Source organism: Bidens hawaiensis, unplaced genomic scaffold (genome assembly GCF_021521415.1).
Source record: "Bidens hawaiensis isolate Kalapana, Puna unplaced genomic scaffold, B.hawaiensis_p1.1 tig00017415_1, whole genome shotgun sequence".
In the NCBI taxonomy this organism is placed as follows: domain Eukaryota; kingdom Viridiplantae; phylum Streptophyta; class Magnoliopsida; order Asterales; family Asteraceae; genus Bidens; species Bidens hawaiensis.
The window spans coordinates 242,297-314,385 of NW_027492635.1; the positions used below are offsets into that span (position 1 = coordinate 242,297).

The 72,089-nt window shown below is 36.4% G+C and overlaps 3 protein-coding genes across 4 annotated transcripts; all 3 read right to left on the minus strand.

Annotated features, from left to right (window-relative positions):
• Positions 1 to 11,497: 11,497 nt before the first annotated feature.
• LOC143553897 (receptor like protein kinase S.2-like) lies at positions 11,498 to 43,752 on the minus strand. Its single transcript, XM_077043783.1, has 6 exons — positions 43,729 to 43,752; positions 30,893 to 31,819; positions 29,382 to 30,425; positions 28,148 to 29,044; positions 27,783 to 27,938; positions 11,498 to 11,858 (listed from the first exon to the last, which is right to left on the minus strand). Exons 2-6 carry the CDS (start codon positions 31,523 to 31,525, stop codon positions 11,709 to 11,711), a joined length of 2,880 nt encoding a protein of 959 aa, XP_076899898.1. The 5' UTR covers positions 31,526 to 31,819; positions 43,729 to 43,752; the 3' UTR covers positions 11,498 to 11,708.
• A 4,183-nt stretch (positions 43,753 to 47,935) lies between these two features.
• LOC143553902 (putative receptor-like protein kinase At2g39360) lies at positions 47,936 to 48,646 on the minus strand. Its single transcript, XM_077043791.1, has one exon. The coding sequence runs from the start codon at positions 48,644 to 48,646 to the stop codon at positions 47,936 to 47,938; it is 711 nt and encodes a 236-aa protein (XP_076899906.1).
• Positions 48,647 to 57,920: 9,274 nt separating this feature from the next.
• Positions 57,921 to 60,637, minus strand: LOC143553898 (receptor-like protein kinase THESEUS 1). 2 transcript variants are annotated; one of them, XM_077043784.1, is made up of 3 exons: positions 60,548 to 60,637; positions 60,438 to 60,469; positions 57,921 to 58,987 (listed from the first exon to the last, which is right to left on the minus strand). In XM_077043784.1, exon 3 carries the CDS (start codon positions 58,972 to 58,974, stop codon positions 58,015 to 58,017), a length of 960 nt encoding a protein of 319 aa, XP_076899899.1. In that variant the 5' UTR covers positions 58,975 to 58,987; positions 60,438 to 60,469; positions 60,548 to 60,637; the 3' UTR covers positions 57,921 to 58,014. The 2 variants fall into 2 exon arrangements, with proteins under 2 accessions (XP_076899899.1, XP_076899900.1); XM_077043785.1 differs by having other exon boundaries at positions 60,420 to 60,469.
• Positions 60,638 to 72,089: the final 11,452 nt, after the last annotated feature.

Consider the following 72,089-nt stretch of genomic DNA (forward strand, 5'->3'; position numbering starts at 1 on the left):
TTGAATAAAACATGGTGTGCATGTAACTTTGGAAAATGTGTATTGCATGTATCGGTAAAAGGAGAGAAATATCACAAAGTTCTTGATTTTTTGTAAAGATTTATTTATTAATTTTAATGTCTACAATGTTCTGCAATTTAAAAGTTAATTTATTATAATATAAATATGATCATTATAACTCTCTCTTACCCCGTATGTATGACTCTTTCTCTCTCTCTCTCTCTCTTCTTCTCTAACTCTTGAAAAAACGAAAAATAAAGACGACGAGTCTTGTAATTGCATCCTACCGTCCCACCACCTCCTTAATCTTCTACCTCGCCTCCATACTAACAGTTAGCTTGAATATGAAACCCACTTCTCTACATGCATCCTTCAAAGTTGCAAACTCAACCAACAGTTGTTTGAAGTTTAAAATGCACACACGGTTTCGGTCTTTCTTTGTTACCCAAACCGTCGAGATCCATGATACCCGATACCCGAAGTGGGTTAAACGGGCCAGTCCTCGTTTCTTATTTGTGTGATTTTTCGGGTTTCGGTCCGGGTCGGGTAACTCCCGGTTCGGGTCGGTCCAATCCAAATGCACACCCCTAGTCCTAACGGAGGGTGAGGAGCACCCGACGTGCACGCTCACGGGCGAGGGCGAGGGCTAGGAACGCGAAGGCGAAGGAGAAGGCGACGGCGAATGGCGTTAAGCGCAATGTGGCGCTTTGATGACGCATTTTGCACTTCGCATGCTCGCATCGCCGCGAGCCGCTTGAGAGTCGCCTTATTGTTTTTGGATAGTGGAAGCAATGCCTGGAAGTGACAAGATATAAAAGTACAAGGACTAAAGTGAAAATTCTTGATTTCAAGACCCATCGCGATACGCGATGGATCAACGGAATAACCCATCGTGATACACGATGGGTACATCACAGTGCCCTAGGATGGGCGGTGTCGCGATGCGCGATTGCCCAACCTTTTGGGCCATCGCGATACCAGGCGAAGTAATCGTGACACGTGTCCAGCCACGTGGTGCCACATATCAACATGTGGCAAGTCTAATAGGTGACCAATCAAGCCTAGTGGGCGGCGTCGTGATACGCGATGGCCGAACCTAAATTTCCATCGCGATATGCGATGGAATATTATATTCAGTGGCGGTTAACAGATCCATCGCAGTTCACGATGGATCCCCCTTTTGACTCATCGCGTATTGCGATGGGTCACAATCTCAGCCCTATAAATAGGGTTTTCGGGCTCTTCTTTATGCATCCCAAAATCTCATTCCACATTCACTTGTCTCGAAATACGTGCTATGATCCCGTTGTCCCGACGATCCGTTCTCGAAGTACGTGCAACTGTTGAAGCCTTGTTTGTTTGTATTCTCAATTAACCACCGACAAGAAGAAGTGATTCCCGTGTCAAGCTTAGGCATTTCCTATAAACTAGCCATATAAGGTAGGGGTACTGCCCGATTATTTTATTATATATGGCTTAGACCCTAGTTGGGGGTATAGTCTATACATTGGTAAGATAAAAATGTGAAATATAATTTTATAAGACAATGGTATAGATAAAATATTGTTTCTTTATAATTATAAAGATTTTATAATATTTCTTGACAAATACATACGTTTCTTCATGAAGCAGAAACATAATGTTTTATGAATAAATGTTTTTGACTAAAGATTCATGTATAAAGAAATATTTATCAAGGTAATGATTATGTAAATAGACTAAAGGTTTAAAGTTAGATCGTTGATCTAGTATTTATACTTGGTTATTCTCGTACTATAGGTCCAAAATAACTTCAAAACAAAATCAGTGAAAGCGCTGATCAAAACAAAGGTGAATACACTCAATCATTTTATAAGCACAATTATAAATGAGTCATTATATAAAAGTTTACATGTGATAATAGATCTCTAAAACTTTAGTATCAGATGGCAATTGGGCTAGTTATACTTGTATTTGGATCCTTACATATGTGGGCAGAGGGTAGACATACCCGACCACGCGTGGTAGCAGGTCCCCATCTCGTTGGGCCAGTCTATAGGGCTGTGAGGGATGGACTTATGTGATATAATTGGTACTCCGGTCTAGAGGGCCGCTGATTGTTTCGAGTATGAACTATAGGTTTTTCATAAATGTTTTAGCGTCATCATGTTCACTAGCATGTGTTGTTGACATATTTTATAAACTGTTTTACTGGTAACCAAGAGTAGATATTTGGAGTCGGAGTTTAGCCGTTAGACGATCTGATGGCTCATGAAGTTTTAATATTAAAATGTTGTAAATTATGGTTATTAGCTTCAACTCTTTTGTAACAAATTAACGGGTGTTTAATTCCCGTCTTTTGGAATATATTAATATTTTAATCATAACTTTCGCTTTACAACCTTAAACTCTTATATATTTACAAAACAGGTATCAACTATTGGTCACACGCCTAAGCCCTAAGTTGGGGTGTGACAGGTTGGTATCAGAGCCATCGATCTTAGCAAATAAGGTATTTAATCATACCTAAGCTTTGATCAAGGGATAAGTTTCAATATTTTATTATATTATAGAATAAGATAGGTTAGTATTCTTTCCTATCCCTCATCGTTATAAAATTCCAAAAATAGATGTCATTCAAGAAAGTGATGGACGGCTTTATGAGCAACGCAAGAAGAGTTGGCATCCCCGAGCCAATACTCCCGGAGGACAACAAAAATGAAGATTATTATGAAGACTTCTTTAATCAAGACCGTCCAATCACACCTGTAGTTCCATATGGAAGCCAACCCATCCATTTCCCAGGCACGGAGCAAATGCCAATTCATATACCAAGTTCTCCACCAATTCCCGAGTATCATCCGTCTGATATTCCGGACTCTCACCCTTCCAATGAAATGCAAGTTGATAAGCCTGTCAAATCGGAATCCGAGCAAGACACATCCAGTTGGATGCAGTGTCACTCTGATCAACGAAGATGGCGTTTTGGAACTCCAACTTATAACCCACCAGATTCCAACAATGATACTTTAGCATGTCCATCAAGAAGACCTAATTTGAGGGTGATTCAACCTCAAGAAAAGATAAAAATACCAGTAGATCTGAACAAAGATGATGAAGAGATGTGGACTGAGGAAGAATCAGAAGAGGATCCCGAGCAGGAAGAGGAAGATTCTGACGAAGAAATTTCGGAGGAAATAAGTACCGAGGAAGAAAACCCTCGTACTCAGGACTCTCCAAAGTGTGATTGTCCACCAAATATTGGTTGCCAACACCCCATGCTTCCTATGACCTCTCACTGTGCTTTTTAAGAACCACCAATTCATATGCCTTATGGATATATCTCTCAAGACCCTTATGTTCAGATCACTACAAATAAAATGTCATTTAGTGGCACACGTTTTTAATGGAATTTAGCTTTTATGCCACTAATTTAGGTTTTTAATGACACTTTGTGTATGTCTTCTTTGCTAATAACATATATTTAGTGGCACTTAGTTTTAGTGCCACTAATTTATGATTTTAGTGGCACTTTGCGTATGCCACTAAAACTATATTCACTCGTTTTTAATGACATTTTAACTTTTGTGCATTAATTAAGGTTTTAATGGCACCTTTCGTATACCATATTTGCTTATGACACATTTTTAGTGGCACTTGGTTTTACTATCACTAATTTATGATTTTAGTGGCACTTTGCGTATGCCATTATTCACACGTTTTTAATGCATTTAACTTTTGTGCCACTAATTTAGGTTTTTAATGGCACCTTTCGTATACCATATTTGCTTACGACACATTTTTAGTGGCATCTAGTTTTAATGCCACTAATTTATAATTTTAGTGGCACTTTATGTATGCCATTAAAAATCTAGTGGCATGTGTTTATAATGGCATTTAGCTATTGTACCACTAATTTAGGTTTATAATAGCACTTTGCGTATGCCATTTTGTTTAAAACACATTTTTTAACTTTAAACAAGGGCATCTTTGCTTAGTGGCACTTTGATATGTCATCTTTGCCTCCCACATATTTTTAGTGTCACTAATTTTATAATTTTAGTAACACATTGTGTATGCCACTAAAAATATAACCACGTGTTTTTAATAATATTTACCTTGTGTCAATAGACAATATTTTAGGTTATTTTAGGTTATTATTGACACTTTGTGTATGACACTAATTTAGGCCAGCTCTTGTTATTAAATAAACAATCTTTAAATAAGGGCCTTTCGGTCATTTGTTATTAAATAAACATCTTTGCCGCGAATGAATCCTAATCCTCTCTTCTCGTAGCTTCTTCTTCACAAATCTACCAGCGCAAATTCGTTGGTACGTCAGTTGTTATTAGAACTTCGAAAAACGTTTCAATTGTACTGTTGAATTTAGTATCTGTATGGTTTTATTGTTTATTTATCCCGAATTTTAAGCGATCGAATTTCACCGCACACAGATTCCGAAGAACGATCTAATGCTATTATAGGTCAGTTTAATTTTCCTTTACAATCATCATTCATGTGTTTACACCCAATAATCTTGGGTTCTTTGCATCGTCATGACCTAGGGTTCATATTCTGTTTGATATCGTTGATTTATGCTTTGTTGTGCTCTGTTTTAGCTGGTGGTTTTATATTATTATGTTTCTAGCAATTAATAGTTGGTTGTATATTGAATAATCAACAAATAGTAGAAGGATTCCTAGATTGATACTTTCAGTAGTGGTTTGGTTGAATCTTTGATTCTTCTAGAAGACATTTAGCTATGAATACTAGGGGTTTTAACGAGCCGAGACCGGACCCCACTAGGCAAGAGCTTGGCTTGTTTTTGACTCACAAGAACTCATTTCGAGCTCTTTTCTAAGGCTCGAGTTTGGCTCATGAGTTGTTTTTTTGAGCTTAGGCTCAGATCGTTCGTTATTTATTATTAATTTATATATGTTATGAGAAAAACTTTAAACGAGCCTAAGCTCGGTTTGACCTCATGTAGTACTTTAAGCGTGGCAAAGCTCGGTTGTGCATTGTGAAACTAATGTACAAAAGTCCAAAAGATGTAAGACTCAATAATACAGAAAGATCAGCGAGCCTAAACGAACATCTCATACAAGCCTTGAGCTCGGGTTTGATAACTAAACGAGCTTTGTTTGAGGCTCAGGCTCTGCTCGTTTTGAGCTTATTATCAATTCGATGTCACGTAGCTTGCGAGTGGCTTCGCTGCTCGTTTGCACTAGTAGGCTATTAATGCCTTTTAGATTATGAATTTGAATGTTGTAAATGAAAGCAGATAGAAAAAATCACTTTAATCTAATGAAGTTCTTAATATTACTTTTGAGATTTAGTTTTAGAAGAATCTTATAATAGCACACAGGTGTTCTTAGATGTTCGGTTATCTACTGTAATGCAAGAGCAACTCATTAGTGTTTGTCTGATTTAATGTGTGAATGACTGTTATAGTGTTACATTGAGTTGTTATATTGATATATTTTTATCCTTTTTGGTTAATCAAGCATCTGCTGCCTGCTGATATATTCTTGTGGAGGAACAAGAAAACAGCCCAAAAAAAAGTTAAAGTTTGTGAGAACTCAAATCGTTCTAGATCTGAATGTTTATGAAGAACTTCTAAATAAACAGCCCAGAAAATCTTAAATTACAAGAATCAATGAAATTAGGTAACTATACTATATAATTTAGAAATAATTATGATAGTTAAGAGGTAACTGTTGTTTTAAGAGTCGCTGAATATCTCCATTATTACAAACAAGTTATCTATAAAAGTTCATAGTGTTAGTGTGTTGGTGAGTATGTAGCCATTTATATATTTTATTAGTATATAGTCAATTATTTATTTTATTATTCAGAATGCAAAACATGTTTTTGACTATAGTTATGGTTAGAATATGTGTGTTTCATGCAGAGAAGCTTTTATTGAGTTTACATTTTTGGTCTAAACCTAATTAAATTACTAACTAATCATATTATCATGTATGTTTCAGGTAGAGAAGCTTTTAAATGCAAATTTGTTAATCGGTTATATTTTGAATATGCTGATATATCATTTATTTGTAAGTGAGGACATCGATGATGTGTCTAATTCAAGGGGACATATATGATCAGAGTCGTATCGTGGCGGGGCAAGATATGGATGGCTAGTGATCTAAGATTCTAAGGTATGCCCTATGTACTTTCACACTGTGATTAGATACTCATATCCTTAAACTTTGGGACATCTTTGTTCGTTTCTTTAGATTAACTGGATTAGGTAGAGTAGAGATAGTAACAGTGATGATGACGGCTGAAACCGAAACTTACTGCTGGATGGCTCCAGAGGTAACTAATTAAACATTCAATTTTTCTATATTTATAAAAGTATTTTGGTTTAAAAAGTAGGACTGGAATGTAATTTAAAGGTTCAAAGTCCGGTTTGTACTAACTGTGCATATTTTGACATCGAATTGTGTAGGGGCCTTCTTCTATTGTTGTTTGGATCCAATGATGGACCTAAGACTTCGAAAATATCCCAGGTTAGAAATTCTTTTGGTCTTATTTGTTTTGTTTCATAGACATTTTAACCATAAGCATAAGAGTTAAGATAACTGTTCAATGAAAACTTTACGGAGTTTTATATATGTTATGTTTTCAAAATGATCATATGGGAAGAATCACTGCTAAATACCTGAGTTGAACCAAAATGATTATTTTTATAACTGTTCATCTTGATAAGAAGTCTGAACCTGTCCTGGCTATAGTATTATGACATCTTTAAAAGTCCTAGTATGGCTAAAAGTTATTTAAGTAGAATAATGAGTTTCATTGAAAGGCCAAATCTTTTAAGTTGGATTAATATGCATAATAAAAACTTGTAAACAATTTTGATGTGAAGGAGTTATAAAGTAGTACACTGCATTTAAGTAACGATAAAACTATTGCATGTATTTTATGCATATTAAGTTTCATTCCAATTTTTATCCAAGTTCATTATAAAGTTAGTTGTTATGGGAGCATATAGTAATGTAGACAATATATCTATAATTTTTCCTATGATATTCGCATTATTAGTATGCAACTGCAAATTAATAAATTCAAATCAAGTTTTGAGTTAGAAGTTTTTTAAGGGGCAACTTGTTATCAGGTGTATGTGTCAACAGTTTACAGCTCATTTATTTTCAATGTGTATTTTGCAGGCACATTAATTTTGGTCAGCAAACATATAGTTAGTCTAAATCGGTCACAAGACTTTTCATACATGTCAGTTGATATGGGTACGTGTTTTGCTTCACCTTAAAACACATTCCGCTTTTAAATATACTTAATCATTTGTACTCATGGTGGTAAAATTGGTTGTAGGTATCACGATCGGGAGGTACATTGGTGGCAGTCTCGACTCGATGTTTGTTAGTGAACTTACCATGTTTGCATAAAAAAAATTGCATCTTTCTATACATAATGAAAATGTTTTTCTTGTTAGATACCTCACATGAAGATTGAAGATGGTGAAAAAGAGGTTGACAAGGGTGGTGTAGTTTTGAGTTATTCAAATATTTGTTATTTTCCTTTTTAAATGTTTGATGTGAGTTATTAGCAATTTGATATGTTTTTGAACGCGAGTGATATGTGATCGAACTTTTAATTGTGGTATTATGATTTCTATATTGAAGTTTTATTTTATTTTATATTGATAAAAAGTGCCACCAAACACCAAAAATTTGTGGTGGCAGCAAAAATAATGTTACTAAAGCTCAAAAGTTTATGGTGGCAGAAAAAAAAGAGTGCCACTAAAGTTCAAAACTTGCTAGTGGCAGACGGAAAAAAGTGCCATTAAAAAATCCTAAGGTTTGTAGTGTAGACAAAAAAAAGTGCCACTAAAACCCTAAAATAATTTTAGTGGCAGACAAAAAAAAAGTGTCATTAAAAGCCCAAAAGTTTGTAGTGGCAGACGAAAAAAGTGTCACTAAAAGGCTTTGGTGGTAGCGCTTCTAGTGACACTTTTTTTGTGTCACTCATTCCAACAAGGTTCTTTAGTGGCACTTTTTTGTTTTCTTGTGACACATTTTATGTGCCATTAAATGGCTTTTTATTTGTAGTGGATGTTTCCTCCAAGTTTTCTACCATACCCCGGAACTGTTCCTACGTTCGCCGAACAAGCCAATGAAATAAGAGAACAAGAAGCAACTGCTGAAGTTTTTTACAACCTACCATTTGAAGCAAGTCCCCCATCACCATACCCGAAGAATCATTATATTTTTATGATGGGATACCGTGATCCACCACCATAATATGGATACCAAAATGTTATGCCACAGTCACAAGAGGAACATCTTGATAGAGCCGTGCATGAAACCGATGACTTGAGGAAGAAGATTGCTACTAATGGTTGCAAAAAGAAGAAGGTTGGAAATAAATTACTACGGAAATGTAGTAAGATGATGAAGATAATCAAGGATTACATGAAAGATTAGGAACCCGTCCGTTTGTGTTTGTATTGTTTGTTTCGGTGTCAGTCTTTGTAATATACTCTATCATTAGGATTCGTAGTTATAATCGTTTGTATGATATTCCAAGTTGGGTTTGTAAGATATACCATACATCGATATATAAATAAAAATTTTGGTTCTAAATCTATTCCTTATAATTTCAGATGTCGAACAAAAATAATCCTTCACAAAACCAAGAAGCTTAACGCAAGAAACAATCGAGCTAGAACCGAACTTGCTCAAAAGAGAATCTAATGATAAAAATGCAAGAGATGCACAAGCTATGAATTCATTGATTCAAGCTATGGAAGATGGTTCAGTTCGCAAAAGTGAAACTCGAAAATCCATCAAAACCAAGACACATCCTAACCCTACCCGCCAAGATGAAGAAAATGACCAGAGATCGAATGCTGGTGATAAATTTAACTGAAACTTTAAAAAGAAACTTAGGATCTAAGGTTTTCTTTTTAAAGATTTCAAGACTTCTGTCCAAAAGAATTCTATGGCGACAAGGGCGCCATTGCTGCTTTAAGATGGTTAGAAGAGATGAAATCGATTGTGATAATCAACAAATGTTCTGAGAATGAGAAGATTCATTACTGTGTTTACTACTTAGGGAAAATAAGTGTCATTCCTGTTATGATCATTTTAAGTGTAATTACTTTTACGATCTTTTTAATATATTTAATTTTTTTAATTTAGTGTCAGTATCTTAACAAACTTAACCCATTCAAACTAAACCCGCATTAGTGCACCGTCACAACATGATGGCCCCATAAACAAATCTGACCTGACACGGCGCTACGCGCCGAGTAAAATACTAGTTTTCTATAATTAAGCAGATGAAAACTAGGCTATTCATATAAATATTTTAGCTTAAAAAAATACCCTTATAACAAATGGTTATGGAATACAAAGTGTTTAGAAAATCATCGGGATTATGAACAATTAATAAGTATGCCACTACTTGCTTTGAAATGCATATAACATGACAGTTTGGATATTGTAACGAACTAATAAGAACCGAGTTGCCTGAAATCTAAGTAAACCTATGAACCAAATATCCTAATTAAATTTAATCTAATTAATTACGACAATATTGTAGGATTATGTGATCAACATAAGTAATCCGTCACCTCAGTTTTGTGATCATCGGATTAAAGTACGGATTCTAACCCTCTCCATTTGCTATCATATTCGATTGTTTACAAATACCCTTTGATTATCATTATCAATTGGATCTCTTACCGTCTTGACATCTTGATCCATTTGGCCGTCCGCTCGATTCATGTTCTGATTCTGATTGTTATTGACTTGATAGCATGAGATATACCTATGACGATATTGTACTCAGTATCGCATGTTCTGATATTAGGATATGATTGTGCGTTTGATTTGTCGATTTGATAGTGTGCTTAAGATATGTTGTTGCAGTACCGTTTTAGTTGTATTTTGTTACCCGAGCATGTTCCTACTTGTGGGGCTGACCACAAGCACGACATTGTGACATCAATGGCGTGGCATTGGCCGTGACATTGAGCCTAAATCATGGCGTATCTTAAGGGAAAGTGTGTCCCATAGCTATTAGGAGGTGAATGGATTGATCTTAGGTTATATGGATATGTATGGCATGTTGGTGGATAGTGGAGTGTATGCCAACACCCCTCACACTATATTGGGTGCATAGTTCTGCAGAACTATGTAGCCCCATTGGTATGTTATATATTTCGGCTATGGGTAGCATCCATATGATACCAGTTATTTTATTGTCTTGCTTTACTTTGCATCGTATCATTTTATGTTATATTATATCTTGATTCATTTATACTAGTTGTAACATGAGACTTGTTATCTGAACTGGATATTCGACTCATTTTGTAAACTTTTCCCTCACACATGTTCACAGGTTACTTTGATGGGATGGAGAGAGCGAAATAAACTTACGATGCTTATGAAGATTGCTATCTAGTATCTTCTGTCTCTGTATACCTCAATATTGTGTGACACGTCAACCCATTTCAAGTTGGAGTGTTACAACAGGCATCAACAATCCTGACACATCTGTAATTGGTAACCAAAGGTTTCTTCACAACATAATTCTATTAACGACAACTCGATGCTTCATCAAACCCAGAACAATTAACAAACCCTATGCAAACAAGTATTACAAAAGTTGTCAAACTAAACCCATATTGAAATAAACTTAAAATGAATGTTTGCTCAAAAATACTAAACATTAAGAAGCATAGATTGTCGATTAACAATCAATTACAATTCAATACATAACACGAAAGAAACTGAAATCATACAGAGCTTATACCCGTGAATGATTTGGGGTGAGCTAGCCACATATGATCTCGATTAATCGTCGGCTATTGATTCAGAATGGCGTACTATGAACATGATAGCGATTGGAGTGGTTTCGGCACTCCCAGAATCGCCCCATTGTCATCCCCAAGACGGTTGTAATAGGAGATCCCTGATTAGGGTTCGAGAATTATAATATATAGGTTGATTGTTATTACAGTTGAAAATCAAGTCCCTCGCCTGTCGCAAGGGATTTCCTTGGGTGCACTCGCATGCCACTAAGACAAAATAGTTGGATCTTTCATTTCCAAGATTTGGGTCCCTCGCGTGTCTCGAGGGACATTGCTCACATAGCTCGCATGCTAAGAGGGGAGAAAACCATATATTTGGATTTCTCACGTCGATAAACCCAAAATTCATATATTATGTGTCCCTTAACTCATTTTGTAGCTTTATACTTCTGTACACTTTTCTATCAACCTTTCTTGTTCAGTTTTAGCCCAATTTCTTGTTAGTTATTCAAGATGAAATAGTGATGCCTGTGTTCTTTAGGTGTTCGACTGATCTATTGATTTATGGTGTTTGGTTTACTATCGTAATTGTCTTGATTGAAATCACTGCCTTGAATTGTTTGATCATCGCCGTAAATTGTCACCGGAAGAGCTTCTGAAAGGAACCAAGCTCTAAAGAAAAGAAAGACATAGTGAATATTTACTAACTTTAGCTGGTTCACTCTATCCGTTTTGATCGTTACAAATAAAAGTTGATAAAGGACCTAACTAACTAAGTAGCTAGTTGACACTTCTAGTCCTTACAAATACAACAATTACAGAATACACCATTGATTTATTAGAATTATAACTTGACATTTTAAGTCCCTGTAGTTTCTTTGTAACACAACTGATCCAATCAAATATGCCTGCCTTATAATTGGTGGCGTCACAGTGTCACACTCTATGGCGCGTAATCTTCCCCATTTGGATTTGAGTGAGAACATTCACCTTCTGGCTGTGAATAGTAATCTTCATTATCTGGCGCCGACAGATAATCTTCATCATCTGACTGTTCGAGATCCCAAATTGTATGTTTGGTGACGTGAGTTATCTATTAAAAAGACTTTGATTATTAGTAATCCATATGTGGTGGTAGGATAAAATAAATTGTCCCACATTGTTGAACGTTCATTAGTCATTTCTTTTGGAATAAACGGCACGTCATGTGAGTAATTAAGGACACATGAACTTGTAGATATTAGCCTCTCATCGTAAGAAAGGACATTATATGACGATACGGAAAATACCATCACATGTCACTTACAATTAAACGGGTGCTCACACGATGCAGCGGAAAACACATAATTTGATAATCACGTAATAGATTTATGATCATTTATTGTTTTATTTGAAACCATGAAATCGTTTGTTGAAATATGTAGGTTAACAATTCCTATTTAAAACTCCATTTATTATCGAAATACAAACCAAATCGGAACCAAATCGTTGGTAATGATTCAGTTTGGTTGGTTTCAATTTTCAAGGGTCCGGTTTCAGTTTTCAACGATAAAATACCATTACTAACGATGTGGCTCACAGTTCAATTAAAAACCATCAAAAGCGGATCACAAACACATATACATAAAATGTTATTTTAATAACTTAAACAAACTATGACAATACCATACTCAAATTTTAGAGAATACATAATGTTGACTCCTATATTATATCTAGTATAGATAAAATGTAGAAAGAAAATAGAAAGTATGAAATAAGAACGGAAGTAGATATGACTATAAGAGGATTTTTATAACATGACTATAACATGAATAACACAGGAAAATGGTGACTTCCATGGATTTCTCTTAATGAAAAGTAGTTAATGTATTAGCATTGACACTGAGAATCTCTAAACACAAAATTGTGTTCGATCTTGAGTTCTATAGTTGAGAGTCTCTTGTATCAAACATTTATGCATACAGTGGCGTAGCTACCCAAGTGGGTAAGGGTTCGCCCAAACCCACTCCATTTTCGGTTTTACTTAAAGCGTATAGTTCTTATTAATGAACGAAGCCATTCTTTTTCTTCGACGATTAAACCCATTCTTTTTTGACGATCAAACTCGTTAACATTTGGACCCACTGAAATTAAGTAGAGATGAATATGTGTGTTGGTTTGTTTGCTCACCTGGTTTGGTCATAGCTTGGAAAACGGAAGAAATGAAAAACTGAAATGGATATGAAAGGTTTAAGTGTTTTTTTTTATTAATGTGGGAAAGTCAAAGATTGTTATTAACTTCAAAACCGATTTGTTTTCTCTTTTCTAATTTTTCATTGCTATTGAAGGTTAGAATCATAAAACAGTTACTTGCATCTTTATATTTTATATTTTCTCTAATATATAAGTATAAATAAAATGTTTTATGTTATCAATGGATTATTGTTTCTTGCATATTCCATTAAGTTATTTTTAGACTACGTCTAAGTTATTGTAATATAATTTATTTTTCATATTTAAATTTAATAACATCGAACGGTTCTTAAATCTGGTCAACCGGTGATCTGTATCAAGAATGAATTGATAAAGGAAACACAAACGAGCACACAATACTTAGGGTAAACTCACGTATTATTATAATCAAGAAATTAGCACAAAACTTGAATACAATAATCTCTCTCACTCATACAATAACCCTAACATGACTATGTTTATATAGGGAGACCATAACTTGGTCAACAAGTAATTACCAAATATAAAAGCCAATTGCAACCCTATAAACCCATTACATCATTAATGAATTCCATAGGCTCAATAGGTTTAAACCCGGTCACCTACACATGACGGGCCGATATTGTTGGAAATTACCAACAATCACCCCCTAATTTCCGACTCGAAACTAGGAGATCTTCAACGCCGAGCAATCTTCTCATCTCGTCAAACTTGATTCTCGCAAGTGCTTTCGTAAGAATGTCAGCTCGTTGTTCCTTGCCACTAATGTACTCCATTGCTAACAATGTTGACTTTACATCCAAATGATGTAATTGTCATCCTTCAGTAGCTGCAATGGCAATGAGCATACGTACGATTTCAAGTCTCGCCACAGGAGCAAAAACCTCGTCAAAATCGACTCCGGGTTATTGCACATAACCCTTAGCCACGAGTCTTGCTTTATATTTATTAATCAAACCATCTGCATTTCTTTTCACCTTGAAAACCCACTTCAATCCGATAGCTTTAGCCCCTCTCGGTAACTCGGTCAACTTCCATGTGTCGTTTCATTTAATGGATTCGAGTTCCGTTTGCATAGCCTTTATCCACTCCGGTTTGGATTTTGCTTTACCAAAATTCCTCGGTTCACCTTCTTCTAATAAAATAAGTTCAATGTCCTCCAATTCCGAACATAGGGCATAATCATTGAACTTAACCGGTGTGATCGGAACATGTGTAGATCTTCTCAGGTTACTTTCAGGTTCATTTTGTACTGCTGTCGCTAGACAATATGCTGCTGGTGTCGCTAAACTGGATGTTGAGTTGATGGAATTAGCGACCAGTGTATCAGAATATGTCGCTAAGGGTGCTGATGGGCTGTCTGAATTAGCGACAGAAGCCGTCGCTGATGCTCTTGTTGAATTTGGCGACAAAGCTGATTTTCGTCGCTAATGTTGTTGCTTCCCATAGGCTCGGTTACAACTTGCCAAACTCCGGTATCAATAACCCCATTCCAATCAACCGAAAATAAACCTGGTGCAAGCTCCGTTTCTTCATTGGTTTGAACCGAATTAGACCAAACCCACGTCTTCTTCTCGTCAAAAACCACATCACGAGCAATCACAATCTCCTGGGTCTTCGGATCGAACAACCGATAAGCTTTGGACCCGGTCTCGACTCCGATATGCACTAAAATCCTTGAACGATCGTCAAGTTTTTTCAAGTGAGTGCCCACTATCTTTGCATACGCCACACAACCGAATACTTTTAGATGAGCAATGTTCGGTTTCTTTTGTTTTAACATCTTGTATGGCGTCTTCTCCTTTAAGGAACGAGTAGGAATCCGATTCTCGATGTACTTTGCATGTCGGATTGCCTTACCGCATAAGTAATTCGGAACACCCATTGCTTTTAACATACTCCGTGTCATCTCCAATAAGGTTCGGTTCTGTCTTTCAACCACCCCGTTTTGTTGAGGTGTGTATGGTACCGTTAGATGTGTTTGAATGCCTTCCATGTTAGAAAACTAGTTGAACTCATGTGAGGTAAACTCACCACCTCGATCGGTACGAAACGTCTTGATCTTTTTCCAAACATCACTTTCAACCAATTCCTTAAACTTCTTAAAAACTTCAAACGGCGCATCTTTAGCCTTCAACAAATGCGTCCAAACAAATCGTGAGTAATCATCAATTAAAACAAAAATGTACCTGTTACCCGCTATTGTTGAAGGGGTAATCGGACCACACAGATCACTGTGCACAAGTTCTAAGGCTCAAGTTGCCCTAAATGCCGCCGAATTAGGAAAGGATTGCCTCGTTTGCTTCCCGACCAGACAAGATTCACATAACTTGTTTTCATAGGTAACGCCACGCATCCCTTCAACCATCTTCCTCTTAGCCATTAGCTTGATTGACTCGAAGTTCAAGTGACCAAGCATAGCATGCCACAACCAACTTGTTTTGTAACATCACGTAAATTTTGGGCCAAAAATGTCAACTTTTCAAAGTCAAGGGACCGATTCTGCCAATTTCTAAACTCCAGGGACCAAAACATAAATTCTGATTTTCCTGACTTATCGCGGTACGCGATGGGTCAGAGGAGACACCCATCGCGTACCGCGATAGGGTAGTCTGACACATGTGACACGTGTGCCACGTGGCACACGGTGGCAACGCCTATCGCCACGTGTCACCACGTGGCAACACGTCCGCCACGTGTAGCGGCGCCTGCCACGTGTCGACACGTGGCAGGTTTAGGCTCTGACTCAGCAGACCTACATCGCGGTACGCGATAGGTCTTCCAAGTGATCCATCGCTTATCGCGATGGGGTCCAAAATTTGGCTATAAATAGGCAGCCACGGGATTGAGCCCCTCACACCTCAATTACACATACATACTCTCTCTCTAGCTTTCTCTCACTACCTCGAACTACGTGCCACTAATCTACCTCGATAAACGTGCCCCGAAACCTCTTTTTTCGTGCCCGTTACCTCGATTTCCGTGCCACTCCCCGACATTCCGAACAAGAAGGAAGTGTTGTCCGACGACCCGGTGATCTCCTCGAAGTGCGTGCCAAAAGTGTGAACGTCTCGAATGGCGTGCCAAGTGTGGAAGGAAGTATTGATCAAGTAAAAGTTGATAAGCGAGCGGCGTCAAAGTGCTGCCCAAGTATCTAGGGCACTTCTAAGCCTAAACAAGGTAGGCATAATGCCCGACCAAAATAATATTAAAATATTATAAAGGCTTAATGCCTAAGTCGGAATTATACTCGATGAATATTAAAGAGAAACGAAAATAACAAAGAAAAGAAGGAAAAGAATATATATATATATATATATATATATATATATATATATATATTATATATATAATATATAATTATTCTTTGTTATAGAATATATTATGTAAGTATTATTAATATACTTAAATAAAAGAAATACATTTTTAAAGAAGAAGAAACCTCGGGTTTTGAAATATAAACTAAAGGTTTATAAAGATTACTTTTTAACTAAAGGTTTTAAAGTAAAAAAAAAGAAATAATGAACTAAAGGTTCATCGAGATAATAAGACTAAAGGTCTTAAGCCGGATAGTGTATCCGACTAATGAATGTTATACTCGTACTATATGTGCGAGATAGCGAAGAAATACTAACGGACGGTGTTGGAAGCTGATCCCATTGAAAAGGTGAATACGCCCAACTTTACAAACATGTTTCAAAAGAGTCAAACGTGTTATATGAAAAAGGGTTTACATGAGACTATGTGTCTCTAAAAACATTAAAAATAAGAGTATAAGCCAGCCCTCAGGATATGGTATACGTTTGTCTGGATCCTTACATATGTGGAACGCGGTGGGCACATCGCACCACGCTTGGTCACGACCTCCAGCCACGATGGGCCGGACCTAAGTTACTTCTGAGTGAGGAATGGCCATGTGTATATTTATGGTACCTAAGTTATGTCATAAACGCTGCGGTGTTTCGCTGAGGTGATCTCAAGCAGAGACTCGAGTTTATAATGATTGTTTTAACTTGATTATTCATAAGCCAAGATGGGTCGAGACTTATGTGGTCTCGAGGGATGATTAAGTAAAGAAAATATTTTTAGCGTCAGCATATTCACCAGCATTCGTTGCTGACGTATTTTATTAACATGTTGCAGGTAATCAGGAATAGAGCTTGAAAGACGAAGAAGCTCAAGAATCCGATGGCTCGGATAATTTTGTGTAAATATAAAATATGGTGGTTTTGTAAAAACATATAAACAAGTAAACTTAAAACGAGACTTTCGTCTCGTCTTTTGTATTGTAAATATTTTAATAACGATCCTTTGTTTTTATAAAGTCTTCCGCTTAAACCCGCAACTCTGATTTATTTACAAACATGGTACCAACTATGGTTCACACTCCTAGGCCTAGAATGGGGGTGTGACAGGTTGGTATCAGAGCCATCGATCTTAGCGAATTGGGTATCATAAAACAATACCCAAGCTTCGATTCAAGCGTAGGAAATATTTACTTGTTTTTGTGAATAGGGATAAGATTGGTTGGTAACCTTTTCTTTTCCATCTCTTCAATCTAAACCACCTATCAAGATGTCTTACGAGAAGTTAATGGAATATTATGATAAGGAAGTAAGAAGAGCAAGGAAGTACTATAAGTTTCCACAAGGAATCATGAGCAAGAATTACTTTGAATCATTCTTCAACGAGGAACACAACCAAAACTCCAATCCAAGTCCAATCTACCACCTAGACAACACCCCACATGAAGTGTACCAAGCACCGAGACATTCAAGTTATCACCCAACAAGTCTATCGATGTACCAACCGTCCGAGATCCCGACTTATCAACCATCCGAAGAACCACAACATTACCCGACCGGATATTTGCAAAATCCTCATCCTTCGTATGCTTTCCTCTCAAATATCCCAATTAAGGAGGAACCAAAGTCTTCTTCATCATCCGACTGGATGCAATGTCATTCCGACCAACGAAGGTGGTATACCGGCACTCCAACTACGGATACTGCTAATTCCCGTATCAACAAGGAAGGACCCTCTCACAAACCCAAGATGAGAGTTACAATGCCATATGAGAAGATCCACATACCGGCAATGACCGAAGAAGAACTTGAAAAAGAACCGGAGGAGGAACCGGAGGAAGAAACTGAACCTAAGGAAGAGACAGTTCCTGAGAAAGAAGAATTCCCCGACAATCCAAATGAAGTAACCACACCGGAAGAAGAGAAACACTCCACCCCAAGCTATGGTTCTGTTGATCCATACATGAAATTTCTCCATGAACTCAAGGGTAAGGCATCATCAAGTTTCCCACCTTACCAAGGCAAGATTCCGTCATTTGAAGAATAGGCAAAAGAAATTCAAGAACAAAATGAGGCTGCCAATGCTTTCTTCAATTACCAATCTGATGAAACGGCAACTTCATACCCTGATCCCAAGAACCACAACGATATTGTGATGATGGGTTACCGCGACCCACCTCCAAGATGCGGGTATCCTACGGACATACCGCAGTCCCAGGAGGAGCATTTGGATCGAGCCTTGCAAGAAACAGATGAGTTGAAAAAGAAGATTGATGCTGATGGAAAGAAGAAAAATAAGATGGGAGACAAACTTCTTCGCAAATGCAACAAACTTACCAAAGTTGTGAAGAAGATTATGAAAGATTGAGAAGATAGTGGCGTGTGTACAAGATGATGAAGTTTGTGTGTAATATAGATTGTATGATATGTATCATATGTAATTGTAAGGATAGGACCTTATATATCGTTGAAACGATATATAAGTAAGTTGTAAAATAATATACATATCATTTATGATATGTATATGATTGTGAAATAAATAAAACTTGTATAATAAGAAAAGAAATGTGTTAAATTTCAGATAAAAGAAAAGATTAAAAAGAATGTCTAGACAAAGTGATAATCGTGAGGCATCCCGAAAGGAAGCCGAGAAACGTGAAATAAAAGGGAAAGGTCCCGAGAAAGAACGAGAGGAACCAATTCCCGACAAGTATATGAATCAAATACAACAAATGATTAGAAAAACTGTTCAAGAAGAATCTGAAAATAGATCTCGTTCTAGACAAACAAAACATACTCAATCTGAAAATCCTTCCTGAAAATCTGTTTCTAAACCCCGTACTCGACCTTCACGTGAGGAAGAGAGTGAGCATGATTCAAACGACAATAAGGGTGTTAGAAAATAATTTAAGAAACTTAAGATAAGTGGATGCTCGTTCAAAGAATTTACGTACTACGGGCCAAAAGAATTTCACGGAGACAAAGGAGCCATCACCACGGTTAGGTGGCTCGAAGAGATGGAAACGATCGTCATTACAAGCAAATGTTCGGATGAGGAGAAGGTACAATACTCCGCCTTGATGTTCAAAGGCGAAGCGCTTGAGTGGTGGAACACGCTAGTAATGAGTAGAGGAAGGGAAGTAATGTACAAATTGACGTTGAATGAGTTTAAAGAGTTGGTGATGTCGAAGTTCTGTCCGATGCACGAGACAGATCAAATTCAAACAAATTTCTTGGCTCACAAGGTTATCGGAACAAACCTTCGTGAGTATAACACGAAATTCCACGAATATTGTCGTTTGGTACCCCATCTAGTCACACCCTAGTCTAGCAAAGTTACACGTTACATTTGGGGTTTGCCACGAGAAATTCGTGACATGGTGAGGTTACACCTACCACAAACCGCTGACTCCGCGATGGAGTTGGCTGGATATCTGATGGGCGGAATGATCCGCAACAAGGAGGAGGATAAGAAGGTTGTGCCAGCACATGATTCGAGGAAAGGCGGAGATACCCGCTTCAAGGGTATGGGAATCGACCAACGAAGGCCTGGTTCCAATCTTGGCATCCCTCAATGCAAAATTTGCAAGAAGTATCATAGAGGTAGATGCAACTTCGCCTCACGAGTCTGTGAATCATGTAATCGATCCGGCCACGCCACGGCCGATTGTTGGAAAAAGAAGATAACCTGCTACAACTGCAAAGAAATGGGGCATCTTAGCTTTGAGTGCCCTAAAAAAAACCCGCGATGGGTGGTGCGGGTAGTAGCAGTCAGAAGAACGAGCCCAAGAAGGGCAATGCAAGAATCTTCGTCCTTAATACGAAGAAGGCGACCGACACACCGGAAACAATCACCGGTACGTTTCTTGTTAACAACGCTTATGCTAGGGTCTTGTTTGATTCAGGTGCCAACTTAAGTTTTATAGATTATAAGTTTTGTAGTCTATTAAACGAACCTTTAATCAAACTCAATAAAACTCTAAGCGTCGAGACCGCTAATAGCGAAACTGTAAAAATTACCGAAGCCTTAGAAAATGGAACAATCTTTCTAGCGGGTTACGTTTTGCCTATTCATTTGTTACCCATGACTCTTGCCGGTTTTGATGTTGTATTGGGTATGGATTGGCTATCCGACAACCATGCTCGTATCCTTTGCAACAGCAAGACCGTTGGAACTTCAAGCCCCTGACAAACGTACTATACAAATTGAAGGGGATAAAGACGCAGGCCGAGTTACCCTAATCTCCATGATAAGGGCTAACAAATGTTTAAATCAAGGATGCTTAGCATTCATGGCCTACGTCACCGAAGAATCAAAACCTAAAGAAATCAAAGACGTTCCCATTGTTTCTGATTATGCCGATGTATTTCCCAGCGAACTCCCTATCGTGAAGTAGAATTTAGAATTGATCTAATTCCTGGAACTGCTCCGATCGCTAAAGCTCCATATCGCCTCGCACCAACTGAGATGAAGGAATTTAAGAAACAATTGGACGAACTTCTCGAGAAAGGCTTTATACGACCAAGTTCATTGCCATGGGGAGCGCCGATACTATTTGTTAAGAAGAAAGATGGATCCATGCGGATGTGTATTGACTACCAAGCACAAAGTCACAATCAAGAACCGTTATCCACTTCCACGTATCGATGACCTAATCGATCAGCTTCAAGGTGCTAGCTACTTTTCCAAAATCGATCTTCGTTCCGGCTATCACCAACTTAAAGTTCAATCCTAAGATATTCCGAAAACCCTCTTTTCGAAAAAGGCATGGACATTATAAGTTCACGGTCATGCCGTTTGGACTTACTAATGCGCCAGCCGCATTTATGGACATGATGAACCGTATCTGCAAACCTTACTTGGATAAATTCATTATTGTCTTCATCGACGACATACTTATTTACTTTAAGTCTAAGGATGGTCATGAAGTCCACCTTCGAACCCTACTTGAAATCCTTAGAACCGAGAAATTGTACGCCAAGTTCTCTAAATGCGAATTCTGGTTGCACGAAGTGCAATTTCTTGGTCACGTCATCAATTTCAATGGTGTTCAAGTAGATCCCGCTAAGATTGAAGCCATCTCGAAATGGGAGATCCCAAAGTCGCCAACCGAGATTCGAAGTTTCTTAGGTTTGGCCGGCTACTATCAAAGGTTTATTGAAAACTTCTCTCGAATCGTTGTTACCTTAACTTCGTTGACACGTAAAAATATCAAGTATGAATGGGGAGCAAAGCAACAAGAGGCGTTCGATGTACTTAAACAAAAGCTTACCCAAGCTCCTATACTGGCTTTGTAGAAGGTACCGAAGATTTCGTCGTCTTTAGTGATGCATCCCATTCTGGTTTGGGATGTGTGCTAATGCAACGAAAGAAAGTGATCGCTTATGCCTCTCGTCAACTCAAGGTACACGAAAAGAAATACACGACGCCCGATCTAGAGTTAGGCGCCATAATCTTTGCACTTAAGATATGGAGGCACTATCTCTATGGCGTAAGATTTATCGTGTACACCGATCATAAAATCCTAAAACACATCTTTGAGCAAAAAGAGCTTAATATGCGCCAAAGACGCTGGATGGAAACTCTTAATGACTATGACTGTGAGATCATTTATCATGAAGGCAAAACCAATGTTGTGGCCGACGCCTTAAGCCGTAAAGAGCGCGAAAAGCCAAAAAGAGTCTGAGCGTTAAGGCTAGAACTTCAAATCGATCTTATTGACCAAATCAAATCCGCTCAAGCTCAAGCAATAAACGAAAACAAGATCTCCGATGAAAAATGAAACGGCACCATTGACTCGCTTGTCAAAGGTGATGATGGTATCCTTAGAATGGGAAATCGGATTTGGGTACCGATCGTTGGAGACTTGCGCGAAAAGATCATGAACGAAGCCCATAAGTCCAAGTATACAATGCACCCCGGTAGTGACAAAATGTATCAAAGTCTTAAATCGAACTACTGGTGGAACGGAATGAAAAAGGACATCGTTTCGCACGTTGCGAAATGTCTTACTTGCTTGAAAGTCAAGGCTGAACATCAAAAGCCTTCGGGATTGCTCCAGCAACCCGAACTTCCCGTGTGGAAGTGGGAGTTAATAACCATGGATTTTATAACCAAACTCCCAAAGAAGACTCGACAACATAACGCTATATGGGTGATTGTGGACCGTTTAACTAAGTCCGCACATTTCATACCTATCAATGAGTCGTATTCAATGGATAAATTAGCGCGTATTTATGTGAACAACATCGTTGCTTTGCATGGAGTACCGCCATCTATAATTTCTGATCGAGACAGCTGTTTCACGTCCCACTTTTGGAAAAGCTTCCAACAAGAACTCGGTACAAAGTTAAACCTTAGCACCGCCTATCATCCACAAACTGATGGGCAAAGCGAAAGGACTATCAAAACGTTGGAAGATATGCTCCGCGCTTGCGTGATTGACTTAGGTGGAAGTTGGGACGACCACTTACCCCTAATGGAATTTTCGTATAACAATAGCTATCACCCGAGTATTCAAGCCGCACCATTCGAGGCGTTATATGGTCGTAAATGTAGAACGCCCGTGTGCTGGTCTGAAACCGGAGATAATCAATTGTCTAGACCCGAAGTAGTCCAAGAGACCACCGATAAAGTTCTTCAAATCCACGAACGACTTAAGACGGCACGTGATCGCCAAAAGAGTTACGCCGATGTCCGTCGTAAGCCGTTAGAGTTTAGTGTCGATGACAAAGTTTTTTTGAAAGTCTCGCCGTGGAAAGGCGTAGTCCGATTCGGCAAGAAAGGCAAACTAAGTCCTCGATTCGTTGGACCCTTCAAGGTACTCGAACGAATTGGTACCGTCGCATACCGCTTGCGACTACCCGAGGAAATGCAAGGGATACACGACGTATTCCATGTTTCAAATCTAAGAAAGTGTCTAGCCGATGAATCTCTTTCAATGCCCCTAAAAGACGTAGAAATCAATGAAAATTTAAAATTTGTAGAACATCCCATCCAAATCGAAGATTCAAAATTTAAGAAAATTAAAAGACGAACGTTGAAAATCGTGAAAGTAAGATGGGATTCCCGAAGAGGACCCGAGTACACATAAGAACTCGAGTCCGAGATGAAAAAGAAATACCCCCACTTGTTCTCGTAAGCAATCTTGAGGACGAGATTTATTTCAAGGTGGGGAGGATGTAACATAACGTAAATTTTGGGCCAAAAATGTCAACTTTTCAAAGTCAAGGGACCGATTCTGCCAATTTCTAAACTCCAGGGACCAAAACATAAATTCTGATTTTCCTGACTTATCGCGGTACGCGATGGTGGCAACGCCTATCGCCACGTGTAGCGGCGCCTGCCAGTGGCAGGTCTAGGCTCTGACTCAGCAGACCTACATCGCGGTACACGATAGGTCTGCTAAGTGACCCATCGCGTATCGCGATGGGGTGCAAAATTTGGCTATAAATAGGCAGCCACGGGATTGAGCCCCTCACACCTCAATTACACATACATACTCTCTCTCTAGCTTTCTCTCACTACCTCGAACTACGTGCCCTGAAACCTCGTTTTCCGTGCCCGTTACCTCGATTTCTGTGCCACTCCCCGACATTCCCAACAAGAAGGAAGTGTTGTCCGACGACCTGGTGAAAGGCGTGCCAAAAGTGTGGACGTCTCGAAAGGCGTGCCAAGTATGGAAGGAAGTATTGATCAAGTAAAAGTTGATAAGCGAGCGGCGTCGAAGTGCTGTCCAAGTATCTAGGGCACTTCTAAGCCTAAACAAGGTAGGCATAATGCCCGACCAAAATAATATTAAAATATTATAAAGGCTTAATGCCTAAGTCGGAATTATACTCGATGAATATAAAAGAGAAACGAAAATAACAAAGAAAAGAAGGAAAATAAAATATATATATATGAGTATATATATAAATATATAATTATTCTTTGTTATAGAATATATTATTTAAGTATTATGAATATATTTAAATAAAAGAAATACGTTTCTTAAAGAAGAAGAAACGTCGGGTTTTGAAATATAAACTAAAGGTTTATAAAGATTACTTTTTAACTAAAGGTTTTAAAGTAAAAAAAAAAAAAGAAATAATGAACTAAAGGTTCATCGAGATGATAAGATTAAAGGTCTTAAGCCGGATAGTGTATCCGACTAATGAATGTTATACTCGTACTATAGGTGCGAGATATCGAAGAAAGACTAACGGACGGTGTTGGAAGCCGATCACATTGAAAAGGTGAATACGCCCCACTTTACAAACATGTTTTCATAAGAGTCAAACGTGTTATATGAAAAAGGGTTTACATGAGACTATGTGTCTCTAAAAACATTATTAATAAGAGTATAAGCCAGCCCTCAGGCTATGGTATACGTTTGTCAGGATCCTTACATATGTGGAACGCGATGGGCACATCGCACCACGCTTGGTCACTACCTCCAGCCACGATGGGCCGGACCTAAGTTACGTCCGAGTGGGGAATGGCCATGTGTATATTTATGATACCTAAGTTATGTCATAAACGCTACGGTGTTTCGCTGAGGTGATCTCAAGCAAAGACTCGAGTTTATAATGATTGTTTTAACTTGATTATTCCTAAGCCAAGATGGGTCGAGACCAATGTGGTCTCGAGGGATGATTAAGTAAAGAAAATATTTTTAGCGTCAGCATATTCACCAGCATTCGTTGCTGACGTATTTTATTAACATTTTGCAGGTAATCAGGAATAGAGTTTGAAAGATGTAGAAGCTCAAGAATCCGATGGCTCGGATAATTTTGTGTAAATATAAAATATGGTGGTTTTGTAAAAACATATAAACAAGTAAACTTAAAACGAGAATTTCGTCTCGTCTTTTGTATTGTAAATATTTTAATAACGATCCTTTGTTTTTATAAAGTCTTCCGCTTAAACCCGCAACTCTGATTTATTTAAAAACATGGTACCAACTATGGTTCACACTCCTAGGCCTAGAATGGGGGTGTGACATGTTTCTTCAATTCGGTTAAGTAAACTAACCAGTTTGCCAATCTTTAATTGTATCCGGTATAGCCGATTAGGGTAACGAGTCACCTTCATCAATAACATATCTTGCCCATCATGCATTGTAAGGTAGTTATCTTTTATATGAATATCACACCCGTGTTTCGAGGCTTGACCGAGACTAATAATATTGCTTCGAAGACTCGGTATAAAATAAACATCCGTAAGTAAACGATGTTCACCACTTTTAGCCTCAAATAAAATCGACTCTTTACCGCTTATATCAACATAAGAGTCATCCCCAAACTTAACCTTTCCCATGACACGATTGTTAAGGTCAGAAAAGAAAGATTTATTACCCGTCATGTGGTTACTTGCGCCGTTATCCAAGTACCATTCATCAACATCTTTAGACTCGTAGTTTCCTGGTATAACATTCTTTTCATTCAAGAACACCGTTTCTTGAACATACTACATCATAAACAAAGCAGGATCCCTTGTCTCGGATGCTTCAGCTAGCTTTGCTTCACCGTTAACTTTCTGTTTTCGGTTGGGACACTTATGGACAAAGTGTCCAAACTCATCACATCGATAACAATGAACCTTTGAGAGGTCCCCCGGGTTTTGCCCTTATGCTCACGGTTTTCCCGGTTCATGGCGTTTTTTTGATGACCGCGGTTTTGACCCGACTCGTGACCACCATGTCCTCGCCCTCCTCTACGTCCATGACCTCCACGAGTGGAATCACGATCATTGTACCGACTACTTGAGGATTCAGACCTTTGAAACATAAGCTTACATTGGGTTTTGGAATGCACGTCTTCTTCCCGAATCCGCTCATTGTATGCTTTTAAACGTCACACCACGTCTTCAAACCCAACAGTTTTGAGATCCAGAGTTTGTTCAAGAGAGGCAAAAATTTGAATAAACTTACTTCGGGGTAGACTTGAAAGGAACTTCTTGACCATCTTAGTTTCCTCGATCATCTCTCCTAAACTCGCCGCCTTCGACGGCGTACACGAGAGTTTCACCTGAAACTCATCAATGGTCCCCGTTTCTTTCATCCTCATACTATTAAACTCATTCATGAGAGTTTTCAATCTTGCCTCTTTAACTCGATTAGCCCCCAGATTACGCGTCTTAATCGCGTTCCAAATCTCCTTGGCCGAATCAAGATTACCCACTTGCATGATTGTTGCTTCTGGGATAGACTGATAAATCAACGCTATCGCGATATTGTTTTTATCCTCATCGGTTGCACCCGGTTCAATGGTATCCCAAACCTTATGCACGTTCAAGAGTACCTTCATTTCAATAGCCCATATCGTGTAATTGGTAGAGGTAAGCATGGGACTTTGGAACGCATTCGGGTTCCCACTCCCACTTGTACCACTCGTCTTCACTGTGTCTTTATCACCCATCGTTCTTCGTCAAAATCAAACCGCAAAGACAAATTGATCAAGTTTTATTCAGCCAAGAAAACAAAAAAGAATTAACCACTTGTTATTCTTTTTTTTTTCCGTGTATCCTGACTTCAAGATTTAAGAACAAAAAACCAAATTTTGTTATTAATTTTCTTTTCTTCACTCCTTGTCGGCAAACACTAATAAGTTCTTTTGACTTCAATTTTACCAAACGACCAATCAGAATATTCTCTTTGCATTAAAATTCAAACTTACTCTTCTTGCAAAATCGATTTCTTGGCAGCGGTGATATTGAGTTGAATCACGACTTCAATCAACTAACACGAATACCTTAACCGGCTCTTGATACCAATTCAAGAACGAATTGATAACGGAAACCCAAACAAGCACACAATATTTAGAGTAAACTCACGTATTATTATAATCAAGAAACTAGCACAAAACTTGAATACAATAATCTCTTTCACTCATACAATAACCCTAACGTGACTATGTATATATAGGGAGACCCTAACTTGGTCAACAAGTAATTACCAAAGATAAAAGCCTAATTGCAACCCCATAAACCCATTACATCATTAATAAATTCCATAGGCCCAATATGTCCAACCTGGTCACCTACACGTGACGGGCCGATATTGTTGGAAATTACCAACACTGTAACACGATCAGTTTGATGTTCGGTCTGATTAAGAAATATTGATTATATGTTTATGTGTAAATTGTAATGTGTTGGGATTTGATATTAAGTTAACAAATTAACTTAATTTTGAGTTGAAGTTGTGCATTTATGGTTTATTGCTAAAATTTTAGAAAAATACGACTAAGCCGACCCAAAAACTTTTACTCCAACCTAAAAACTTTGAAATTGTACATTTTGGGATAATGATTTGTGACCCAACCCGAAAACTTTGACGCCAGATGGTAATAAACCCAACCACCGAAAATATCAAACCCACTTAAAAAAATTTATGGCTCCGCCACTGTATGCGTATAAATAAAAACAAGTGAAATAATAAAAACAAACCTAGCGTAATGATCAATATTTAAAAGTAGGAAATATCTGTAGAAAACTGTTAGGAGAATGAAAGAAGTACCGGTTTGTCAGCTTTAAGAAGGATTCCCTTAGAGAGTATGTCGTAGATATCCTTTTTGCCACGCATGGTCGAGTAAATCTCATTAGACTTTGAAAACTGATGAAGTATATCTTTGTAGGCTCTGCGCAGTTTTCCTTTTCGTATTTCATAATCCTCCTGAATATTAATTAAAGAATCAAAACTATATTATATCGCATGACACGTAGAAAGTATAAAATCGCATTTTTACTCCCATTCTAATACTTGATTTGTTTTACAATATGAAAAAGAAAATAGAGCAAAAAAAAAGGTTTAGATTGTACATGCTTTTCTGTCTATTCGTTCGTGAAAACGAAGACTGTTGTGTAGTTCCTGAGAAAACATACCTGAAATTCCAAAGCCTTTTGAAGTTGTACTACAACATCAGCCGCTGAGGGTCGTTTTTTTCTCTCTTCATGTAAGCATTGTACCGCAATCCTTTGAAATGCAGTAAATGAGTTCCCTACAATTTGATCCTTTATGCCCTCAAACACTATCTCTTCAAGTTGTGCTTCTTGACAGTAATGTTTAGCCAAATCTCCTAAAAACTGACTATGATCTCCAAAGTCCTCTGGACAGGCCACTCTCCCACATAGGATTTCAAATAAAATCACACCTAGTGAGTATATATCAGATTCTTTGGTTAAGAATTTTGTTTCCCAATACAATGGGTCACAATAGCCGGGTGTACCTGCAAAATCATTAATTACATACTCAATCTCCTTATTTGTTGTATATGTTAAGGCATGCTCAAAACCACAAACTTTTGCTTTCCAATCCTTGGTTAGTAGAATGATGGAACTTTTTATGTCTCTATGTATCTCCACATCTTGTCCTACTTGACCTCCATGAATGAACTTCAACCCGTTTGCAATATCGATACATATTTTAAGTCGTTTGATCCATGTAAATCTGTTATCATTCAAAAACATGTCAAGACTTCCCATTGAAGCGTTCTCATAAACAATAATCCTTTCATCCATTTCTTTACAATAGCCGACAAGACTGATGATATTCTCTTGTCTATATTTGAAAAGAACTTCAAACTCTTTCAAAAAACCATCTTCTTGACCAAATCTATTAAACCTCTTGACAACAACTTCCTTATGGCTATTATTGTATTGAACTTTTCCATTGTAAAACATCCCATATTCTCCTATCATAATGCAGTTGGAATCACTGAAGTTTCCCACGCCCATTTTTATGTCTTCAAGTGAAATTCTGAGGGATATCAACCGATTTTCCTGTGTGTAATAAACATCAAATTTGAAAGTATGTTAATTGTAATACTATGTCCGAAAATAGAAAATGAACAGAAGTACCTACATACATTTAAGTTACACAATGATCCATATACAATTGTTCATTAAGAAATATATAAACCACAAACTTTTGTTTTGGAATATAGTTCACAAATAAAAATACCTATATATTTAATATACACAACTTATCAGATGAAAATCTAAGAATTTTTAGGTATGGAAATACTAAGATCATAATGAATGAGCAGATGCACTCACAGCAATGGCCCTAATTAATGGTTTTGGTTAGCAAGACCATACTTTTAAAACGTTCACTTACTTGAAAGCATAATGCTTTGTTAAGTTCCTTGATGACCACTTCAATTGTTGGACGCTCGGCTTGAGTTTTAGCCCCACATTGATATGCAATTCTTGAAAACACATTCAAAGAATTATGATCAGGTCTTAGTTTTAGCGTTAAACCGAGTTCATAAGCTTCGTCATCCATTGTATTCGGATCTAACATATCTTTAATTAGTGTTCCCATTTCGAAGTGTTTTCTTGCAATGGGTGCAAGCCCCCTCTTTTTCTGCTTCATGTAAATTGGATCATAGGCCACCTTCCCTGTGAATATCTCAAACAAAACTACTCCAAAAGAGTAGATATCTGATGCTCTTTTTAAGCTACCTGTCCTATCATATTCAGGGTCCAGGTACACGGATGTTCCTGCCACAATATTTGTATTAATGGTGCTTGCCTGATGATTCATAGGAAACAGTTTAGAGAGCCCAAAGTCAGCAATTTTGGCCTCCCAATTCTTACCCAGCACAATATTGGCACTTTTAATATCTCGGTGTATTATTTTTCGTTTCTCATCCATGTTTGTGTGCAGGTAATTCAATCCTTGTGCAATATCAATGCACATCTTCAAACGTTGCGCCCACGTGAGATTAACCTTCTTATCCGTGCTTTCCAAATAATTATCCAAACTTCCGTTAGAAGCGTACTCGTAGACAAGAAGCATTTCACTACCTTCAACACAACATCCACAAAGAGACACTATGTTAGGATGCTCACATCTACTGAGCACATCAAGTTCGACAAGGAACACTTCTTTTTCTTGATTATCTTCTCTACTGAAGATGCGCTTTATAGCTACTGTGTAGGGGGGTTTAGCGTATTCATCTTTATTCTGTACTTTCATGGCCAACGAACTTCTAATATCGTGATGATTGAGTTCTGCCTTGTATACTGCACCATATGCACCTGACCCAATATTATATTTTTCATCAAAATTATTTGTGGCCATTCGTATAACCTCAAGTGGAATCTTTAATCTTTCTGGAACCTGAAGTGTATCTTTGTAGTTTCTTTGCAACGCCTCCTGTATTAGTTAAAGAGTTATAAGCTCTATTTAAATGCATCACACGTCTAAATTTCAAAAACTGTTTTTATTACTATTTTATAGGTCGATTCATTTTATGTTTTATAAAATATAATGGAACGAAAAATGGGTTTCAAAGTGATTATCTTCCTCATTTGTTAGAAGTAAACTTTCTTTGATTATGTTCCATAAAAAAGGCCTATTTTTTAGAGATCATGATATACCTGCACCACCGGCACCATTTGATGTCACACCATCAAACGGTTGTTCACAAAACAATCTGTAGGCCATTTTAACAAAAGAAGTCGAACTTTGAAAATTAATTGCCAGAATGGCTGTCTAAACCAGACGACCGTTCTAATCATTCGAGGTCGACCTTTGAAATGGTTTGTGTATTGATGGCACCGTTGTTCAATACTAGTTAAAATTGCAGATACTTTTCTATTTTGCAATGCCACTAAACTTACTTGAAACTCCAAAGCTTTTTGAAGTTCTAGTACCACATCACCAGCTATGGGCCGTTGTTCTCTCTCTTTATGTAAGCATTGAAATGCAATCCTTTGAAATGTTGCTAACGATTGCTGCTCAATTTGCTCCTTTATGCCCTCAAACACTATATCATTTAGTCTTGCTACTTGAAACTTATATTTAACCAAAACATCTAAAAATTGACTGCGGTCTCTGAAGTCCTTTGGACATGCCAATCTCCCGCACAAGATTTCAAATAAAATCACACCAAATGAGTAAATATCGGATTCTTTGGTTATGATGTGTGTTTCCCAATACAATGGGTCACAATAGCCAGGAGAGCCTTCAGTATCATTGATGATATACTCAATCTCCTTATTTGTGTGATAAGTTAAGGCATGCTCAAAACCACAAATTTTTGCTTTCCAGTCCTTGGTTAGTAAAATGTTGGAACTTTTTAAGTTTCGATGTATCACCACATCTAGTCCTACACCACCTTCATGAAGGAACTTCAATCCATTTGCAATATCAATGCATATGTTAAGTCTTTTGGTCCATGAAAGACTAATATCCTTCAAATACCTATTGAGATTTCCCTTGGTATGCTCATAAACAATGATTTTTTCCTCCATTTCTTTACAATAGCCCACAAGATTAATGATATTCTCTTGTTTATACTTGAAAAGAACTTCAAACTCTTTCAAAAACCCATGTTCCCATGAAAACTTAATATCATTTAAATACCTGTCGAGACTAAATCGCTTTACAACAACTTTCTTATGTCTATCAATGTTGTACTGAATGTTTCTTTTGAGTTCTCCTTTGTACAATGCACCGTATCCACCTGACCCAATACGATATGTTTCATCAAAATTCTTTGTGGCCAAATGAATAACCTCAAGTGGAATCCTCAAATTTTCTTGTACCTGTAATATTTTTGGAGAAAAAAAGAGTGTTGGTGATCTATAGATGAAAATGTAATCAAAATTATGAAATTTTGTCTACTTTGTTGATATATGCGAAGGTGTGTTCACTAAATATCTATTATCATTATACTTATGCGAAGGTGTGTTCACTAAATATCTATTATCATTATACTTAATAGCCTGTTTATTTAATAGTTAGAAATTATGTGTATTCAGGGATACATATTTAATAGGGTTGAGTTATTCTAAAAAAATGTTAAAAAAATAAGATTGGTGAGAAATCATTATTGATTGTCATGTGTCAAGCGCGTAACAAAGGCGAAATTGTATTTGGAAAAAACACATATTTTCTATTTGGCTCATCATTTAAAATGTCTATAATTTTTTCTTACGACATTTAAAAAGAATCACCATAATAACACGCCTTTTTATCTTTAATATTAGTATGACTTTATTTTATAAAAAAAAGTCATCGTGTCTTTCAGTTTGTCATTGTCATTGTGTCTTTATGCTTACCATTGTGAGTGTGTTTGTGTGTGGGTTTTTTTTTTTTTTCAAAAATGCTAGTATTTGAAAAATATAATAGTGAAATAACACCATTGTGTAATCTAATATACAAATATAATGATAAAATAACAATAAGTTTATATAATACATAAAACACATGGATGAATACATTTTACACACTAACCAAAAACGTAAAACACAACGGTGAATACATATTACATGATCACCCGAAACTTAAAACACAATGGTAAATACATAATACACAATCACCTAAACATAATACACAATAAACGTAAAACATAATGACTAAAATGCAATAATGAATAGAAATACACAATGACACAACACACAAAATGATGAACAAAAATAAATTATTACGAAAAAAACAACAAACATAAAAAAACATAATTTTTGTTTCAAAATTAATCTTTAATATGAATACTAATTAAAAAATACAATTTATAACACGATGTATCAAAAACTTAATTAAAAAAAAACACAATGATCAACCAATAACACAATTAGTGTATATTAACCCACTGAATGTTTTTAATTTTTTATAGCAATATGATACTCATATTAAAAATAAAAAAATGCTTTTTATTATGGTATTTCTTTAAAAAAAATTGTCGTATAAAAAAGTTATAGGCGTTCTAAAATAATAGTTGAATTGACATGTGTCTTACATGTAGAAAGAGCAAATCAACAAATATTTATTATTCCATTTATGTCATTTCCATTATTTTTTCTTTTAAATTAATAAGAACCATTCAAATTTAAAATTAACAGACTAGATTGATTTTTAGAATAAGGTGTTGTAAGCTGTCTTGCTATACCACTATCCTTATAATTTGAATGAATTTTTAGACATGCATTCCTCTCTTCTATCAGTTCTCAGCATTTTTAGTTTGGTTCCAACTTATTTTCCTACATTTTGCTTAAATTCTCTAAAGGTTTCAAATTATGCTTGATCTACAAAGTTTAACAAAATAAACCCATAGGTAGCGTGTACAATCATCTATAAGTAGGAAGATGTATTTCTTTTCAGAGTGTGTAGGTTATATGGGACCACATAAACCTCCGTAAAACAAGTCTAAAGGTTCAACATATTTGAACTTGCCTTGATTTTACAATGGAGCCCCAATGTGTTTTACCAATATGCATGCATCACGTACTTGACTTGCATGACTTAAATGATAAATTCTACGAACCAAATTTATTTGAGTCATAGACTTGATAGCATCAAAGTTTAAATGACCAAAATCATGACATAACCACACTTGATCTTCTAGTTTGGACAATAGACAAACGGGTTCACGTTCACCAATTTTCAAGTTGATGTTGTAAAGTCTATAATTTGAATGTGTGGCTTTCATAAGCAATTTCTGAATATGATCATATTAGTATAACGAATCTCATTCAAATGGATCTTTACGTCCATTGTCTTCCAGTTATCCAAAGCTCAGACATGGAATGTAGTAGACATGAAATATGATTCTATGGTCATTATTCTTTATTCTGCCTTTCATTTCTAAATATTACCCATACATGGTCACAATATAATCAAGCACATGTCATACGGTTATTTGCACCTTTTCTAAGTACCATAGACTTCCATCATACTCGTGTACGGGCTAGGTTGGAATTTCTTTTTATTAAAGAAAATTTCTTGATTACTTTCTTGTCCATTAACTACCATATCAAGTCCCGATCGATAATTAAACATGAACTAAACAACTAACTCTCATTTATATTAATCTACAAAATATAACTCAAAAAACTTATTACAGCTCTCAAACTCTAACTTGGGTTGATTATTGATGAACCCTAACTTTGTTGCATCTAGATGAACCCTAACTCTGTTACATCTCGTGTGTATTTATAGATAACCCCTAGCTCGGTTGCGTCTCACACTTTCTATAATGCCTAACAATAACTTGGTTTATATAGACTATCTTAACTTGCTAGCTATGGTCAGGTATTACGTACATGTTTTAGCATGTTAATTATTTAGTACTAATTGTTTATTGCATAAACTTCGATACTTCATACGTGTTTATTGTATTACATGTCACAGGTGATTAATGTAGCTAATTTGGACATGTACAAGCATAGACTGAAAACCCGGGATGACTAGCATGCAAAACGAGACAGAAATATAAAGTTAGCTGGTTAGAAGACCCATCGCGCGTAGCGCGATGGGGATGAAGACATGTCCATCGTGATACGCAATGGACCATTTTAATTAGATGTTGACTTTTTGGTCCATCGCGTATGAAGGATCCTAGCGCGATACGCGATGGGTTGGAAAAACATGAATTCTAGAGTTTTTGATATAACATCATTTTGATGACCCAAAAACAAACCTTACGTTCCACAACAGTTTCTAGGGGCCTGAATGCGATTTCCAACACTCCGAATCATGGAGAGATCATCCCTAATGGCTTCCCTTATCAGAATGAAGACCTATCGATGACGATGCTCAGCTAGTCTTCTCGAGTCTTACCCGGGATGTAGAGTGTTGTATTTTTACAATTTTCTCATGTTTTAAGAACAAACTATTCATAATTGTTTATTATCGATCTATGAACATTGATGTTATTATTTTACATTTGTTCAGTTTAGGTTTATTTTAATCAGAACGATTAGTTTGCCAATTGTTGTGATACTTGTTCATAGGGTTGTATTGATTAGTTTGAATGTGATAAAGCATACAATTGCCCTTGATTTAGTCACAATGGCATGGACCTTTTGATAACTAGTGTCGTGTGTTAGCGATTGTTGATGCCTAAGGTTTAACTAATTGAATAACCAGATTTGATTATTGGTAATTAATATATTAAAGCAAATCACCCCGTGTGTAATTTGCTCTTATTAATTTTAAACTTTGATTAATTGCTTGCTTGATATTAAAACTAAACCATTGCTAGTGTGATCAACACTCTATTTGTTTACTTCATTATGTTAGGAATTAATTAGATATATATTGCATTGACCACATACACCTCGTGGTTCGACACCCTACTTTTCCTAACTTGTTTAAGGTGATTAGGATACTTGTTTAATATTGGCTTTGACTAGATCATGAGTTCCTAGATCAAAATGACATTGTTTCCGAGGAGTTAGTACACTCAGTGTTTTGTGTGACTTAATTTATTTGTTTTATTTTAGTTTTTGATTCATTTTTAGTTTTTATTTTTGTTTTTTATTTTCCCTTGTGTATTAGTTTTGCATGTAACAAGTCCCGCCATTTAGGAAGACAATCTTCACATGTCCTTGAGCAAGAAATTGAAAGGTTAGCTACACAAAATTGAGCTCAGCAAAGAGGGTCAGACATGGAAGACCAGATTCATAACCAAACCAGAACCAAAATCAGAATTTGAACCAAAACCGACTACCTAAAGAAAACATCTTTCACCCTGATCACAAAAATAATCGAACCTACAATACCAACATGAAAACAACTCAAATCCACCCATCAATACCAACCAGCAACAAAACCCAAACAACTCAGCTCGACAATCCAAAAATCGAAATAATCAACGACCCGGACAATTAGATCCACGCAATATCTCCCGTCACAGAACTCAAGTAAACTGAGATGAAGATTATGTCAACATTCACACGGAGGATGAAGAAGGTGAAGGAGAATGGAATGACTAAGACGAGGTGCAGAATGGTAATAATGGGGATGAATGGAATGTTAGACGGAAATTTCAGGTCAATTACAAGATTGTCGGGAAGAACAAGAACAACAAGTTAATCAGTTGGGTGTGGGTATTAACCGAAATGGTTCTAGAAGAAATAGGATTAAAGAGGTAACGGGAGACAGGGTGAAGAGTAACAATTTGGGAGTCAGGTTAATAGAGAGGGCAGACGTAGAATAATCGTTATTTCCCGGTTCACGGTGTTAACAGTCGGTCCAGACCAGCTATTTCTGATGGTGCCTCACCGATAGTCCATCAAGTGCATATACCGGGACAATGGACAATCAACTCTCGTCCATTTTCTATAAAATTTTTGCTTAATTTTCACGGGATGGCCTTAGAAGACCCGTATTCTTATTTATATGATTTTAGGGCAATTTGCAGTTCCATTGGTGATGGAACATTTGATCAGGATGAAGTTCGGCTGCATGTGGTTGTTATAGTTTTCTTTGAAGGATAAGGCAAAATATTGGTTTAATTCATTACCAATGTACAATATTTGTAATTCGGCTGATATGCAGTAGGTGTCTTTAGGAGAGTACTACTCACAGGCCAAGAAAGATGGTGCCAGAATTGAAATCCATCATTTTCACTAGCTGACGGGTGAACTGTTTCATGAAGCCTTCACACGCTTCAAAGAGCTTATCGAAAAATGCTCGCACCATCATATTGAGTTATGGGAGTTAGTGAAGTGTTTTGTAGACAGACTAACATATGAAGACAAAAAACAATTTAAGGCCTCGAGCGATAGTAAATTGTTAAACCAACCCAAGAAGATGATTGTGATTGATGTGAAGAAAATGCTCGACTACTAGTTCAGTAAAATCTTCAATGAGTGAAGCTAAACGTATAGCAGAATTAGAGCGAGAGTTAGTTATTTTAAAGAAAGATAAGGGTAAGAAGGAAGTCGGTAAAATGGGGGTAAAGTTCCTAGTTTTTAAAGATTCTGGGGAACTAGGGCATATAGTTTATAATGGCCTCAATTATCAAGACGAGGAGGAACCTGAAGAGGTTAAATATTCTTATGAGGATTCCAAGGGTCGGGGATTCAATTCATACACTTATCACCCTAGATTGAGGAATCTATAAAACTTCAGATACGGGAATGTAGCGAGCCAGTCCAATCTGTACTTTCAGGTTCCGGTCAAAACTGATAGCATAATAATTACCACCAATATGGTTATCAGTAGAGATTGTATAACCAAAACAACAACTGGGGGTATAACCGAGACAGTGACATGGTAACAGTTCATCAAGTGGTCAGAATCAGGACTAACAGAAGGAGTCTTTGATTAACAATGATGAGGATGTGCACTTGAAATTGGATGCTTTATTAAAAATTATAGCATATGGATAGAATGATACTTAGAAGTTGTTTTTGTTAAGAGATAAGTCTTCAACAGCCATGGAGAAACGAATACGTCAGTTAGCATCAGATGTGGCAAATTTACTGAAGAATGCGGGTCAATTTCCAACTGACACCACAACTAACCCGTAACATTTTTGTTCAATCTCTAAGAAGGGAAACAATGTGCACATCAATATGGTAAGTTTTGTACCTCATTTTGAAATTTATAATGTTGAAATTGATTCACCACCCCAATTTTTTGAGGGGGGCAGTGGAAGATGTTAGTGAATAAATTTGTCAAGTTGGTCAAAATGAAACAATTTTTCAAAATCAATCAGAATTTGAGATAAATGAAACAATCACAAAGACGTTGGAAATTGCAAAAGGTTGGTAATTGAAGATTTTGTATATTTTTAGTTTGGATTTTGTTTTAGATTGTATATTACTAATCGTATTCAAGTGTACCATTATAGCAAAAGCTAAGTGTGGGGATACTACACATGCAAAATTTGGGATTTTTATGTGGTCGGTAAAGTTTTTGTCAGGAAACGAGGTTTCAGTTAAGCTACACATAGTGCTTTCGTGTTCTTTTTGTTGTTGTTAATCTAGGTACGTGTATATTTTCTTGTATATGAAACTTTGTGGGTGTAGTTCATTGTAAACTCTCATGAGACCTTACTCGTCCACCAGGGCTACCGGGGGATTTAAAGGACTTGTTGCATAGGCTAAATGCAACCGTGATTCCTACGAAAGTGAGTTAGGTATTTTAACATTTTAACTAGTTTAATTACATTTATTATGAAACAAAAAAATTCGACACGGTAATCAGTTTTTATAAAATGCATTAAAAAATTGTTTTGTAAAATTCTTAAAAGACCTACGTCTTAATCATTGTGAGAGTTTTGCTTCTACACGTATTAAGATTTTGCAGATACATTTATAGTGTTTGGAGAAGACGTGTTGTTCACGATTAGGGATGGCAATGAAACCCGAACCCGATGGGAAAACCCGAAACCCGACTTAAATGGGACGGGTAATACCCGAACCATTAGGGTTTGGGACGGGTTTTGGATTAGTTTTGAAATTTTTCGCGGGTTTGGGACGCGTTTGGGATTTCTAATATACCCGATTACCCGACCCGATTACCCGATAACATAAACCCATTTACCCGATTATATACCCGATGTACCCGATATAGCTTATTATTTTATATATATATACTATATTCCAAATATATTATTTGTCGACACTTGGTTATGTCAATTATTTGTGACATTTTATCTTTATAGTAACCATCTTTGTAATCAATTAGTTATATTTTGTCAAAACCCGGTAGAAACATAGCGGGTTTTGAGCCGGGTATACCCAACGGGTATTTTATCAAAACCCGATAAGAAACCCGAAACCCGATGGGAAAACCCGAAACCCGACGGGTAATTACCCGATTAAAACCTGACGGGTTTGGGACGGGTTTGGGATTAACTTTCATAACCGGGTATGGGTTTGGGAATACCTAAACCCGACCCAAATCCGACCCAATGCCATCCCTATTCACGATCTACGTTTAGCACCGTATTATCATCAATATCAGATGATTTTGGTTTCATGATTTATTCTATTATTCTAGTTTATAAGTTAAGAGGGTAATTGTAGAATCTTGTTTAGAACCATCATATTATAGCCTGATTTTTAAATTGTTAAACAATAAATTTTAACCCCGTCCTCTAAATGTTCATTAATTACTTAAACTTAAGGGTGGGGATGGGGAAAAATTAAATATTTTATTGCCCTTAGTCGAGTCACGCTAGCAAGAAACCATAGATAAATCGTGTCTCATGTTAGCGATTGTTGATACCCAAGGTTTGACTAGTTGGTTAACCAGATTCGATTATTAATAATTAATATGTTAAATGACATGACATTGTTGTTTGTTACATGCTTAAACCCTGTGTGTGGTTTGCACTTGTTAATTGTTTAAACTTGATTAATAGCTTGTTTATATTAAACTCAAATCATTGCTAATGTGATCAGCACTCCGGATTCCTCTTCATAATGTTAGAATTTAATTAAAAGTTACACTGATCACATACTCCTCATGGTTCTACACCCTACTTGCCCTAACTAGTTTAAGATGATTAGGATCTCTAATAATAATACTTATTATTATTGACTAGAGCACGACAATCTAGCATCAAAATGGCAACCAAGACATATTATAATTACATTATAATTAGGAAACATATTGTAATTATGAACATAACCAACTATGATCGACTTGTCATTATTGATCTCTCAAGTTCACCGACTTGTGACTTGGAGTCTGAAATTACGTCCAACAACCATCCCTAATTTCTTACTCCAAGTAGGCAGATCTTTGTATTCAACTATGTCTCTCATGTCTCGATTATCATGGAACTCTTCATGATCCTAAACTGGGTTCTTTTTGCTCTCCCGAACTCAACTACCTCTATGACCCTGTTCCAGACCATTCCCTCAGTCGTATGAAATCACAATCCCCTCCTCTGGTTGCAATTATGGTCATCTAATCGAGAAAACAACAGATTTCTTGATCTTCTTTTGTTCCTGAATCGTTTTAATCCAACCCTAAACTTGATTGGGATCAACTTTGCTACTTCCGATCACAATCTTGATTGGGTCTCGGTTTTCCAATTATGACATTGATCGTTCTTGGTATTTCGATCACAGCTTTGATCGGTTTACTTCAGTTGTTCGATCACGACTTTGAATTGAACCTAATTCGTTCAATCCGAATAATGAACGCACTTTGAATTGAACCTGCTTGTACAGTTCAAATAAAAACCTAAGATTGTTGAACCGACAATAAAAAAAAAAACAAACCAGCTTGTGTCTTTTTCTTTCGACTTTAATTCCTCTTGCCACTAAAAATTCCTCGTGACACCAATTCAATATACCACCTGTTTTCTTGACTTTGTGACCAAACAACCAATAAAATCACTCCTCCTTTTGCAAATAGAATTCCGATCAAAATAGAATTCACCTTTGCAAAAATTGTTTCACAGCTTTCCGCAAAACAAGAAAAATAGAGAACGTGTTGATTAACTTTTTTTTTTCTCATCATCTTCGATTTACTTCACAATTTCAGTGCCTATACCATAGTATAGCACCGATTGGAAACCAACTTGTTTCCGAGTTATTGCCACACCAACAATTTACTCGTCGCCTGCCGCTGGTAAACACTTGAAATCCGATCACTAACTCGTAACTACTTCGTCGTCGATCTCCGTCAACTTGATTATCAATTTTTTGAACTTGGCTCTAATACCAATTTAAGTCCTGATCAATAATTAAACACGAACTAAACGAATCACTCTTATTTATACTAATCATAAAATATAACTAAAAAACTTATTACAACTTTAAAACCCTAACTCGGTTTAACTATTGATGGACCCTAACTTGGTTGCATCTAGTGAACCATAACTTGGTTACATCTTGTGTGTGTTTCTAAATGAACCTTAGCTCGGTTGCATCTCACACTTTCTATAACGTCTAATCATGACTTGGTTTTTAATGACTAACCTAACTTCTGCGAAACATATTGCAACTACGAAACATAACCAACTATAATTCACATGTCATTATGGTCCCTCAAGTTCATTGATTTGTGACTTGGAGTCCAAAATTAAGTCAACACCATCAACAAGGTTGGCTCATCATTTCTTGCACTAGATTTTACTATTCATGTGCTTGATTATAAGGAGAATCCCTATCACTATTATACAACCTAAAGGAAAACTCGACCAAGCTGACAATCATGTCGGATCATTCTCATTTGTTGTGGTAACTCTCTCTGCTATGACAGGTATGTTTTAGTTATAGGTTTATCATAGTATTCCACATCTTCCATTAACATCATGAAGAACTGATTAACATGTATAAACTAATGGAACGGACAAAGGAAAAATATGGACAATTAAATGAAATGAGTCATTACCATTCAAATGTTTTGTTTGGTTACCATGTGGTAATGAAGTGAATTGTTACTTTGTGTTGTTTGGTAGGCATGAATAGATGAAGAAATAGAATAGTCTTGAAGGTGGGCCATAGTGGTGGGCAGCGGAGGGCGGTGGTTGACGCGTTGGAGGTTGTGGGTGGTGGTGATGATCGTGATGGTGGGTGGTGATGGTGGTTAGCGGTAGCAGGTATTGCGGTGTTGGATGTGTTGGTGGTGGCGGTTGGCGGGAAAGACGGTGAGTAATGGCGGTAGCAGGCAGTGGTGGTGGTTGGCAATGGGTGGTGGTGGTGGGTGGTAGAGGTGGTGGTCGTTGGTGGTGGCGATGATTGGTTGTGGTAGTGGTAGTGGGAGGGTGGTGGAGGTGGTGTTAGGTGAAATAGGGGATGAAATAAAAAGAAACATAAAAAAATAAAGGGGTGGATGGAATGAATTTTGGATATTTTAGAGTGAATGGAATAAACAATGTAATGGATGATTTCATTCTATTAACCAACCAAACACTTTTTTTTCATTCTTTCACAATGATCCATTCTATTCAACATCTTATTTATGTATATCAAACACTACCTAACTACTATACTAGATACTAAATATGGTGAGACATTTTGACAATTATAATCTCAAACTTTACATGGGAGGGATTAAACTAACAAACACAAAATATAAATTCAAATTTGTTATTCTTTTCATATAGACTTTAATGTTGTATTTGATGCTTTCATAACTATGATAATGATAATGATAATGATTGAGCTTTCTACTTATCTATATTATACATAATAATATATCATATATGAGCAAATTAAGACGCTTTGTTTTTAAGTAATTTAAAGCATTCAATTCATGAGGTGCATCTAATACAAAATATGTGACACGATAATCTCAATTTGTTAAAAGATAGTTACAATATTGTCCCTTGAACTTTACTAACTTTTTGTAAATTTAAGAAATAGTTACAACTTGACCCTTTAACTTTTAGGGGAATATTTCTAATGCACGTTGTGAAACATTTCTAATTTAAAAACAAAAATTATTTTAAATTTTTTTTCTTTCATCATTCTTATATATTGTTATTTCTTACTAAAAAAATTTAAAAATTAAAAAAAAAAAGAAGATGTAGCGCACATTTTCAATAATGCCGTATTATATATGTGCAATAGTGTAATAGTGTATAATTGCATATATTCAATAGTGTATATTGCTATATGTGCAATAGTGTTGTATTATATGCAAAAAAAATAGTTGATATAATGTATATGTGCATTAATGTTGTCTTACATATTTGCAATAGTGTGGATTCAATATATGCAATAGTCTTATAATGTATATATACAATAGTGTGTATGAAATATGTACAACAATGTTGTATTCTATGCAATACAACACTCTTACTTATATGCAATGCACACTGTTACACATATGCAGTACGTGGACAAGGATTTTTTTTAACAATATCAACATATATGAAGGATGAAAGAATATATATATATATATATATATATATATATATATATATTTTAAAATAAAGTTAAAATAATTCTTTAAGAGTTTTAAGTTTTATGTTTGAAAGGAGTTTTATCTTGATCTCACCCATACTTTTAACCACATATTATGTGTTTGTGTTTGCTTATTTAAGTCAAAAAGGACATCTTGTTAAAAGGATTCATTAACTTATGAATTTTTTAAAAGAAATTTTTTAAAAAGTGTTTGGATTAGCTTATGTGGTGCGAAAAGCTAAATGAGAGCGAGTTAATAAGTTTTGAGGGTTTTGAGGGGTGTAATAGGTAAATCAAACACGATACGTTAATAGGTTAAACTTCCCCATCTTATCAAAACCTTCTAATTTTGCCTTGTTGATAAGTTAAAATTCATAAATCCTTTTTGGTTGCCAAACAACTTATATAACTTATTAACTTTTTGAAAAGTTAATAAGTTATGAGACTCAAATAAGTTATCCCAAACACCACCTTAATTTCATTTTAACCCAGCATACACCCACTATTTTTAAACGGTCATAATTTTCATACTTTTATTTAAAAAAAATTACACCATAAAAACGAGCATTTTATTTTCTTTAGTTTAAGTACAGTATTGCTATAGTTGGTCTTTAGTTAAAAAAAATTAACATTTTTCGTAACGGTGTTTGCGATAGTTTTTGATGATTTTTAAATTAAATCATCATACTGACCGTTAGTAATGGTATTTTGTCATCGAAAATCGAAACCGAATCATTGAAAATTGAAACTGAACCATTACCAACGTCTGTATTTCTCGCTATATCGCGCGGACAGCTATTTAGTATATTATAACATACAAAGAGTATTAAGAGAAAAAACTGCTTTTAACTTACTTGAAAGTGAAATGATTTCTCAAGGGACTTTGTAGGGGTACGGTACTAAACCCGGTTTTACGACCCTAAATTTATTATGTTTGGCTTATTTTATTATATGGACTAATACAATGTTATTGGGCTGAGGGGGTTTTGTGGAGGTAACCCTAACTGGGCTAGGCCCATTAGGGTACCATGATGGTGGCCATGAGGCTCCCTATATAAGCAGGTCTCCACCTCCTTATCAGGGGGGGGGGGGGGTCATTCTCAATAAGAGCCACCACCATATTTTTGTGTCTGTGAACAAGAGATCCTCGAGATTTCTTAGCGGTCACCTCCACACCCCCAAAAAGCCATTGCAGATCCCAAGCAGCTGGAGAAGAAGATCAAAACGTGATTCGTTCATCTCGAAATCCGTGGAAACATCGTCATGGATCAGGTCAGATTCATTTCATGTTTCGACATTTGGCGCCATCCGTGGGACGGCAATGAACCACACTTCGCTTCTCGTCCCGGCCCTCCGATCTGTTCATCAATATCTCAGGTCTACGGTTTTTTCTTCCAGATATGTTCTATGGAAATCCAAAAATCCGTAGATCCAAAGAATACTTCCAGATCTGGAAATACACAGGAAGAGATACCACCAAACTTTTGGGGAAAACCCTTAGATCTGTGTTTTTTCTAAGTGAAATATACCAAATCTAGTTATGATTTTTTCAGATCTGGGTTCGTTTGAGCAACAGTCACACTTCATATTCATAAATCTATAAATCCTATCAGATCTGTTGGTTTTACATAAAACCTACCTGATGTGGATATCCAAAATCTCCAGATCATGCGCGCCACAGCGGGTCGCATGCGCGCTCCCGGCGATCACTCTACGCCACAGCGGGTCGCATGCGCGCTCCCGGCGATTACTCTACGCCACAGCGGGTCGCATGCGCGCTCCCGGCGATTACTCTGCGCCACAGCTCACGTATATCACATGCTCACGCATACCACGTGTGCTCACGCATCACATATGCTCAAGCATCACGCACGCTCACGCGTGTCACATATGCTCACGCATCACGTATGCTCGTGCATATCGGATGCTCACGCGTCTCATACGCTCACGCATCACATATGCTCGCGCATCACATATGCTCAAGCATCACGCATGCTCACGCGTGTCACATATGCTCACGCACCACGTGTGCTCACGCATCACGTATGCTCATGCATGTCAGATACTCACGCATCATGTATGCTCGCGCATCACATCTGCGCGTGAGAATAAAGGAGACCTTGCGCAAGCCGCGCGTAAGCGACACAACAAATGAAGAACAGTCTAATCCAAATCAGGATAAGAACAACCATGATTGTACTCATCGGACGAGACAATAGTCTAATACAAATCAACGAATGAGTCATACTTAAGGGTTGGGAATCCTCATAATATCCCACATGGCTACGCGCCATACTTAAAGGTTGGGAATCCTCATAATATCCCACATGGCTACGTGCCACACTTAAAGGTTGGGAATCCTCATAATATCCCATATGGCTACGCGCCACACTTAAAGGTTGGGAATCCTCATAATATCCCATATGGCTACGCGCCACACTTAAAGGTTGGGAATCCTCATAATATCCCACATGGCTACGCGCCACATTTAAAGGTTGGGAATCCTCATAATATCCCATATGGCTACGAGCCACACTTAAAGGTCGGGAATCCTCATAATATCCCATATGGCTACGCGCCGCACATAAAGGTTGGGAATCCTCATAAACCCATATGGCTACGCGCCATACTTAAAAGGTTGGGAATCCTCATAACCCCAAACGGCCACGCGCCAATATAGGCTGGGCACACCTCATAATTTGCCCGAGGATGGGAACTTTATAATACATCCACTCTTAACTTATGTTTTTGCAGGTTCGGCTATGAGCCGCACAAGCACCTATGACATCGTTATTTTTATCTGGCCATTTGTGCCTCCATCACTATTTTGAAGACAAGCCGGGACAATCATCCTGCGCAGAAGAGGCCCTTTTAGGCCAGTCATTATCATCATATTACAGCTCGTAAGTCGCCTCGCGCGCAGGCTTTATTATTCTTACAGCTCGTAAGTCGCCTCACGCGCCAGCTTAATTATTATTATAGCTCGTAAGTCGCTTCGCGCGCAAGCTTTATTTTTCTTATAGCTCGTAAGACGCCACTCGCGCGCAAGCTTTATTATTCTCAGCTCGTAAGACGCCTCTCGCGCGCAAGCTTTATTATTCTTATAGCTCGTAAGTCGCCTCCTGCGCGCAAGCTTTATTATTCTCATAGCTCATAAGACGCCTCGCGCGCAAGCTTTATTATTCTTATAGCTCGTAAGTCGCCTCCTGCGCGCAAGCTTTATTATTCTCATAGCTCATAAGACGCCTCGCGCGCAGGCTTTATTATTCTTACAGCTCGTAAGTCGCCTCACGCGCTAGCTTAATTATTCTTACAGCTTGTAAGTCGCCTCACGCGCAGGCTTTATTATTCTATAGCTCGTAAGTCGCCTCACGCGCCAGCTTAATTATTATTATAGCTCGTAAGTCGCTTCGCGCGCAAGCTTTATTATTCTCATAGCTCATAAGACGCCTCGCGCGCCAGCTTAATTATTCTTACAGCTTGTAAGTCGCCTCACGCACAGGCTTTATTATTCTATAAGTCGTAAGTCGCCTCACGCGCCAGCTTAATTATTATTATAGCTCGTAAGTCGCTTCGCGCGCCAGCTTTATTTTTCTTATAGCTCGTAAGACGCCTCTCGCGCGCAAGCTTTATTATTCTCAGCTCGTATGACGCCTCTCGCGCGCAAGCTTTATTATTCTTATAGCTCGTAAGTCGCCTCTTGCGCGCAAGCTTTATTATTCTCATAGCTCATAAGACGCCTCGCGCGCAGGCTTTATTATTCTTACAGCTCGTAAGTCGCCTCACGCGCCATCTTAATTATTATTACAGCTCGTAAGTCGCTTTGCGCGCAAGCTTTATTATTCTCATAGCTCATAAGACGTCTCGCGCGCAGGCTTTATTATTCTTACAGCTTGTAAGTCGCCTCACGTGCAGGCTTTATTATTGTATAGCTCGTAAGTCGCCTCACGCGCCAGCTTAATTATTATTATAGCTCGTAAGTCGCTTCGCGCGCAAGCTTTATTTTTCTTATAGCTCGTAAGACGCCTCTCGCGCGCAAGCTTTATTATTCTCAGCTCGTAAGACGCCTTTCGCGCGCAAGCTTTTATTATTCTCAGCTCGTAAGACGCCTCTCGCGCGCAAGCTTTATTATTCTTATAGCTCGTAAGACGCCTCTCGCGCGCAGGCTTTATTATTCTCAACTCGTGAGTCGCCTCTCGCGCGCAGGCTTTTATTATTCTCATAGCTCGTAAGACGCCTCTCGCGCGCAAGCCTTTATTATTCTTATAGCTCGTAAGTCGCCTCACGCGCAAGCTTTATTATTCTTATAACTCGACACCATCATTATCATAAAGACCACAACGCGTCACCATCATGAAGAAAACCTCCCAAAACTCAAAGACAATAAAGATAAGGCCGAAGAAAAGGGAAAGAACCGCCTCACCTCATAAAGTCCAGCGCTCCACCTAAACGCTTGCGCGCCTAGGAGCAACGCTGGACTTGGGGGGCTTGTAGGGGTATGGTACTAAACCCGGTTTTACGACCCTAAATTTATTATGTTTGGCTTATTTTATTATATGGACTAATACAATGTTATTGGGCTGAGGAGGTTTTGTGGAGGTAACCCTAACTGGGCTAGGCCCATTAGGGTACCATGATGGTGGCCATGAGGCTCCCTATATAAGCAGGTCTCCACCTCCGGGGGGTCATTCTCAATAAGAGCCACCACCATATTTTTGTGTGTGTGAACAAGAGATCCTCGAGATTTCTTAGCGTTCACCTCCACACCCCCAAAAAGCCATTGCAGATCCCAAGCAGCTGGAGAAGAAGATCAAAACGTGGTTCGTTCATCTCGAAATCCGTGGAAACATCGTCATGGATCAGGTCAGATTCATTTCATGTTTCGACAGACTTGATGACAACTTCCAATGGAGGACGCTCACATGGAGTTTCTACTAAACATCGATACGCGATTTTTAAAAATGTATTGAAAGAATCTTGATTTGGTCCTTTGTTTAAAGTATGACCTTCCAATATTGTCCTAGGATTTGCCAGATTCTTTAGTTTTCCTTCATTGAAGTGTCACCGTACCATGGATGCAAACTCATTGACATCTTCATCCATGTAATTAGGTGTATTATAGTTCACCGGGCTCCCAGTTAGGATCTCAAATAGAATTACTCCGAGAAAGTAAATATCATCTACCACAAGTCTTTCGCCTAATTGTCCCCAAGATGCAGGGCATGAATTGAATTCTGATAACCTAAAGCCAGCTATCCTTGCCGTCCATTTCTCATCCAAAAAAATATCTATGCTCGATATTACACGATGTATCATACTTGGTTTGCACGCCATGTTGTGAAGGTACTTCAACCCGTGTGCAATATCAAGCCCGATATGTATTTGTTGCTCCCAAGTAAGATTAGTCCTGTGGCTCTCACTTCTCAAATAGTCATTGAGGGTTTCTTTAAAAGCACATTCGAAAACAAGAATCATCTCAGAATCTTCATCACAAAAGCCGATAAGAGAGACTAGGTTGGGATGCTTAAAACTACTAAGCATTTCAATTTCCGCAAAGAAGTCTTTTGGCATTGTCTTGTAGTCAAAGCGTTTAATAATTACTTGGTTTTGTAACAGTTCACCTTTATTTCCCCCTTTTATTAACAATACGCTTTCCTTATAAATATGATCTAGCTCTGCTTTATACAGCCTATCATATCTGTATGACTCGATGAGGTGTGCATACGAAAAATCATCTGTGGCCAACTTTATGTGACTTAATGGAAACTTCATGTATGCAAAATTTTCCACCTGTAAGTAACTGTGTGTGTTAAGAATAAAAAATGACATTAAAAAACCTAGTATTTTAAAGTTGTTTAGATAAGTAATCTACCAGCGTGATACAATTATTTGGTCAGAGTTACAAAGAAAACATCAGTAAAAAGTGTACTGATACACAAAACAGAGAAATATTGTAGTAAACAATTTCGAAAACTTCACCATATACAGCCAGTATAGAGAGAGATCGTAAGAAAACATTATATATAGTAGAAAACTTGGAGAAGCCCACTTTTAAACAATTCTTTATTTTTTAGTATTATTTTTATATCTTATTAATCTTTAAAAAGAAGGTATATTGGTTGTCGTTTGCCCGTAACGAATTGGCTAATAACGATCCCACCATTTATCATATTTGTTTTCCAACGGTTCGCGACTACGCGTCCGGTTACAGGTCGATGGAAAAATGTTTTTACTCAAAAATCCCACATCTTTTTCCACAAAACTTAACATTTTCGTCCTAAACATCTTTTTAACTTTGGATCAGACCTTTAAAACATTTTTCTAGTAGAAGTCCCAAATATTGAGGTCGTAGTAACTTTGGAACCATCGTCGAAATCGTTTAGTTGTGGTGGTCGGTTGTTGGTGAGTCGATTGGTAGTGTTGGCGGTGTTCAGATGGTATTCAGGTTGAGTTTTCCAGCAAAAATGTGACATTTCTATTACCAAAAGCATATATTTTGGCGACCCGCAAGTAACAACATTAGGATTATGTTAGTCGCGGACCGTTGGGAAGAAATACGTTAATAAATGGGATAGACAGCAACCAATTCGTTTGTTGGGACTGGGAATGACCAAAAGATGATAGTTGAGATTAATAAAAACCAATATACCTGAAAAAAAACTATATGTAGCTAGATTCTTAGTTTAAAAGCGTGAGGCCCTTGTGACGTTTTGGAAAACATCTTATTTTACGTAAGGCGAGAAAATACATGAGGCGGCCTGAAGCGGCGCCTCAGCAAGTGAGGCGTGAGGCGTATGAGCGGCGCTTCATGTGATGCAGTCTAAATTAAATTGAAAATGTAACTGCTTGGGCCCATTAGCTTAAAATATTAACGTTGGGGCTCTGTAAAACATTACATAGCCGTATTATATTCAATTCAACCCACTCGTTAAATTTTATATTCAAAGTTTATTTTCTCCAAATGTCAACCTTCTAGACGGTTCAAGTTTATCTTCTTCTCAGTTAATACTCTCATCTTTTTAATCAGTTCAAACTCTCTTTAATTATTACACATCCGTTTATGAATCAAGAGGTATTTTTCTTCATTATTACTTTTTATTATACATTTATACTTTATTTATTATTAAATACTTGTGTAATACATTTTTTTATTTTTAATCGGCTTGTTTTCTAAGAATGTAATTGTTCTGCAACCTTTAAGTATGTTTTTATAATGTTTAAACTACGAATTAAGTATTCATGTTTAGCTTTACAAATATGTTTGATCTATATGATTGATTAACAAATAGAATATGTCATGTATAATTAATATTTAGTATTTTTAAAATTGCCTCATATACGTGAAACTCTTGTTTCGCGCCCATCACTTCGCGCTTCGGCTTTTTGGACCCAAATGCCTCACCTAACCCTTTTTTAAACTAAGGTTAGACTTATAGATATGTAACTCATAAGATATATATATATATATATATATAGAAGGGTTATTTTGAGAACCATGGTGAGTTTTAAGAACTTTAAAAACTCAATTTTAAACCACACATTTAATTAAATGATATGAAATATGTGATTGAGATTAAATTTAATTAAAAAATGAAGCATGAGAGAGAATAAGTATTTTTGATAATTACACAATTTTAAACGTTTGTTACACATGTGTAAAAAGTCGATTCGGTGTGTAAAAAGTACCGTAATTTTTGTACATCACTTACACTTACGTATTACACATGTGTAAAAAAAATTTGAAAAAAAATTTGTTACGTTGAGTTCTTTCGAGTTCTTAAAACTCAAAGCGGTTCTCAAAAGAAATCAATCATATATATATATATATATAAATACAACTTTATGAGCTACATATGTATTTTTACAATACTAGCCTTAAGATTAAAAGAAATGAAAAAAAAATGATGGTTTGTTAAAAGTATATTAATATTATGGTTATCAACTCCTAATATAGATTAGCTTCTTTTTTAAGTTTTCCTATCCTATATATACATCTCATTATACCTCTTTATAAGACACACCATATTAATGAAATCTCCATCTTTCTCCCTACATCTCTTTCTCACATGTTTGGCTATTAGGCTTGTTTCACAACACGTTATCAGCACGACTTGCTTTGGAGTTGGATCGTATCATCATCAAGTAAGTCAGTCTTGTATTATCATTGTTCTTTATTCTCTAAAACATAAACCATATTATAATTTTACACCATTGTGTCTTTTCGCTTATCACTGTGTCTTTTTTCGTCATTGTGTCTTTTCGCACACCATTGTGTCTTTTCGCTTATCATTGTGCCTTTTTTCGTCATTGTGTCTTTTCGCACACCATTATGTCTTTTCGCTTATCATTGTGTCTTTTTCGTCATTGTGTCTTTTCGCACACCATTGTGTCGTTTCGCTTATCATTGTGTCTTTTTTCATCATTGTGTCTTTTCGCTTATCATTGTGTCTTTTTTCGCCATTGTGTCTTTTCGCACACCATTGTGTCTTTCGCTTTTCATTATGTCTTTTTTCGTCATTGTGTTTTTTCGTCATTGTGTCTTTCAACTCATCATTATGTTTTTTTATATACTAATAACACCGTTGTGTAAAATTAATATGTAAAAATAATGATAAAATAACAACAAATTATCTAATACATAAAACACAATGATTAATACATGTGACACAATAACTTGAAACGTAAAACACAATGGTGAATATGTATAACACAATGACATAAAACGTAAGACACAATGGTGAATACCTATAACACAATGACCTAAAACGTAAGACACAATGGTGAATATATATAAAACGTAAAACACAATGGAAACAACATATTACACAATGACTTAAACGTAATATAACAATGGAAACAACCAATTGAAAAATATAATAATCAAAATCTATAATACAATTCATATGAAAACTCAACTAAAAGACACAATGAACAATAAAAAAAACACAATTAAAAAAACCCATTAATTTTTTATATATATATAACAATATGATACTCGTATTAAAGATAAAAAAACGCTTATTATTATGGTGTTTTTTTTTTTAAAAATAATGTCGTATGAAAAAGTTATGGACATTTTAAAATGATAGGGGAATTGACATGTGCCATGCATGTGGAGATAGAAAGTCAACAAAGGTGGGTTATTACCATCATGCCCTTTCCATCAATTTTTATATATTAAATTAATCTCAGTCATTCAAATATATGATCAGTGGACTAGATTCCTTCTCACCCTTCTCATTTTTGTTGTCCTTTATATTTTAACTTTACCCTAAATTCATATAGAAAACAAATAACATAAATCTTTTACAATAAATTACTTCCGGAATGAAAAGATATATCAAATACAATAGATTGTTTGAAATCAATTTATTTTTGTCTCTGATATTTTATTCAAGTCAAAGTCGATTACAAGTTTTTTTTTTCTATAATTAATATGATCTTTATAGTAATGATAATATATTATAAATATTGTATAGTTTATCATAATATATCTTTTGTATGGATTAAAACTAATGGGTGACTAATAATTTGTTGAATCACGCTATAAACTGATATTTAATTTACTAGAATTATAATTTTTGAAAATATATATGACCAACATTGTTACTTACGCAAATTTGTTTACAATTTAGTTTTTTTTTCTTTTTCTTTGCTTCTTTTATCAATCCACGGTTAAGATAAATTTTGGTTTGCTATAGTTCATGTATTAGAAATATTATTTTATTATAATTTTAATTCAAGAGATAATGATTTCAAAATTGCAACATGAAATTCTTTTATTGTTATGCTTATCTCTAGATATTATGGTATTCAAAAGAAACACTTGTATTTTTTGTCTACTAATTTTAATATTTAGCATATAATTCTTTAGCCAAGTAATATATTACGTGCATTTTATTTTAAGTAAGTTAAAGGAGATTTTGATGCTTTAATATAATCCTGTATTTCTGAATATTAACCAAATCAAATTTTCTGACATAAATTAATAAAGAATATTGTGTTACACATATATTGTTAATATTAATACTATAAAGAATGTTGTGTGACACATTAATTTTGTAATAATTTGAATTGTTTGTGAATACCATGTGTATTTAAATTCCTTCCTAAATAGCCATATTTGTTGTAGTTAAAGTATCTCTAACTCTATAAGTTTCAATGTTATTTAACTAAATTCATTAGCTTTAACAAGAGTTTGTAAGATGTTTAGCAAGTAATGGTAAATATCAATTAATTGATGTTAGATTTTAATAAATTATAAAATCAAAGTCACTGATCCCTTTTACTATTTGGTAATACACAAACCATGTTGTATTTTGAGATGACTTTTGATATTTGCCGTTTGTTCATATTTTTTCATTGTTCAATTTTGAGATGATTTTTGATCTTAATATACAAATCTCCTTTGATACAGTAATTATTATAGACCTAGTTTTTTTTATACATAGAGTTTTGATATAACTAGCTTGATAACTTTTTGACAACATGTATAGTTTAGTATCACTTGATGTATACATTGTATTCTATATGCAAAGATTTATTTATAAGTATTCGTTGGTATGACACTAAGTGTCATACTCCCTAATCTCATTATTTATTAAAGGTCACAAAATTCAAGACCATAAAATCTTACACTCGAAGTGTCATGTAATTACTTCTCTGTTGATATTATATCATGTAATTAATTCTCTATTGATATTATATGAAGACAAGATTACTTATAAGGAGAGACTAGGTAAGACAATTTTCATTTGTCAAACCTCACATATGCTCCTGAAGTAGCAAATCATTAAAACACATGAAAAGTTTGAAGTGATTTTTTTATTCACATCCAAGAAAATTATGAATAAACCATGAAAACGGTTTGGTTTTATACCATTCCTTGAAGTGAATGCGACTATGTATTGATCATTGCGATCATGGACATTGAAAAAGTTGTAACGATGACTATTTTAATAATGAGATCGACCATCGGAATTATAATGATGGTCATGCTAATAATGAGATTGACCACCACACGTGGCAAAGGGATTGACTATATATGAGAACAAAATGTGAAAATACAAAAGTGAAATCACATAATCGCTTGAAACAATAATACAATGTTCTCTCATATTTATAGTCTTGTATTAAAGAAGCATAATACATATATGATCATAAACGTGAAGTTTGAATCATGATTATCTAATGGAATGATTGGTTATACCACACCGAGTCAATGATGTGAATTTATTGAAGAACCAAATGATTCTTCATATAATTATACATGTAATTTTTCTCTCGAGTGGAATTATTTATTTACCAACTAAAGGAGGGTGTGAATCCTTAAATGTTATGGAATGAGAAAGGATACGCATATCCTAAATATGATACCATTTAATGTTTAAAATCGATGCATCGTCTAAATGGTTATCTTGTTCGCAACTTCATGTTTGCGTGATTTATAACTTAGCTAATGAGATAGCAAGCACATTATTCCATATTATGATATTTGTTTTTGGTAATAACAATAAACATAATGATTATTGGAAAAGTGCTGAACTTCATATAGATTATGTTGTTACACGAATTATTTTTGTTGAAGACGATTATTCTACGCCTATAATTGGTTGCGAAGCCAACGATCACGAGAGCAAATGTTCATGTGTGTATATGAATACATATGATTTTACATATCTTATAATTAATTCACATCAAGCCAACATGTTATAACATTTACTCTCCTATAAAGTTGGTTTTGGTCAGAACCATATACCTCTCGTCAAATATATTGGTTGTGTGATATGTAATGAAATTAATCCACCACAACACACAATGATGAAACCTTAAAGGAATGAAACATTGATATACTATTAAATACAAAGAGTCATTAATGAAAATATGTTTATGACTCATTGGTTTTCACTATAAGTGAATTAATATTTCCAACAATAGGGGAAGATATAAAGCAGTTGAAAAAAGAAATGAGTTAGAATGAATTATCACTAATCCTCAAATAAATGATGTGAACTAAAAGTTCAAAGGATAATTCATTTGAAAAGATTGTCGAATCAATTACCAGACAAGTTTACTGACCTAAATAGAGTGACTAATTAAGTCAAATAAATCAAATGCTTATGCTCCAATTAATATTATTGTCCAAGAAGGACAATCACGTATTAATAAGAGTCTAACGTACGCATGAAGCGTGGTAGACTAATCGGTTCCAAAGATAAAATTTCCTCGAAAATTGGAGCAAGTGATGAAGATGGTCAAATCGAGATGCAGTAAAAGGTCTCTTGAAAGAGATTAGACATGATGGTTCTTGAAGAACCTTAGGTACCTAAAAATAAAGAGCCCTTAGTAAATTATACCGTATCATGTCTATAACATATATGGAATCGAAATAAATCCGACGTCGTTATATATATAATTAGTGCTTGAAATAAAGATGATGAGGATCATGATTATAAATTTTCCTATGAAAAATGATTGGCCAACGTGGAAAGACGCAATTAGGGCAGAGTTGAATTCTCTAAACAATATAAAGTTTTTGAACCAGCAGTCCGTACAACTAAAGTTGTAAAATGTGTTAGATACAAACGAGTCTTGTATGTGAGTTATGAAAATTCAATCAAGTGATATAAGGCGAAATTGGTGGCACAAGGATTTTGCAAAGACCCATGATTTATTAATAGGAGACGCATTCTCCAATGGTGGAATCAATGGCTTTCCAATAACTAAATAGTCTAGTAATACAAATAGAGAATTGATACGCGTCTAATAAATATTATGATTCAGTTGATACTGAAAATTTACAAGAAAGTTTTTAAGGATTTGAATTAACAAATCATGTAAAGTAAGTTCTCGAGAACACATCGATTGTTGTGTATAGAGTCATATTTGAATACGTTACAATTATTGAATTTGTTGAACATAAAAGGAACTCCTGAAGAGTTTCCTAAGGTAGTTGAATACTTGAAAAGTTAATTGATACATATTTATGATGGAATTCTTGTGCATCAATAAGCATACACATAAAAGGGAATGTACATTATGAGTACAATAACTCAATAAACAAAGATATGGTACAATATGGATTTTTGATATGTGATACAAAATGATATGTTAATGAGCAAGTTTATGCAACAAAAATCCTTAAAAAGTGAATGCGTGTGCATAATTTGTGAAGTTGAAAGAAGTACATGATGGATTGGTAGCATGGATTTATGCTTATTACGTATGGAATAAATTATTTGTATTGAGCTTGACACAACTCAAGAGATATTTTGATAAAGAGGGAGATAAGTTGGATATGATTAGTCATATTTTTATCAAAATTCCATTCTTAAAAGTTCATTATAATCACATTTACAATGTTGATAAACACATAATCGAGAGAAACTTATGAGCTTTTAAAGAGATAATTCTTTTCGAAAGATCTTGACACGGTGTGATTATTGCTCGACTTATAGTTTGAGTATATGTGTAATTATATATTTATAAATCCATCAAAGTGCATCTAGAAAATGCTGAGACATTTTACCATGGACAAATTTAATCCTTTTAGCACATTAAGGGATGTCTAACAATGTCTCTATATCATTTCCTATCTGAATATGAAATATTATTGGTTCAAAAATACCATAACTAAATGCATATGTGCATTACGTCGTACTGTTAGCTATATATGATTATTATTTTCTTTATTTATATTTATCAGCATGTGTCCTGCTAGGATATATCAGAATGGGTTAAAACATATATTTCAGGTATGAAAGATATGTGTTTATATTTTACTAACCCATCAAAACAAGTTTGGTTAGTCTTGTTAATGCAGAGAAACGCAACAGGATCATAGTGTTTACCATATGAAGTAATAGAAGTTTTCACGTGAAGATAATACAACATTATTCAACTTGAGGATTCAAATGTCAAGGGACGAAGACGCAAATGATTGACTACAAAAGTTTTGGGCAACTTTCACAGAATATCGATATTTACCATTTTAATGAATATATAAATCAGTGAGAGATAATACGCGTTGCACTCTTTTTCCCTTAGCTATGGTTTTGTCCCATTGGGTTTTCCTAGCAAGGTTTTTAATGAGGCAACATCTCCAAGCGTATTAAGTTGATAACCAAGGGGGAGTGTTATAAGTATATTAATATTATGGTTATCAACTCCTAATATAGATTAGCTTCTTCTTCAAGTTTTCCTATCCTATATATACATCTCTTTATACCTCTTTGTAAGACACACCATATATATTAATGAAATCTTCATCTTTCTCCCTACATCTCTTTCTCATATGTTTGGCTATTAGGCTTGTTTCACAACATGGTTGATGATAGTTTCCTCGGTTTTCTCGTAAGGTATTTCATGAACTCTTCTCTATATGGATACATGTATATGTTTAACTAAAGAAGGATATGTATTTGGGGTAAAGTGAGAAGTGTGAGAAGAATTTATGACCACACAAAAAATCTCTTAAAAATAAATTCAAAAAAAAATAATAAAAAATCATAACTCAAAATATAAATAAAAATAAAAAAATTAAAAAACTAAGTTGTTTTCGCCATCATTCCCGTTCAATACAAAAAATACAATAAAAAATAAAAATTTTTGATGAAAAGACACAATGCTAAGATCAAATACACAATAATGAAAATGAACAAAAGACACAATTATAACTGAAAAAAGACAAATAGATCGCAAAATTTAACACAATATAATGCCGAACAAAATATAGCACAATGTTGAGTAATATAACACAATATAAAGTAAAAAAAGACATAATGTCAAGTAAAAAACACACAATCAATGATAAACAAAAATGCTCGACGACTTTTTCACTTATCATTATGTTTTTTAATGAAAACGAGAAAGACGGTGGACACATTTTTGTGTTTTTTACTTTTTTCGTTTTTTTATTAAATTTTGAGTTATTATTTATTTATTTATTTATTTTAATTTTTTAAGGGTTTTTTTTCTACAAATCTTTTTCATCCTTTTCATTTTTGTTTCTCTTTATGAAATAACTTGACCCATGCATTTGATCATTAACTTGGTTGGTATATGGCTAAATTTGAGTCTTATGATTGAGGAACTTGAAAGAAAATCAATTCTAAAAGAAACATTACTATTTGAGAACTCTTTTAATTGCCAGCTACCAAAATAAAGTTGGTTAGATATGAATGGAAATGAAGTATCATGAAACTTACAGCATTTTCATGCTTCCATTGAATCTGAAAAGCTTCTTTAAGTCTTTTCATAGTCTTATGAAAGACATGTGTGCGGTGCTGATCAAGTTGCTCTTTCAAGCAGTTATGGGCTGTTTCCGAAAATATGGACAGCGACTGTGGGTGCATTTGTGCCCTTAGATTCGGATCAATCATATCATGACAATATTCACTCGAATGCACATCTTTAATCGTTGATTTCCTCCCATAAAGCATTTCCAACAAAATCACTCCCAAACAGTGCAAAACCTCATAGTTTTTGGTGTCTGATTCAGTACAAAATAGTACCCTGGCTTCCCAGTTTTCATCCAACAGTATTTTAAACCCACCCTTGATATTATAAAAACATCCCTTTTTATTAACATTATGCCAGAATCTCAAACCACATGCAACACCAAAACATATATTCAATCTTTGGTACCATTTGAGGGTTGTTGGATCACTTAAATACTTTCCTAGACTTCCCTTGGCTACATGCTCCATAACTATCATCCTTTCGTCTTCCTCGTCACAAAACCCAATCAAAGTTACAATATTTCTATGCTTAAGACCCGAAAGTCTCTCAATCTCTTCATAGAAGTTAAATGTGAGAGTACTTCTATACTTCCATATAACAACATCTATCCCTACTTTGGACCGCCCGAGCAATTCTCCTTTGTAAACATCGGCGACCTTTCGACCTCGTTTTAACAGATTTGCTTCGGAAAAATTGTTGGTAGCAATTACTAGATCTTGAAGTGGAATACATAAAGTATCAAAATCGGTGTCAAAAGAATACTCGGCATCAAAATACTCGGTGTCAGAAGAAGACTCCGCATCATAATACTCTACATCGAAATACTCTACGTCAAAATACTTTGTGTCTAACGAAGACATGATCTATATTTTCCTGTAATAACGAGCGAACTGAAGGTCAAGTTATATAGACCATCCTCATTCACAAACCAACTCAATTCAATCTTTATTAAAAAACTAGGGTCTTTTTGGTATGAGGTAATAGAATGGGCGACGAAACGGAATGAACGTGGTAATGGAATGGACAAAGAAATGGAATGAGTTATTAACATTCTAATGAAATGAATCATTACTTTGAATGAAATGAATCATTACTTTGCATTGTTTGGTAGGTAGGAAAAAAAAGAAAAAATAAAATTAAAATGGTAATGAGTGGTGGTGGTGGTGGCGGCGGTCGTGGAATTGGTGGCCGGTGATGGTGGTTGGTGGTGGTGGGCAACAAAAGATAATGGTGTTGGAGGTGGGTGGGTGGTGGTAGTGGGGTGTGGGTGGGTGGGTAGTGGCGGTAACGGTGGAGGTGGTGGTGGGCAGCGGTGACGGTGGTTGGTGGGTGGCGGGTGTGATGGTGGGGCGATGGTTGATGGAGGCGGTGGTGGGTGGCTGACACTGATGGCGATGGTTCTTGGAGGTGGGTGGTGGCGGCGGTGGACGGCGATGGTGGTGGTCGGTGGCAGTGGCAGGGGTGGTGGTTGTGGGTGTTGATGGTGGGTGGTGGTGGTGGTGGTGGGAGGGTGATAGAGGTGATTGTAAGGTGAAGGAGGGAATGAAATGGAAAAAAAAACATGGTATGGATGGAATGAAATTGATGTATTTTAGAGGAATGTAACGGACTAGGTAATGGGTCATTCTATTCATTTGATCAACCAAACACACTTTTCTCCATTCCCTCATAATGAGTTATTATATTCCGTCCTCCATTCATGCATACCAAACGCTACATAATTTCTCTTTCTTTCACCTACCCAAACAAACCAAACCAAACCAAACTTTCCATACTCATTAGCAACCCATCCTTCATTATTTTTTATCAAGTAAATAAAATTTATAATTGTTGTTTTTAATAAAAGGGATAAGAAATAAAAAAAAAACTTCTTATGTAAAATAAACAGTATATATTTAATTTGAAATTATTTAAATAAAATAAAAAAGTTCAGTATTAATTAATATTTATTTTATATTAAAAAAGTATATTTTTAAACAAATTATATTTTTAATAAAATTTACACCGGTGTGTTCATAAAAAAAAGTTGAACAAAACTATGTTTTTGATTTTTTTAAAACTTAATCATCAAAAGTTATTAGAAAAGATCAATATTAGAGCTAAAACTAATTGATCTGAAAGGAAAAAAAAATAACTAAAAGCATGTCTATTAAGGTAGGAATACATGGCGAACCAAAAGATTGCAAAATAGTTTGTCATATATTCTTGATTTCTTAATTTTAAGTTTTTTAAATTTAAATAGTGGAACAATCCATGTCGGGTTTGCCAACGGTTGTGGTAGGAAATATAAGGATACTGAACTAACTGAAATTTGAAAGCTTACTGTAAAAGGTTCAAGTGATCACCATCTGTGGTCTACAATGAAATTAACAAAGTTAAAAATAAAGCACACAACGAAAACTTAATCTAATCCAAAAATTAATAGAGCCTAACCTTTTGTCAACGACTGCAGAAGCAAGAGCGAGAGAGGCCATTTTCATTTTTGAATGAAGGTATTATATTTACAAGACAACCAGCAAAAACTAGAAGCCAACAAACAATAACAAAGTACAACTAAACATAAGATTATAATTCTGTTACATCAAACTTGTTGAGGACACTTGATTAAGAAAAGATGATGATTAAGTGTGAAGAAGATATGTCTGTGTTTTGTCTATAAAATATAAGGCCAATAATTGAAGGGAAATCGGTAAAATTACATTAGTGACCTTTGACTCTTTTTATTAGCCAAAATAGCCTCATTGCTTGGTGCATAAATGCATAACTTTAACATGTGTGGGCCGTCTCACTCGTGCTACCCAGTCAATTATCTTTTATATGATTTGTTTAATAATTATTTTTATACATATTGCTAGCCCCAAAAGGTCAAAATCCTTTTGAGCCGATTCAAATCTTTATAACAATTTTATCTTTTTTTACCAAACAATTTATAACTTAAAATTATTAAAAAAAACGTATACCCTCGGAATTAATGTAAAGTGAAAATCAAATGAAAGCATACAAAATAATTTTCAATATCATGTAACGGGGTGGATCCCTTGTGTTTGGCATAACTAGCTATAGAGGTAGGGTACCAAAAACACCCAAATACCCTTAAATATCACTAAGAGGTTAGATGGGACACCCTTATATGCCATCCGCAGGACATATAAACCACTCGCATAACTCAAAACAAAGGAAGAACAACATTATATCCAGGGGCGAAGGATATCAAGGGCCAGGGGTGGCCCCGCCCCCCTGTTTTTCCGCGCATTAGGGTAAATTTAGTTGTTTTTTCGCCTGAAATTTTTTAAACATCGTGTAATTTCACCTGTTTTCGGTCAAAAGTTTGAGCCCGGCCCCCCTCGTTTATGATTTTTATAATACATTTTGAGTCCGGCCACCCGGACATTCGTGTCCAAGCTTCGCCACTAATTATATCCTAGAAACTATGTGCGGGAGGATCTAGACTCCCTCAGAAGTCATCCGCAGGGTACTGTTCCCACGCAAGGATGACCAGAAGGCAACGTCATAGGACAACTGTGATTACCCAACTTCATTCTAGAAGATTTACCAAGATCCTTTCTTGAGAAGTACGTGACCCTTTGGCCAATAGAAGAAGGACAGCCGGCCAGGTTGTTACAACCATGCACATGGCCAGGTTTATCTCGCCCTATCATATACAAAAACGTTTCTAGGTTTTTTCAACCATGCACATGGGCCTTATAGCCCAACCTATCACAAGAGGACACGTGTCTAGACGATTATAAGGGGATCTTCTAGAAAGGGACAGTTGAACCAATTATATTCTCACACTCTTCGGCTATAAATACTTCACAATCTCCATGAGGTAATTCATTCACACTCCACCATTTACTCTAAATACTTAAGACTTTATCTCCACCGAAATTGCACTTATTCTCACACCGGAGGGTGGTTACGGGAAGAACCCCCTCTTGTCCTTCCCGTAACGAGCTCACGGTGATTGTTTTGCAGGTTTCTGTCATTGGACTTGAAAAGATCGGACTCGTATCGTTGTTAGTAGTTGTTTGACCCGTACCCTGTGGATTCATTGGATCTAAAACCCATAAGAAGATTAGATCCGTGTTTCTTCAGTAGTCTAAGAAAGATTATGGAGATAGCATGTGATATTTATCTTATTTAATATTAAAAGGCCTTGTAGTCGTAAAAGTAATGTTTTCATAATAAGAGATATTGAATCAGACGATTAACCCGCCAAATGTAAGGGGTGGGTCCCTTGTGTTTTGTCTAACTAGCCTAGAAAATATTATGGAGATAGTATGTGACACTCATCTTATTTAGGATTGAATGGCCTTTTAGTCCTAAAAGTAATGTTTTCATAATTGGGGCGGACTGTGAATAGGACAAACGATTCACCGGTCGAATGTAAGGGGTGGATCCCATGTGTTTTGTCTAACTAACCTAAGAAAGATTTTGGAGATAGCATGTGACAATCATCTTACAAAACTGTTTTTGAACATAGTAAAAACCCACGTTTTAGTATTCTTTTAATTTAATACGAGGAGACTTTAATTTAATATGGGAAGTATTGGGTTAAGTCTCACTTAAAATGGAACAAAATTGGGTGTCTAATTTGGGTTATATATATATATATATGATTGATTTCTTTTGAGAACCACTTTGAGTTTTAAAAACTCGAAAGAACTCAACGTAACAAATTTTTTTTCCGAATTTTTTTTACACATGTGTAATACGTAACTGTAAGTGATGTACAAAAAATTGCGGTATTTTTTTACACATCGAATCAACTTTTTACACATGTGTAACTAACGTTTAAAGTTGTGTAATTATCAAAAATACTTATTCTCTCTCATGTTTCATTTTTTAATTACATTTAGTCTCAGCCACATGTTTCATATCATTTAATTAAATGCGTGGTCGTTCTTAAAGTTTTAAAACTCACCATGGTTCTCAAAATAACCCTCCATATATATATATATATATATATATATATATAGAGGAGAGATTTCAATTAAGAACCTCTTTGAGTTTTAAGAACTCGAAAGAACTCAGTGTAACGATTTTTTTTTCGAATTTTTTTTACACATGCGTAATATATGCAAGTTACATACACGTAAAAAAATTACAGAATTTTTTACGCACCGAGTCGACTTTTTACACATGTGTAACGGACGTAAAAGTTAGTGTAACTACTTACATATTTATTCTCTCTCCTACTTTGACTTTTTTGCCAGATTTAATTTTAACCACATATTTCAATCCATTTAATTAAATGTATGGCCTATAATTGAGTTCTTAAGTTTTTAAAACTCAACATGGTTCTCAAAATATCCATCCCCTATATATATATATATAGATGGGTTTTATTCTAAATGTGGAATAAAGATGATTGGGGGAGTTAATGGCCCGTCAGTGATCAAAATTGACCGTTAAAAAGAAAATACTCTTTTACTTTGTCTTTTTTATTGATGTGCATAGAAATATACATCTTTTCGGCATCAAATAATTTCTAAAAACTGCAATTTCTATCAAATAACATAGCATAAACGACTACTTATCATAATAAAACATAATTTCAGGTGAAACCAAGCCCCAAACGAAGAAACAAGCAAAAAGACGAAGAAAAACAGAAGAAACAAAAAAAAAACAAAGAAACACGCCCCATGCCTCAAGAAACACACCCCCATGCTTCTGAACACAATAAAAGACAAAATCTGGAAGCAAAAGCACGGGGCCGTGCTTACCAAACACGGGGCCGTGGATGAGAACACGGAAAAGACAAAGAAGATTTAGCACATGTCACTAAAAACCACGGGGCCGTGCCTATCAACCACGGGGCCGTGGCCACCTTTCAGAAAAGACAAAATAAATCTGACACATGTCTTAAAAATACACGGGGGCGTGCCCACCAACCACGGGGCCGTGCCTCAGACTCCAGATTGCCTATAAATAGTGGCTCATGTTGCACTCATTGGTGTGCCTTGAAAAGAGTTCTATCCGGTTTTCGTTTATAAAAACACACACTAACACTCACTTTGAAGATCTAGTGATGAGTTTGAAGGCTTGGAGGTCATCACCATCAACCATCATTACCATCAATAAGAAGGAATATTCATCTACAATTGGTTAGATTGTTCCAAGTTTAATCATGTATTTGTTATCATAATTCATCTTAATGTTTATCATCATGCTCATTATGAGCTAAACTCCTTTTACCATCTAAAATCTATGAAGAAGCTTTGTTTTACTTGATAATTAATCAAGACATGTGGTGTAGTCTAGTAAAGTACATGGTTATATTACAATTATCTTTTGATGATAAATGTTTCGCCATCTTAAATCACTAATTTAAAGTTGGTGGTTGTCAATTCTATTGGCAATCGTTCATGATCGATTCATGTTCTTGAAAGATAGAAATACTTTGATACATTATCGAAACATTGATCCTTATATTGTACTTAGAAATAATGAGATATAAGTTATGATGTATTTCTCTAAACCTTGGTAATCCGAAAATGGCTTTGCTTAGGATATCAAATTAGCTAAAGAAATCATATGTTAACGGAATGTGTAATTATAACCTACATAAATCAACCAAGGGGAGGTTGTGTGATGAACTACAACCACCCGAAGTTGTTAGAATTTTTATTTGAGAAATCGAAGTCAATCCTAATCTTTCTATTTTACGAAACTACTTGCCAACTTAAATTGACATCATTGAGATGGCATGACATTAGGAAAGGGTGGACTTTAAAATGTGCATGCTATCTCCTTAGTGCCAAATATGCTCACTTAAGGTTAAGGAGCTATCTATCATATATTGCTATGGCAAGTTTATCACATGTCCAAATATTAATTATCAATGCAAAAATGGAGTGGATTCTTGATCTTAGATGGTAACCTTCGCATAATTGAACAACTCGTTTAGAATTTCTTGTCTTGGTCACCTATATATATATTATATATAAGTATTTACATTTTAAAATTAACCCCAAAATGATTAAAACCTCCGATTAAAGCAAAACAACGCTTTATTATTAGAAACCTTTGTGTCCACGGATTGATACTTGGTTCTTACCAATACTATCCTACATATGCGATAGGTACACTTGCCTATTTTGTGTGTGTTTAGTCTTTATAGAAATCACTTTTATAAATTTAAAACACGATCTTGTGCAAAAGCTAATTATCCAATCTATCATATTTATACAAGCTATACGCAACACATCAAGTTTTTGGCGCCGTTGCCGGGGACACGGTACGTTTCTAAGAACGATCCAAGTTTTAAATTAATCATTGTCTATAGTTGTACAAATTTTTAACTTCTATTTTATTTTACCTTTAAAATATTTTTTTTATTTTTACTAAATATTAAAATATATAATTTTATGGCTAGCCTACTTTTTACCTTTACTTACGTAATCTTTACTTTAGTTTAATTAATTTAGACCTTAGTTTAGTTTGAAATAGCTTAGCCTAACTTATAGTTTAAATTAGACTAATCCTAGCTAACTTTTACTTTTTATTATTTTGATTTAATCCCATGTATGTCATATACTTTTGAGCCTGAGCTTGTTTCTCCAATTTCTGAACCGGAACGACTCTTTCGTTGACGAGCACGTAAACGGACTGCAGAAAACGCCGAAGCAATCAAAGACGAATCAGTAGACGCCACCACATCAGGAGAAAATCAAACTGAAGAAATGATGGCGGCCCAGAACAATGAGCCGAACATGAGCCAATATGCCAAGCCAACTCTCGAAGGCTACGACAATGGAGTGGCTCCACCCGAAATCACCGAAAATTTCAAAATCAAATCAAGCACCATTCATATGGTGGAAAATTCAGTTCAATTTCATGGTCACCTCGACGAAGACCCTCTTTCTCACATATCTCGATTCCTACGAATCTGCGGAACCTTTAAAATTCAAAACTGTTCGGACGATCAAATCAAGCTTAAACTCTTTCCTTTCTCTCTAAGGGGTCAAGCCCTAGAATGGATAGAATCTATTTCCTCTGGTTCCATCACCACTTGGGACCAGATGGTTGAACAGTTTCTCCTCAAATATTTTCCGCCTAATAAAACTGCCATATACCGAGCCAGCATTACCGGATTCCGGACCGATGATGATGAATCGTTACACGCAGCATGGGAGAGATACAAAAGTCTTATGAGAAGATGCCTACATCATGGACTGAGCGTATGGTTACAAGTTCAAACTTTCTTTGACACACAATCCAGTCAAAACAAACAGGCCATCAACCAAATCGCTGGTGGAGACCTGAGATCCAAATCACCTAACGAAGTATTTGAAGTCCTGGAGAAGGCCGCAAAGAAGAGTTTCGCTTACAACCCACCAAGATCTACACCTATCCATAAAGGAATACACACGTCGATTCAAACACTCTTGTCACAGCACAGCTTGAAGCCCTTTCTAAAAAATTCGAACAACTTCAAGCCGAGCTATCAAAAACCAGACTCACCTGTGACACCTGTGGAGGGAATCATAAGACGAGTGACTGTAAAGAAGCCATCATGGCCATGGAAGAAGTCGATTTCATCGCTCGACAGAACAAAGCTTTCAGCAATAACTACAATCCAGGATGGAGAAACCACCCGAATTTTAGCTGGAAAGACAGAGGTAACACTCAACCTTTACCCGGATTCGAAAAGAGACCGATTAATCAACCCTTCCAGCCTAAAACCCAATTTCAAGATCAAAGTTCCAGTAGCCATCAAAACCCAAGCTACTCTAAGATCGAAGAAATGCTAATGCAACTGATGACCAAAACAAATGAAGCAGAAAAGAAAGCCGAATCAAGATCTGTTGATATCCGCAGAGTATTATTAAAACATGAAGCCGATCTCAAAAGTCAATAAGCATCACTTCAGAACCTAGAAACTCAAATCCGACAAATTGCGCGACAATTATCCGAAAGACCACCTGACACTCTTCCAAGCAACACAATCACCATCCCGAATGCTGCAGCTAACGCCGTTACACTCAGAAGCGGTACGACCACTGTTGTCTCACCAACTTTAGAACCAGTTATGAAGAAAAAGTCTCATGATGAAGCACAGGAGAGGCTGACCCCAACAAGCACAATACAGCCCAAGGATCCAGTTCGAACTTATGTTCCACCTATTCCATATCCCGGAAGACTGAAGCAGGAACGATTGGAGGCTCGGTATGGGAAGTTTCTATAACTCTTTAAGCAACTCCATATCAGCATCCCTTTTGTCGAGGCTATTGCCCAGATGCCAAAATATGCCAAGTTTCTCAAAGAAGTGTTGACAAACAAAAGGAAGTTGGAGGAGCTCTCGCATGTCACCCTAAGTGAAGAATGTTCAGCTGTCCCCCAAAGCAAGCTACCAACAAATATGACCGATCCATGGAGCTTTACTGTCCCTTGTCTCATAGGAAATTTGTCTATTAGCAATGCCCTGGCTGACCTAGGAGCTAGTATTAATTTAATGCTTTATGCGATTTTTGCAAAACTAGGGATAGGAGAACCAAAGCTCACCCGCATGAGCATTCAATTAGCTGACCGATCTGTTAAATATCCTCGGGGCATTGTTGAAAACATGCTTGTCAAAATTGACAAGTTTGTTTTCCTAGTAGATTTTGTAATTCTAGACATGGAGGAAGACAAAAGTGTACCTCTGATTTTAGGAAGACCCTTTTTAGCCACCGCAAAGGATATTTTTGATGTTTGCACCGGCAAACTCACTCTCAGGGTCAATGACGAGGCAATCACTTTTGACATAGGAAAATCTATGTAATATCCGCAACAGCACGATGACACATTATACTGTGTTGACATCATAGATTCCATCGTAAGTTGCTATATGTGAGATTCCTTTATCAATACTCCCCTAGAAACACAAGTCTTAGACAAAACACTCAACAAACCCATTTTAGAAAACGAAAATCTCAATAATGACTACCACGAAGAATCAGAAATGATATATGAAATCATTGAAAACAATGAAAAATCAAAACCATCAATCGAAGAACCACCAGCCTTAGAGTTAAAAGAACTACCAAAACATCTCGAATATGCCTTTCTAGAAAAAGATTCTCAACTCCCAGTAATTATTTCATCTCACCTTTCTAAAGAAGAGAAAGACGAACTTCTTAAGGTCCTTAAAAACCATAAGAAGGCTATCGCATGGAAGATCATGGATATCAAGGGTATCAGTCCCTCCTTTTGTACTCACAAGATTCTCATGGAAGAAGAATACAAACCCGTGGTCCAACATCAGAGACGTCTCAATCCCAACATGCAAGATGTGGTGAAGAAGTAAGTAATCAAACTGGTTGATGCCGGATTAATCTACCCGATCTCGGATTCACCTTGGGTAAGTCCCGTTCAAGTAGTACCCAAGAAGGGAGGAATGACGGTCGTAATGAACGAGAAGGACGAGTTAATACCAATGAGAACCATCACAGGCTGGCGAGTTTGCATTGATTACCGGAAGCTTAATGACGCCATAAGAAAAGATCATTTTCCACTTTTTTTCATAGATCAAATGCTTGAGCGATTATCTGGAGAAATGTTCTACTGTTTTCTTGACAGATTCTCCGGATATTTCTAAATTCCCATTGCTCCTGAGGATCAGGAGAAAACCACTTTTACATGTCCATACGAAACTTTCACCTACCGAAGAATGCCATTTGGACTATGTAATGCTCCAGCCACCTTCCAACGTTGCACGGTGGCCATCTTTCATGAAATGATTGAAAACTCTATGGAAGTCTTCATGGATGACTTCTCAGTCTTCGGAGACTTATTCGATCATTGTCTGAAAAACCTAGACAAGATGTTAGCTAGGTGTGAAGAAGTAAATCTAGTGCTCAACTGGGAAAAATGCCACTTTATGGTAAAGGAAGGCATTGTTCTCGATCACATGATTTCTCAAGACGGGCTAGAAGTTGATAGGGCCAAAATAGAAACCATATCCAAACTTCCACAGCCAACTTCCGTCAAAGCCATTAGAAGTTTTTTAGGTCACGCAGGTTTCTACCGCCGCTTCATAAAAGACTTTTCAAAAATCTCAAGACCTATGACCAAACTTATGGAGAAAGACGCACCATTCGTCTTCTCTGAAGAATGTGTTAAATCATTTAACACATTAAAAGACAAACTTGTCAACGCACCAATCATGACTACACCCGATTGGACCCTTCCATTCAAAATCATGTGCGATGCAAGTGACTTTGCAGTTGGAACCTTACTCGAACAACGCAAAGAAAAACACTTTCACCCAATTTACTATGCAAATAAAACTCTGAACGATGCATAAGAAAATTACACCACAACAGAAAAAGAGTTACTAGCAGTAGTTTTCCTTTGAAAAATTTATATCCTATCTAGTTCTTTCCAAAACCATAGTTTACACCGACCATGCCGCAATACGTTACCTCTTCAACAAACAAGATGCCAAACCCAGACTCATCCGATGGATCCTACTACTCCAAGAATTTGACATCGAGGTCAAGGACAAAAAGGGAGCAGAGAATGTCGCCGCCGACCACCTTTCACGCTTAGAATGTCCAACTCTTGAAGAACTTCACAAAGAAATTATCAACGATAATTTCCCACATGAGATTCTCATGCGCATTCAAGCAGTCATAGAGGAAAAAGACGAAAGTCCTTGGTATGCCGACTTCGCAAATTACCTAGCTTGTAGAATTCTAAGAAAAGGGCTTACCCATTAACAGCGAAAGAAATTCTTCTCCGATCTTAAGTTTTACTTCTGGGAAGATCCATACGTGTTTAGGATAGATGCGAATCAAGTTATTCGTAGGTGCGTAGCAGGCAATGAGGCCTTATACATTCTCAAACACTGCCATGAAGGACCAACAGGTGGACACCATGGTACCGCCACTACGGTCAGGAAAGTGTTTGATGCAGGATTTTTCTGGCCCACTATATATAAAGATACACATACTTTGATCCAAGCATGCGGTGCTTGTCAAAGAGCCGGGAACATCTCATCAAAAAATGAGATAGCTCAAAAGGGCATTCAAATTTGTGAGATATTTGATGTATGGGGAATAGATTTCATGGGCCCATTTCCTAACTCATTCGGAAATAAACACATCCTTGTAGCAGTTGATTATGTATCTAAATGGATAGAAGCACAAGCTCTTCCCACTAATGATGCTCGGGTTGTAGTAAGATTTCTAAAAAGGTTATTTTCACGATTCGGTACTCCGAAAGCCCTAATCAGCGACACAGGTACCCACTTCTATAACACTATAATGGACAAAGTCTTAGCACGATATGGGGTTCATCACCGACTGGAAACACCAGATCACCCTCAGACCAGTGGGCAAGTAGAAGTCTCGAATCGAGGAATTAAGAGAATTTTAGAAAGAACTGTAGGAATAAATCGCAAAAATTGGGCAGAAAAGTTAGATGACGCTTTGTGGGCCCTTAGGACGGCCTACAAAACTCCCATAGGAACGACACCCTTCAAGCTCGTTTACGGGAAGGCATGCCATCTGCCAGTAGAATTAAAACACAAAGCTTACTGGGCCCTCATAGCAGTAAACTTTGATCTAACGTCCGCCGGAGTAAACCGGAAAGATCAAATTCGTGAGCTCGAGGAACTGAGGACATTGGCCTACGAAAATTCCTGGTCCTACAAGGAAAAGACTAAACGCCTACACGACGCCCATTTAAAAGGAAACAAAAAATTTCAAACTGACGATCGTGTACTGTTATACAACGCTCGTTTACATATTTTCCCAGGAAAACTAAAATCTCGATGGACAGGTCCATACATAGTCGATCAGTTTTTAACTATGGGACAATCGAAATTTCAAATTCAAATGGCCAAAAGTTCCAGGTAAATGGACATCGATTAAAGCCATATATCGACGGTCCGCTTGAAGAAGTTCTGGAGGTATTAACCCTCCAACTCCCCGAATAAGAAATCAAGGAAACAAGGCCTGGCCAAGACCTTTACAAAACCAGGCCTTGTAAATAAATTACCAAAAAAAATAAAAATAAAATTGAAAACCACGGGGGCGTGCTCTCAAAAGCACGGTCCCGTGCCTAAAAATGCGGACATGCATCTTCGCTGCAAAAATCTCACTCAAACTGGTTTGTAACAGAATTGTCTAAACAAAAACACGGGGCCGTGCTTCCAAAAGCATGGGGCCGTGCTCGGCTCACTGGTTGGTTATAAAAGGCACCTTGTGTCATTGCATTCTTTGCACAAACCAAAACCAAACCAATAACCTCTGAAAATTCAACATGCCAACTGAGTTGAGTGAAGCAATCCCCGTTTCCCGACACCCGAGAAACGATGCCCGCCATGTTTCCAAAACCGAGCTTCTCTTGAAACTTCAAGAACTCATTAAAGAATTCACCAAAATGAATCTCCTTGCTGAGATGTGTCTCGTTCAACTCACTGAATCAGTGGAAAACATGAAAATGGAACTCCGAGACATCAATGAACAACTCCAGTTTCAAGTTCTCGGTTTCACGTATTTTCCACCACTAGGACCATTCGGAGGAGGAGAGCCTTTCGGGGAACTCTAGGAAGTTTAACTTTCTGTTTTTATGTGTAAACAAGTGCAATAAGCACATTGTGTTAGGACTTCGGGCTTAACCCGAATATTTTCTATTTCTAGGAAAACCGGGCTTATCCCGTAATTGTTCTAGGACTTTTATTTTAATGAAAAGTAATTTCTAGATGACCAAACTTCTAAATTATCATAATAAACGTCATTCTAAGAATTCCAGATCTTGCATCTTGCTGAAAATTACAAAGAAATTCACTGTGACAAAAAGCACGGGCCGTGCTTTCCTAAGCACGAGGCCGTGGTTGACGGGTGGTCCATGGGACAACCCTTAATTGATTTAAAGCTGTAATAATTGTAGGTTCCCTGGACGGATCACACGAGATATCCCGATATACACAGGTGCGGAATCCCTGTGTAGATCGTTATGGACGTAGAACACAAATCACACGAAC

Bases quoted from the DNA above. Each gene is read 5' to 3' on its own strand.
- LOC143553898 (XM_077043784.1), bottom strand. From the start codon at position 58,974: ATGTCTTCGTTAGACACAAAGTATTTTGACGTAGAGTATTTCGATGTA.
- LOC143553902 (XM_077043791.1), bottom strand. From the start codon at position 48,646: ATGAAGTTTCCATTAAGTCACATAAAGTTGGCCACAGATGATTTTTCG.
- LOC143553897 (XM_077043783.1), bottom strand. From the start codon at position 31,525: ATGGAGGAAAAAATCATTGTTTATGAGCATACCAAGGGAAATCTCAAT. The intron at 29,045-29,381 runs GTAAGTGAACGT...TATTACACACAG, and splicing joins ACAAAGCATTATGCTTTCAA to GAAAATCGGTTGATATCCCT. The intron at 11,859-27,782 runs GTACTTCTTTCA...TCTTTTTAATAG, and splicing joins TTCTTAAAGCTGACAAACCG to ATAACTCACGTCACCAAACA.